This window comes from Mauremys mutica, chromosome 2 (genome assembly GCF_020497125.1).
Source record: "Mauremys mutica isolate MM-2020 ecotype Southern chromosome 2, ASM2049712v1, whole genome shotgun sequence".
Taxonomy (NCBI): domain Eukaryota; kingdom Metazoa; phylum Chordata; order Testudines; family Geoemydidae; genus Mauremys; species Mauremys mutica.
The window spans coordinates 193,638,725-193,710,507 of NC_059073.1; the positions used below are offsets into that span (position 1 = coordinate 193,638,725).

The 71,783-nt window shown below is 43.8% G+C and overlaps 2 protein-coding genes across 2 annotated transcripts; one reads left to right on the forward strand and one right to left on the reverse strand.

Moving 5' to 3' along the window:
* The first annotated feature begins 6,403 nt into the window (after nt 1–6,403).
* Nucleotides 6,404–22,198, forward strand: IGFBP3 (insulin like growth factor binding protein 3). The gene is made up of 4 exons (XM_045007711.1): nt 6,404–7,370; nt 11,245–11,471; nt 12,810–12,929; nt 21,521–22,198. Exons 1-4 carry the CDS (start codon nt 6,998–7,000, stop codon nt 21,644–21,646), a joined length of 846 nt encoding a protein of 281 aa, XP_044863646.1. The 5' UTR covers nt 6,404–6,997; the 3' UTR covers nt 21,647–22,198.
* Nucleotides 22,199–42,534: 20,336 nt separating this feature from the next.
* IGFBP1 (insulin like growth factor binding protein 1) lies at nt 42,535–49,269 on the reverse strand. The gene is made up of 4 exons (XM_045007745.1): nt 48,853–49,269; nt 47,032–47,210; nt 45,141–45,269; nt 42,535–43,538 (listed from the first exon to the last, which is right to left on the reverse strand). Exons 1-4 carry the CDS (start codon nt 49,211–49,213, stop codon nt 43,407–43,409), a joined length of 801 nt encoding a protein of 266 aa, XP_044863680.1. The 5' UTR covers nt 49,214–49,269; the 3' UTR covers nt 42,535–43,406.
* Between the last annotated feature and the right edge of the window lie 22,514 nt (nt 49,270–71,783).

Consider the following 71,783-nt stretch of genomic DNA (forward strand, 5'->3'; position numbering starts at 1 on the left):
GGGCCTGGGCCCCTGGAGCTTCTTCTGCTCCAGGTCTTTGGTGCCCCCGCCGCCGAAGACCCCAGGCCCCCTGAATCCTCTGGGTGGCCCTGCAGTTTTCTCCAAAATTATACCATCCAGACGTCTAAGATAAGTAATATGTCATCTACAGTGTTGTTCCCAGGATATAAGAGAGATAAGGTGGATGAGGTCATATTTCAACTTCTGTTGGGGAAAGGACAAGCTTTCGAGCTATGTAGAGCTTCCCAACAAAAGTTGGTCCAATAAAAGAAGATAAATAATAGCCAGTTCTGGGCCAGTAACAGTTTTCTAAAATTATAAAATGTTACAGTTTTAAATTACATTATCACATGGCCCTGCAAATATAAAAATGAAAATTTTATACTATTGGAAAGGAGAAATTCCCAGCTGCTCACTGGGATGCACTCCTACCACATACTTTTAGCGCTGGATCAATCTGTGATAATAGACCTTAAAATTGTATTTTTATAGACATATTTATAGAGGGGTTTTAAAAGAGGTTTTTATGACTCAGTTGAACTCATGGTAACTAAGCACCTGACTTTGAAGAGAGGTGAAAAAAATACCAATTTTTTTTTTAGAAAACTTCTAAAACATTTGAAACCTTTTTTTTTCCCTGTAAATATCTGTGATATATATTGAATCTATCATAGGCTGGGGAAGTGGTATAAAAGAAGAATGCTATCATTTCATACTCATGCTGATAAATACTTTGTACATCAATGTGTATATATATCCTTTATACATCTCTGGGTTTGTGTACACGCACACACACACACACACATACATGAACTTTCCATGACCCAGCAATTTGCAGAATGTTCTAAAAGTAAATGTGTCCAAGGACAGTCAGCTGCATTTCTGGAGAGTGTCAGTGCTCCTTACTTCCGTTGTATTAACTGGAATGTCTTTCTTTTTTTTGGCAATCCGGAGTCAACTGTCTTTCTACCTCCCCTCCCTTTGAGATATAAAAGTAGAATCTGATCCTTTCTCCTGATACTCATGAACAGAAGTTCATTTGTGTCAGTAAATGTAGCTCTGAGCACATCTATGCACTCTCATGGAAGCCACAGCAGCATTTCTCCTGTTGTTATTTCTTTTGACACCTGCATCTCTGAATATTACACAATAGCCAGATTGCTGGTGGTGGGATGGATATGGGAGATTTCTAGCCAAAAAGCAATCTTTGCTGCTCCTACTGAAAAGTCTTGAGAGTTAGCTGGGAGAGTTAGTGCACTTTGTTGCTTATGTAGGCTGAGCTGGCAGGTGGTGGGAGCTCTCTATCTCTGATCCTCTACCAATTGTAAAGGTAATTGCCAGTAAACCTAAATTTGCTATAGACAGACAGAGAAAAGCCATTGAGTTGAGTTTTAGGCCTCACTTCTGTCAGCCAGCTATCTACAAAGAATCATGTAAATTAAAACTTCAGATACTTTGGCCAAAATTTTCAAAAGTGCCCATTAATTTTGGGTACCCAACTTGAAATGTCTAATGCCTGATTTTCTGAGGTTCAGCGTACCTACAGCTCCCATTGACTTAATTTGGAGTAGTGGGCACTCATTATTTTTTGAAAAATCAGATCCTACAAGTGCAAGCCTTGGTCTCCATTGAAGTCAATGGTAAAACTCCCATTAACCTCAATGCAGGCCCAGATTTCACCCCAGGTCTCTAAAGTTTGGAGATCCAAAACCAGAAGCACCCTAAGAGTTAACATTTTTGAATATTTGGATCTTTGTGCTCAGCTCAAGAATGACTGAATTTTAATACTATAAATGTTACAGGAGGGTCTATTTTAATGAAGAAGAGTTGCTGTATAGATCTGGAAAAGAGTAATTGCAAAGTTTTATGTGATTTAAAAATGGTTTTATGCATGCACAATAACATTTTTTTAAATTAAATTTTATGTGGCATAATTAGTTGCAGTACACTGGAACTGCACAAAAAACTGTGGTCTAGGTTGTCATTAGCCCTATTGTGACTGTACAATAGAATGAGAAGGAGTAACAGATGCCTCCTTGTGCAGCCACATGAGAGCTACCTAGATCAAGGCTTCAGTTCCCATGCAGTCCCTGGCACCACTTCAACCAGCAAGTAAGTAGGTGGGGAAGAGGTGAAATGAGTGGGTTCACCCAGGATGCCAGTTAGCAGAGGTGGCTGGATGCAAGGGATGAAATAAGATGCATCTTTTTTAGGGCTGCAATAGAGTACTTAGCCCTCCCAGAGCACACAGGTGGGAAGTACAGGAAGAAATGAGACTCTCTCAGGCACAATTCCTGTTTGGTGCTCCTCCTGAGATGGTGCAGCTGTGCACCCCCACCTTCCTGATTAACGGCTACATCTAAAGGCTCAATGTAGGTCTGTATAGCTTGTGTTGTTTTCCGTCATTCCCTTTCTTCCCCCTTTTTCTTTCTGTCTTTGAAAATAAAAACAATCAAAGGAGATTAAATGCAAAAGTTATATTAATGCAAAAAGGTTACAAATTTAAACAAAGGAAAGGGAATGGCAATTTAATAGTTCAGGTTTTTATAAAGTTTTATAAACATGGCCCTACCAAATTCATGGTCCATTTTCATAAATGTCAGTCATAGCTAGAGCCCTACCAAATTCACAGCCTAAAAAATGCATCACGGACCGTGAATTCTGGTCTCCCCTGTGAAATCTGGTTTTTGTGTGTGTACTTCTACCCTATAGCAGAGTTTCTCAAACAGTAGTTCCAACCCAAAAGGGGGTTGCAAGGCTATTGTAAGGGGATCACGGTATTGTCATCCAGTTCTCCAGCTGCCCAGCTCTGAATGCAGTGCCGCTGCCAGCAGCAGCACAGAAGTAAAGATGGCAATACCATATCACAACACCCTTACTTCTGCATTGCTGCCGGTGGTGGCGCTGCTTTCAGAGCTGGGTGTCCAGCCAGCAGCTGCCGCTCTCCAGCCGCCCAGCTCTGAAGGTAGTGCAGAAGTAATGATGGCAATACTGCAACCCCTCTACAATAACCTTGAGACCCCTTTTTGGGTCAAGATCCCATTTAAGAAATGCTGCTATTGGATAAAAGTACACGAAAGACCAGCTTTCATGGAGGGGTCCAGATTTCACAGTCCGTGATGAGTTTTTCATGCCTGTGAATTTGGCAGGACCCTATTTATTAACCTTGCCGCATTGCATGTTTTGCCTTTGGCCTTGTCCATACACCAAACATTGCACCAATTTAATTAAGAACTGGTCTACACTTAAAAGTTTTATCAGTATGATTATGTCAACTAGGGGAGGGATTTTTTTGTTGACATAGTTATACCATTAAAAGCCCCAGTGTAGACACAGTTATACCAGTATATAGGTGCCTTATACCAGTATAGCTTATTTTGGTCCCAAGCTGGAATAAGCTATACTGGTACAAACACATTTATACCAGTGTAACTATGTCCTCCCATTGGGGTTATACTTTCTAGTGCAGAAAAGCTTTAATTTGGTTTAGAAACCAAATTAGCTAAATTGGTGCAACTTCCTTGTGCAGACTCTAAGGGTACGTCTACACTACACGCCAGATCGGCAGGTAGCGATTGATCAATTGGGGATCGATTTATCGCATGTAGTGTAGACGCAATAAATCGATCCCTGATCGCTCTCCCATCGACTGCTGAACTCCAGCTCGGCAACAGGCAGAAGCAAAGATGTGGCGCGCCGCGAGGACACGAAGTAAGTAATTTTAATTCCATCTAAGATACGTTGACTCAGCTACGCTATTCTTGTAGCTAAAGTTGCGTATCTTAGATCGATCCCCCCCAGTATAGACCAGGCCTTAGATTGATTTAAGAGGGCCTAGTTTCTAAGTCGATTTAGCTAAATCAGTGCAATTTTTGTGTGCTGGCAAGACTTCTGACTTTAATTGGTGGCCTTGATGTGTACAGGTGGTATTATTGATTGCTGGTTACAGCCAAATTCTGTGCCGATTCTGTGCCATTTATTGCAACGGAATTGCACTGGGTGTATATCAGTGTAGAATGATGCCCATAAATGGTTAGTTTAATATATGTTAGGCCAAATTCAGCCCTGGTGTAAGTGGGTACAACTACATATCCTTGGATCTATACTCACAATAGAGCTAAATCTGACCTGTGGGTGGGTTCTTTAGTAATGGAATCTTAATTTTTGCATTTCCTAATTTTTGTTCAAATGTAGAACCTTCAAGTTGCCTAGGTTTTATTATTCAATTGGCATATAAGCTAATTTCACCAAAGGTAACTTTTTAAAAAAATTCTTAAAATACTTTTATTTGGTGGCATTGCAAATATTTCCTAGTGTAAAAAGTGAAATAAATAATAACAGTGTACACAAGGATTGCAAATCATTGTAATTGAGGGGTGAGGGTGGACTGACAGTGGGGATTACATTGCTGGTTGATGGAAATGTTCATAAAGCAATATTAAGAACAAGTTACTTCCAGACACAATGGTGGGTACTTTGAGAACAATTTATATGTGTTTTTGTGGGAAGGTAATTGCTATTTTTGTATTATGTATTTATTTTGCTCAGTTTCTCCTTTACCTTTTTGCTTCAATTTTGAAATCAGTAAACTATAAAAATTGTTTGTGACTGAAAACGATGCTTTTATACATGTTTGATCTACTGTGCTACCCTGCAGTGCTATTGCTGGGATGGAAAAGAGGAAGGTCTAATCCTTCTTTTGGACCTAATCTTTGAGCAATGTTGTGAGTCCTCCTGATACTAACCCTAAACTGATCCCAAAGATTTTCAAACTTTGCCATCTATGAGAATGTGGGGGTGAGGGAAGGCAACAGAAAGCTTTCCTGAGACAGTCTCTAAACAAAATGCATTCAGTTTAGAACAAGTTCATCAATCCCCTCTTTGTAAATGGGCTCAATCAAGTTTAGTCAGTCTTTGACTCAATCCTGGGCAACCAGCGACCTCTATTGGTGAATTTATAAAATGAGCCGGAGGACAAAGAAGTCTGCAAATCATCGTGCATTATGGGGAGATTAAATGAAGCAGATCACTCTCTCCGTACACTTTAAATTCATTTTCAAATTTAAAATCTTGAATAAAGATCTCTCACGCATATTCTTTAGGATAGAAAATCAGACCTAGTTTAAAGTTGTTAAAAGGGCCACCTAGGACTGTAGCAGAAAAGTATGGGTGCCGAATAAAGAACAGGGAAGAGTAACTAAAAAGTTGACCTTAATGCTGAAAGCATTTTATTTTAAATGTGCAGTGTTCTGAATGCACAATCTATGTAGGGTGGCAATCTATTGGGTAATAAAGTAAACCCTTTACTCTTTCGTCTGGATTTAGACAAACAGATCGACAAGAATCACTGAGAGGGGAATCTCAGTGCCAAGAAATGGTTTGGAAACAGATTCGTATTCTTTCGTTTCGTTTCCATGACAGGAAACAGTTTTGCTAGACAGTATTTTGGAAGCGCTATTAATTTTCACTCGCGAGGAAAAATGTTTACGAGTGAAAGGCCATACATATGTACATAAACAAATTAGGGTCTAAGTATCTGTAGTATGTAACATATTTAGATACAATATACAGAAACATCGCCTATGCTACTTTAAAAGTTTTCTTGATTAAGGTTATAACCAAACACAGTGGGGCATTTAAAAAAAAAACAAGAACTGAAGTTGCAATTGCACTGATAAAAGACAGTTTAAATTCACTGTGCAAAATCCAGTTTTGCATTTCAGAATTGGAAAAGGAAGTAGTTATGTAAACTGTTTTGTCTTGGCAAGGAGGTAAAGTCTTAAGAGTTCAGAGAGCACTTTTAAAAAGATACTTAGGAGGAATATTCATACATCAGCTTCACCGAAAGTACCGTGTTCCGGTGCCAGAGAGAGAGAGAGAGAAATAAATATATATTCCAATTTTCCCAAGAAGTTGCAACTGTCAATGTGAGATGGAAGCTAGTCCAAGGTATGTCCTAAACCTGACTGTGTGTGTTAACAGGCACGCCTCCCAGGTTGTCTTGGGCTATCAATCAGCTCCAATGTGGACAGGATTGTAGACAGGAATCCAAAAAGGGCACTCTCGTTTAGCTTTGCTCGTGTCTCCTCTCACAGTGCCAAGGGGAGTGGAGGAAGGAGAACACTTTTCTTTGAAACACAACGCATACGATGTAGCCTCTCTCTCTGCCCAAAGTCAGTCCCAACGCATCTCCTCAGAAGGGCACTTAAACTCAGCTCACAACCATGGGGTTCCCCCCCCACCCCCGCGCCTTACAGTACTTTCTGAACCGAAATCTGGATTTCGATAGTCACTCCCCTTCTCCTGCAGTGCCAGAGTTGTTCATTATTCATAGTCCGGGGCGTGTCCTAGGCAGGAGTTGTATATAGGCAAGAAGTTCAGCTGAATGAGGGAACAGATGGGAGCCCAGAGTTACAGAGAGTAGAAGCCAATAGCAGGCAACAAAGAGAATAAAAGGAAGGGAACTTTGCTCTCTTAATTTATTTTTTCTCCTTCATTTCTCCTCTGCTCTCTTCTCTTTCCGTGATCATTTTGGGACCACGCTTCCTCCCAGCCAGACCATTTTGCTCGGTTTGGGTATTTTTTTGTTGTTGATTTTTTTTTAATTTATTTTATTTTCAAATTTGTGTCTGCGGCAAGAAATCAGTGTGAAAGCCAAGTGATCTGGGATCTATTCGAGGGGAAGGAAGCACCAAGCCGTCTTGGGCGCTAGCTGCTCTTCCTACTGCGGGGGGGGGCTGTGAGGGGGTGGCGGGTCCCGGCTGCAGACAGGGGGTGACTGTAGCTTTAGCCTCCTGAGCTCTGTTAGCGGGGCGAGCGGCTGGGGCTTGAGCCTCCGTGGCAGGGCTCTGTGCTGGGCTCCCCTCGCCTGTGAGTCCCCCCTCGTGTGGCGGGGGCGGCTCTGCCCCGGGCGAGGTGCGCGTGTGGCTGCGGCTCTGTCCCTCTCCTGCTCCTCGTCCCCTCTGCAGCCTCCCCCCACCCCCCTGCGCTTGTTGCTATGGTGGCGCGGCTCTGCGCGCTGTGGGCAGTGGCCGCGCTGGCGCTGCTGAGCCGGCGGGCGGTGGCGGTGGGGCCGGTGGTGCGGTGCGAGCCCTGCGACGCGCGGGCGCTGGAGCAGTGCAAGCCGCTGGCGCCCGAGTGCTCCGAGCTGGTGCGGGAGCCGGGCTGCGGCTGCTGCTTGACCTGCGCCCTGCAGGAGGGGCGCCCGTGCGGGGTGTACAGCGAGCGCTGCGGGGCCGGCCTCAGCTGCCAGCCGCGCCGAGGGGAGCTCAGACCCCTGCAGGCGCTGCTGGAGGGCAGGGGGCTTTGCACCAACGTGACCACGGGCAGCAAGCTGCGGACCTTCCTGCTGCAAGGACCACATGTTCCAGGTAAGGAGAGCAGGCTCCAGCCGTTCACTCTGTGTGTGTGTGTGTGTGTGTGTGTGTGTTGTTTAATGCCACACAAAAAAAAGCCCCTCCAAAAAAGTTTGATGCAAATCAATCAATCAATCAATTGCCTTTATGCAAAAAAAAAAAAGTTTAGTTTGCACACACCAAAACAAAACAAAGAAAAAAGAAAGAAAACCACTTTCTTACTGCAAAAATGTTTCTGTTAAGCGCCACCCAAGTATTGCAGCCAACTCCTAGCGGATGGATTCTTAAACAAAACTCCAGTCTTAGTGCACTGTTAAGACTGACGTGGTAATTCCTGCTCTTCAAAATAAATGGTCGTGTTTTCTGATCTCGTGGTCAGATCTAGGGCTGTGTGTCAAGTTTAGGATCATTTGGATGAGGGATAGGACAAGAAAGGTTCTTTAATCTCCGCTGTTGCAAAATCCTTCCTGAGGAGGCAGGTCTGCCAGGCTGAGATATTAAAAATGGGTGAATTACTTGTAAAATTCATAGAAGAAAGGAGTACATAGAAAATGGGACAAATATTTTCCCAGGCTGGAAAGTTATTGACTATTTAAAACAAAGTATCAGAGGCTGGTAGTTTTAAAAGGGGTGAATACTATGGGTACACTTTTGCAGGTAAAAACTAACCTTTCCAGTGCTCTCTTGTAAGTAAAACCATTTAGAGTGTGTTTCTTTAAGAGGGAGGGAAGGTTGGAACAACTTCTGTAAGCATGCACATTTTGCAATGTTCAGAAACAGGGAAAGTTGGGATTCAGGAAAGGAAAGCACAATTAATATTTGCACAAATTTCATTAGAGAGTTTACTAACCAATATCGAGGATGTAACATCTACTTTATAAGAAAGCATGTTAAAAGGTTTGGCACTGTTGTTTTTAAAGCAGCGTGGAGTTTTTCTTCTGGGTTGCAGGCACTCTTTGGCTGGCCTCTCCTTAGCTGTGTGAGAGGAAGTGGCCGCCAGTGCTGCAGGAGCACAAAATGCCTTATTTTTGTGCTGCTCACGAGCAGTAACAATTTGAAAGAGGGAGAGTTCAGAACATGCTGAGTGAAGTTTTAAACCTCATTGAAAGACATGGCAACATCCTTCATATAAGAGCTTGATGCTGTTAACTCTACCTTAAAAGGAATCCTGGATGAGTGGGGTATCCATCCAAAAGGTGGAAATTGGCAACGCTAATTATCAGTTATCATTATTATTTTGTAACTTTATATATAATGAGGAAGGGAAGGGGTAGATGGCTCTGGGCTCTCACTTCTGTTCCGGATCTCTTACTAACTTCAGCCCTAAATAGTTAAAATACTAAAGCCCTATTCTTGCACTCCTTATTCAGACATAAATCCTGTTAAAGTCAATGGGAACTTTGCCCCTGTGTATAAAGTGAAAGGTAGGCCCTTTCCTGGGAATACAAGTTGAGTGCTTAGTTTTCAAGAGGGAAGAAATCTGCTGAACCGATGCCATGCATAGTGCCTGCCTAAGGGACTACTAGAGTTTCAATCCTAAATCCAAGTTTCCAGTACAGATTCTAGCATACAACAAACTCTCAGAATAGGATCAAATCTGTTCCCACATATACAGATAGGTAGAATACCATGTAAAATTGTTTTTTGTCCTTGTTAAGTTACAGCAAATGCTAAAAAAAAGTTTTATATAGATTTATATTTTAAAATGTTATTTTAATGCCAGATTTAGAAGGCCACTAACTTCTAGTGCATGTTAGATCTTTCTGTCATTAATACAGCTCACATTTTAAGGGACTATTATAATATTATTAGTAAAAGAAAAAAGCAACTCTCCCTGTGCTTTTTTCATGATGGTTTTGAATGTGATAGGAATGGGTATGTAATTAACATGACAACAGCTCTATAGAATAAACTGATGCAATAGGGTATGTCTTGACATTATTAAAAATTGTAGTCATAGCTCTTAAATCTGATTTGAGAACTGCTTAAGAACAGATTGCCATGATTAATTATATAAACTATGAAGTGGCCATTGTAATCTGTTGGTTATATAATGCTTGTTAAAATACTTTCTAAATCGATATGTACATGGTTAATAAATTGGAATGGCTGCAAAATGCTATTGGGCAAATAATTTAGATTTAGGAGATCTAGATTATTATGTTCTATTGTATTAACGCTTCCAAACATCATTGAGAATGAGAAAAAAAATACTACTTAAAAAAAAAAAGAAATTAAACCACAAAAAATATGTTCAAATACCGCTGAGAGTCTGAGTTAAACCCACAAAAGCCAGGAAATTCAGAGTTAAGACTTAAACTTCCTTAATCCATTTGCGCTGGGAGTTGGATTTTCCTGGTCAATTATGTCTACTGCCAGCAGTGGCTGCACCAAAACCACTGGCACAAGATGTTAACTCTGATCCCTCCTCCTCCTCCCTGTGCCTATGTATTGCAGGGGCCTTAGTGCCTTATGTGCTAAAATTGTTGGACTCAGTGGGATATGTTAGGAAGGCTTTCAGTCTTAATGCTGAATTTCTTGGCTTTGGTGCTTTTTAGTGAGCCTTTTAGCACTATTTTAATATAGATTTTATGCTTTAACTTTAGTATAGCATTGAAGCAATGGTATTAAAAGTAATCTGTGCCCTGAACATAAGTTATCATTTTACATTTCCAATGTGATTTCCTTTCCTTTTTTAAAAAAAGTTCAGATGGCCTGCAGCCAAAGGGCTGAAATGCAGCAAGCAGTCTGACTTAACTGGTAAAGAGATATAAACTTTAAAAATATCTTAGAGGAAATGCAGCCATCTGCATTTACACTGGAAGAGTCCTGTATAGTATAGTATAGTATAGTATAGTATAGTATAGTATAGTCACATAATCTTAAGTATATGGAAACATTGTGCCTGCACAATATTCTGGGGTACTTTATTTTCTTTTACTTCTATGGAAAGTAGATAGAGAAGAGAATATTTTTAAACTCTTCTGAATCAGAGTGAAAGGCAAATAAGCAGGATGTTTGTTTTTTGATACTATGAAAGAGTGGATGGCAGTGTTGTGTTCATAATCTAAAATGTGTTTCATATAAAAATAGAATCAAATTGGAAAATTCTCTATCAACTAAGTAAAATTTAACTTACCAAATTTTTGCAGTATGTGGGAGAAAATTAAGAACTAACTGTATTAAGGCCCATTAAAAATAAACATGGTAGTATTACTTCTATTTAGTAATATCTCTTTGTTAATTCCCTTCCTGGAGAAGATATAAAGGAGAGACACTACCTTACAGAATACTAACCATCATAAGACATTACAGGAATTCATTATTGTTACTAAGTGATAATAAAATTAGTTCTAGGGCAGAAATAAATTATTTGAATTTTTTTGCATGTCTTTTATTGGTAAAGTTGATAACAGATTTCTGATTCAGATCCAAACTCTGGAAATGATCAAGTCCCAGTGCAAATCTGCCCCCTTCTGGTGAGAAAAACCACTTCAAAAATTAAGGGAAGCAATTGGCTGTATATTCAGCTTAAATAGCCGTGGTTTAAAAAATCAAATTGATGTAAAGTATAAATGAAATTTTTCATACAATTAAGTAGAAAAGCAAGATTTATAATTAGTAGCAACCAACCGTGACAGTGGAATGGCAGAGTTTAAAAGAATTGCTAGGAGTTTACGAGATATTTCAATCCTGAGAACATTAGAATTCTTTCTGTTCAGGAAATACAGACATTGCTGCTCAGAGAACACTATGCCATTTAAGGCTTTCTGTATTTCTTAATAAAAAAGAAAAGAAAAAATAGATTTTTAAAAAAATAAGCGATTGTGCTCCTAGGCTTAACTGAATAATTAACTTTGTTTCTTTGTTGAATTTATTTTATTTGAAGGAAATTCCAGTGATTCAGAAGAAGACCAGAATGCCAGTAGCATAGAGAATCAGGCCATCCCTAACTCTCACAGGGTGTCAGATTCCAAATCACATCCACATCACACCAAAATAGATATCATCAGGAAAGAACAAGCCAAAAATACACAGCGGTACAAAGTGGAATATGATTCACAAAGTACAGATACACTGAATTTCTCTTCTGAATCCAAACAAGAGACTGAATATGTAAGTATTTTTATAAGTAGAAAAAATGAATACATTCTCATGCTTTTTTTTTTTTTTTTGGCATGCTGTATTTGACAAGATAAATAGAAAACCAGATGGTGGTAATTGTTGTAGCCATTTAAGGAGTTTTGATTGTGTGACCAGTAAAACTATTAGAGATGCAAATACAGAGGGTCAGCAGGCCAGACAGATTACATTTGGAAAACACAGAGGCCTAGTGTTTGTTTTTAATCTGATTATCAATAATAAACCTTGGACAGTAAAAAGCTTAATCTCACCTGTCGTTATCACACGTGGGTGTGAACAGATTCAGACTAGGACTAATAACAGCTTGATTAGATTTGATTACCCATTGGCAAGAAAGAAAGGGTAATGCAAAAAAGAAAAAGGCCTTACATTCAATCCAAAGGTCTGAGTCTGTGCTCCAGGAAGCAAAGTATGGAAAGTGCTCTAGCATGGGACTGAGTACCAGTTTTTGACTGATTATCAAATGCGCCTAGTGCACACAAATCTGTATCTAGATTTGTAGCGATTGTTCTGTCACACTGTAAACGTCAGCAGGTAATGACCATAGGGATAAAAGCTGCCACTGTTTCTTATTCCTTATTTACAGTATATGGGAAGATTTGCAGGGCAGCCTAGGTATAGGGAATGTGAGCAGGTAAAACTGTGATTCATGTACTGCTCTTGGCAGACAATCTGGTTATCTTCATACCAGTGCCAACAGGCATACAAAATGTTGCTTGGGTATACTTTGGCACTTCATCAATATGTTCATGGGTGATCCAGACGTATCTTTCTTCTGCAAAAAGAAGGCTTCAAAACCTATACAAAGTAGTGAGTTCCATGTAGAGAGTATATGGCAGCTAAGATAAATTAGCAAGGTTGATTTTCCTGCATGTTCAATGTATTACTGAAGTCAGAGAAGTCAGACATTCCAGTTAAAGCACATCAGTGTCTGAGGGGTTCAGAATGTCCTTCTTTCAAAAAAATAAATCTGTGTATAGCGGAATTATCTTTTTAGGTAGCTGTGAGGGCTGATGATAGATTATGGGCCACTGGTCCAGAACTAGGGCTTCTAGGGTATGGCTACACAGCAGCTGGGAGCAAGCTTGTCAGTATTAAGACTTGTGCTTGCAGGATTCAAGCTAGCATGCTAAAAAATGAAGTGTGGCTCTTTCTGTTCATCTCTGGTCAGATCCATCACCCTATTTTTGCAGAGTTTTTTGCTGCTTAGTGCTTTTTAATGTCTACAGATTTACTATTTTTAAGAATATAGGAGACAGGGCTTGAGTGAGAGGATTTCATTTGTGCTTTCTAAAACACGATCATTGACAGGGTCCCTGCCGTAGAGAAATGGAAGATACATTAAATCACCTAAAGATCCAGAATGTCTTGAGTCCAAGAGGATTCCATATTCCAAATTGTGACAAGAAGGGATTTTACAAGAAAAAGCAAGTGAGTAATATTTCTTGATCATTTCAGTAAGTGTATTTCAGCTTTTCCACATCGTTATCTGTTAATACGAAGTCAAATTTAACATTACTAGTAATGTTCATGTGCATTACATAGCACTTCGCTGAAACATTACTTTATCCCAGTTTTAGGACCTGGTGGCATAGCACCAAGCCATGTCAGGTGTGGACAGTGTTTTTATTTGCTGTCGTTCCTGACAACAGATTAATCTGAGAAACTTCATACCCAATCACACATGGGTTGGCCAGAGCCCTGGATATCAGTGCCCATCAGTTTAAAAAAAGCATTACCTCTGTAATAACCCACTGTGTTAGCTGTTGGAGTCACCATATGACTTTAATAGATCAATGCTTTGAATTGTAAATAGCTGCTTAAGAGTTCCTAGAAGAACTGGATTAGGTCACATTACAAAAAGCAACTTGAGAAAGCTATATATCTGTCCTTTATACACTGCAGAGATCACTTCCAAAATCTATGTCGTGTTATAGTGAAAGTGATACACTCAGTATTTACTCTTCAGTAATGATGGTCTCTCAACCACTTTGGTTTTCCATTTGCATTTGGTTACGAGATCGTGACCTTTCTTGACAAATGCAGACACCACCACAGCTATTCATGTCTTGTTATCTCCATATTGAATTATTGCAACATGCTCTACTTAAGGCTGCCCATGAAGGGCTCTCAAGAAACTTTGGCTAGTGGAGAATAAATATCAGGGCCCTTGCTTAGTGTTTTTTCATGTCAGAACCCATAATTCCAATGTTTAGTAGATTGCAATGGCTCTGAATTAGTTTCTTGGTGCAATTTAAGGTGTAGTTTTAAATTTACAGAGCTTTATATCAGAGGTTCTCAAGCTTTTTCTTAGGCTGGATCACGTCTTTAAAGAGAATTTGTATTGTAGTGCACCTTCCTTCCCCCTCCCTTTCGTAATTACTCATACCCATTTCTTCCTTCATATCCCTGTGGTAACCACAGCAGTGCTTATGCTAGAAAATAATATTATGAAAGCATTCCATGTATTTTTAGCTGTCTTCTACTGTTTTTTATCAGTTGGAAATGAAAGTGAAGTGAGCAGCCGTCCCGACTTTGCTACCACTCATCCATGGACTTCATTTTAAGTCCTGCTGCTCTCTGTTGCTTGGATCATGGATTTCCTCAAGTATGTCTATTCTGCAAAAAAAAAAAAAGTGTGTTCTTAACTTGGTTAGCTAATCTGCATTAGCTAACTTGAGTTCAAATAGCAGTGAAGGCACAGCAACTCGGCTTTTAATTTGGGTTAGCAGCTCAAGTTCAACCCCAGGCTGCCTCATAGGCTTTAACTCAAGCTTCTAACCTGAGTTAAAAGCCAAGTTGCCGAGGCATCACTGTTGTTTTAACCCGGGTTAGCTAACATGAGTTAAGAACACACCTTTTTCCAGCACAGGTGTACCCTTAGAGACAGCCCTTCCTCTTAGTAGCATCTCAACAACTGAGATCAGCAACCTCTGCAGATTTGATGATGGGCACTCACAGTGGGGGCTCCTGGCTCTAGAATACACTTCTTCCACTGGTCTGACAGTGCCTATGTTTGTTGACCTTTAGGGCATGCTGCATAGCTCATCTATTCACTCTAGCTTTTCCTGAGCAGCTGGTGATGTTCTCAAGCAGGACAAGTTTCTTTTTTTGGGTTGGAGGTCTCATTTAAGCTGGTGTGAATTCTTGTTCCGTGATATTTTAATTTGATGTAAATTAATGTAGGGCCATATGCAGGTGGCAGCCCTCAATCTGTATTCATTCCAAAATGCCATTGATTTCAGTGAAAGTTATTCAGTGGACTAAGGACAACACTGACCCTCGGAGTGGGAACCAAGATTGTGTGCTTGTTCCTATGACATAGAAGTGTTTAGTTTATTTAAAGCAGTAGATATTTTAACAGAGTTCCAAGAGATATGCTTTTTGTTACATATTATAGTCCTTGTGCTACTTTAGCTATTAAAGAAGACCAAAGAATATGCTCTACTTTGTCCACTTGCAGAACTTGTCTGCAGTACTTTTGTCAACTTGCAGCTCAAATTGTGAGCTCTTTATGGAATGGACTTTCTTTCTTTGTGTTACTCTGTGCTAGGTGCTTTCCTGGGTACTACCATAAATAAATAATAAATAACAAGATCCACAGGCACCAAAATGTTGAGGTGCATTTTTGAGCAATGGCAATGGGCACTTCCCCACTCCAAAAAATTATATTAAAATAAGTGTACCTAGATGTCAATTCTAGTCATCATTCAAAGCTATTCATTTAATAGAGTAAGATGAAGATGCCATGAAAGGGGAGCTGCTTCTGCACTCTGAATTGTGTAGTGCATGTTCCACCAGAAGCTTTAAAACTGCATCTGCTGAATTTCAGAGAGAGTTCCTGCACTACATTTAGTGGCCTATCACAGTGGCATCTGTGGCAAAGGATTGAGGGGTAGTTACAGATGTGCCCAGTCCTGCCAGATGCCATGCCACATGCCTGTATGTCCCACTGGCTTCAATAGGAATTGAGGGAAGCTCAGCATCTTGCAGAATCAAGCCCTCAATGAGCACAGGCGGAATCAACACGAGCTTGGGCTGAGCTAGTGCCAACACTTAGTACTGCTTTCAAATTGTAATGCAGGCCTTAACCTTAGGGTATGTGTCAAGGGTACTGTCTGCAGCTCGCAAAAATGCAAAGTAATATGTTTACAATATCTTTCGAAAATTAAATACCACAATAGGTATGAGAAATAAATACATATATAATAGATTGCACTCGCTGCCCTATGGAAAATGTAGTGATTGCCCTGCTTTTTGCAGCATCGTAAATTTAGGTCTGATACTTTAGGAACTGAGAGAACGTATCTAATCTGAATAACATAAAACTAGGTTATCGTATGAATTTCCTGCATTGCTACTATTAACATCATTTAGCATTTGTAACTCATTAGTATCCACATTATGACAGAAGAATTCAGTGTGTTATACTAGGAAATAGTAAATCATCCCTAAATAATAATATTTTCACTGTCCTATAAGGCAGGCATTTTTAATGATGGAAATATTGGCTTTCTTCTGGTACCTCTAAAGTAGCTGGATATGCAGCTCAGTGCACTATGGTGGCACACCACCTCCAAAGAATGCTGCCCCGAGAAGGTTAGCAAGTTGTTTGCATATTTTGTGAAAGTAGTTCATTCTTTACCAAAGCAGTTTAGCTGTCATATCGGAAGCTTTGTGGTGTAATGGTTAGAACAGTGAGTTGGAATCAAAACTCCTCCAGTGTTTCTCTTTGGCTCTGCCACTGATACGGACCTTGATCCTGCAAGCTGCTCCACACAGGCAAACACACTCATGCCTAAATGGATCCCCATTGAATTCATGGACATAAGCATTTGCTCATACAGAGCAAATTGCATGATTAGGGCCTTTTGGCGTCAGCTTAATGTCATATTAGTACCCCCCTCATAAGGTGCCGTGAGAATCAAATAAAATGTTAATAAATGCTCTGAGATCTTAAGACAATAAAGGCACTTTGTGAGTGCAAATTGTATGTTTGTAGATAGATATAGATACAGTCCAGTAGTACAATGTATTTCAGCATAGTGCCAGGCTATGCAGTGCAGTGCAGAACTGACACAAAGAAACAATATGGTTATAAATAGGGCCCTACCAATCCCCCATGAAATCCGGTCTTTTGTGTTCTTTTGCCCTATACTATACTCTTTTATACCATAGGGTATAAGTACACAGCATTTCTCCAACGCAAAAGGGGGTCTCAAGCCTATTGTAAAGGAGTTGCAGTATTGCCACCCTTACTTCTGCGCTGTTGCTGGTGGCGGCACTGCCTTCAGAGCTGAGTGGCCAGAGAGCCACGGCTGCTGGCCAGGAATCCAGCTCTGAAGGCTGCACTGCTCCTAGTGGCGGTGCTGCCTTCAGAGCTTGGCACCTGTCCAGCAGCCGCTGTGCTCCAGCTATCCAGTTCTGAAGGCAGAGCAGAAGTAAAGGTGGCAATACTGTGAACCCCCCCTCCCAACAGCTTTGCCACCCCCTTTTGGGTCAGGAACCCCAGTTTGAGAAACGCTGACTTAAGGGATTTACATATTTATATTTTGCCATTTTTCAATAAATATTCATGCTCTGTTACAACTCTGTGAAATTTAAGATTTAAATATCTGAAACAGTGAAATTCAAGATTTTTAAAATGCTATGACCATGACATTTATTAAAATGGACCATGAATTTGGGCCCTAGTTATGAAGGACCAGCATTTGTCTGCAGATAAGTGATAGGTTTGGGATAAATCTAGTGAAGTATCATGATCATCTAGAAGAGCCATATAAAGTCTTACATAAGAAAGCTTTCCTCTTCATGTTCACGTGAACCACCTCTTTTCCTCACTGACTGGCTCTTCGGGAACATGTTGAATGCAGTTGTTCTTCATGATTTGATTTGTGGTTATCTAGTAATTGATTTTCCAGACACCCTCGGGGGTAGTTTTAATGAGTGAGAGGTTTGCTGTAAAGGAATTTTATCTATCCAGATACATCATGTAAAGCAATTGAAAGTATTTTTTTATATTTAATTATTTTTAAATCAGGAGCACGGGGAAATTATCAAATAAATGTGGTGGCCAATATGAGCTTATCATCTTGCCAAGCCATGTGATGTACAACATGAAATCAAATAGGAGAGTCAGTGGTACTGGAAGCTACATGAACAGTTCTGAAAGGAATTCTGCCCTCCACTCTCTGTCCATTTAAATGAATATTTGTTATTTACTTTACTTTTCTTGCCCGATGCTTCTTGGTAAACATCGGTTTAAAGGTAAAACTGGAAGACTGGCTTCGTGGTTGTTCTAGAGTAGAGGGATCAGAGTTTGAGTCCCTAATTTAATTTTTGCTCCTAGATCCTCAGAACCTGGAAACATGATACAGAGTCACTGTCATCATGCCCCCTGGAAGTGAGGAGTGACACTGATGGGCTCTAAAGAAATCTGTGTTCAATCCTTAAGTAAATCGTGTAAAAGAGAGGAAGTGATAAAGAGGAATTTGGAGGGACTTCTCCAGAGCATAATAGGACCCCTTTGTTTATTATATACCACACCAGATCTATTAGACATTGATCCCTACTTACTCATGCCTAAGTCATTTATGTAAGGTTGTACGATAGTACTGTGGTATATGGGTATAGTTTCATGATGCGAGGGTATATCTGTCTCAAGCAAGCAAACAATTTTTGATAGAATTAAGATTCTCTAAGAATTATCCCAAATCCACATAAATGGCTAGCTTTTCAGGAGATGTGAATTGGCATAGCTCCATTTAAGACAAAGCTCCCCCAATCCTGGGCCAGCCAGAGGCCAAAATAACCTTTGCTGTAAATTAGAGCTTTCTAAAGGTTACTCCAAGTTATGCCAATTGCAGTCCCATAGGGACGACTGTACTGACCAGGAATTAAGTGGTGGCCCTTATGCTTTGCCATGTCCCTTCTGCACTCCTCTGTGGAGGGGACGGAGCAGGGGGCAATAGGGCTGGCATCTGGCCCCTCTGTCAGAGGAAATCCTCAGCTGCCCCATACAAAATATGGGATTTTAGAATAAAAACATCCCTTTGGGGCCAGATAAAACTATTATGAGAGATATGTTTGTCCCTTGCCCCAGTGCTGTGCAGTCAGTGCAAATCCTTGTTTTGAACTTGAGAGATCTGAAAAACATTTTTGTGTTGCTTTGGAGACAAAGCATTATTTTTCTGCTTATTTCTAAGGCACACAGCAGATCTGAGAGTTTTGCCCAAAACAAGCTAATTAGAAGAAATGAAAGGTGGCTTCTAGCTGTATTTAATTCTGAAATTCAGTGATGAGATTGTAGAAAATAAAATGGCATTAAAAATGAGACCAACTTTTTAAACTGATAATTTGGTTTACATATGTATGTCTTTGACAGTAATCAAAGTCAGTTCCTTTGAACCATTGAGATTTGTGCAACACACTTCATACAGTACCTCTAAAAGCAAGGAGGATATGTTACAGTTATTAGCAGAGGTACAGTCTAGTGGCTGGGAGTTAGGAAATCCTTACTCAGACACTCATTGTGTGTCCTTTGGAAAATCACTTAAGAATTTCTGCCTTAGTTTCCTGATCTATGAACTTGTTATAATAAAAGAGATGTGGACTGTGGATTAAATTATTTTGATGCCAAAGAGTTTTAAAGATAAAACATTACCACTTCAGTTAGGTCCTGATCTAGTGCCCATTAAAGTTAATGGAAAAATTCCCATTAATGGGCTTGTTAAATAATGTAAAAGGATAAAATCCATGTTGGATTTATGTTTAAGGACAACTGACTGAATGGCTGACTTGTAATTCAAATAAAGATAATCAGAAATTTAGGCAAATTACTAATGCAGCTCTTTTTTCAATTGGCCAGTGATGCTTTTCTCTCTCAGTAAACATGCATTTGTTTAGTTTGGACCTGATCTTGCAGACATTGCCATTTAAGTGACTAGGATTGTTGCACGCGGACGGCTGCAAAAGAAAGGTTCTGAAGAAGAGAAAGCTTTGTGTTATTTCAGTACGTGACATGATATTTGGTCTTCCTGCCCAAAGATAGAACAAGAATATAGACTTAGATAATCATCTTCTGGCCTTTGGAATCAGTGAATCTAAACGACTGCTTATTTTCAGTTAGAGTGAGTGCTCTTAGTTCATGTACCATAATAAACATGGTAAAAGCAAACATTCCTCAGGGAGAGGAGACTGTTCAGCACAATATCTAGCTTTCTGAACCATGCAAGCCCTGAAAAGCTGTGGGTGACCTTCGCTTCATGGCAGGATGATGGAATCTAAAGAAAATTTTCCAATGATGGAAACCCCAAAGAGATCTCTTCCCCCAAAAGTCCATGGTGGGGAGTTGTGGGGCTGGCTAGGGGAAGGGATAAAGGAGCAAATGAGTTCACCACTTTCCACAGTCTTCAACTAGCAGGGACTGTATGTGCTGCACTGTGCGGCCTTGGATGGGAAAATTAGTGGCTCCTGGCTCATGGACCAATCAGCTATGTTATAAGGGTGAAATGGATTCCTATGCAGAGGCCTATGCACCATTTAAATCCTACTTAAACCTTCTTTTGAGGACTTAATTGGTGCCTGCATAGGTCTTCTATAGACTCTTTCAATATGGATAAATTTCATCCTCAATTAATAAAATACGGAGCTGGAAATGTACACAGGCCACCTGCCTGCTATGGAGAATGAGTTCTCTTGTTCCCTCCAAAGAAGGTGGAGGTAGGCTTCTTTTTTTTGTGTATTTTTATTTTTGGTGGCAGAGGGCGGGCAAGGTCTTCAGGCTACGTGGCTTCTCTGTTCTTGTCCCTAGGTAACATATCTGTTGTAGTTGTCATCTAGCAAGAGCCTGGTAAATTTGTGCCACAGACTCTTTAAAAGTCTTCACCAACTAAATGGTGGTCATTGTAGTTCTGATGAACTTGTCTCTGCAATAGGTCATTCAGTGAGTCTACAACCATAAAATCCCACAAGTCCAGTTGACATAGATTGTGACTCCATCCTGGGAAGGAGTTGACTGTAGACTGCTTAATATGACATTGCACGACTATTAGAGAGAGGTGCTTCCCCTTGTAATAGAAGAAAACCTTCACAGTTACAGAGGTACCTTTCAGCTGGACTGGGTCTAGCTGAGGAACGTAATATGCAATATGTGATCAGGAACTATGTATGCTGCCTTAGATTCTCTTTGTAACTCTTGGGGTCTTTAGAAGAATCTCTTTAGTGTGCTTGGTTTTCCATCTTTCCTGTACTAAATTATTATATATAGGGAACGTTTCATCTTTTATATAGATATATAAATAATTTATAGCGAAAGCATACACACACACACACTATGTATTACAATTTCAGGTTGGCTTGTATAGATAACTAGTTCTGCTAGGCAAGTGCTTTCTCTAGAAATTATTTAGGTTATAGATTAATATGCAGGCAACCTTATTTATAGGAAATTATATATGTAAAGCTCTAATATACCTAGCAGTTGTTGAAGTGATAACTCTGTTGCAGGGTATTATATATCTGCTAATAAACGTCAACTACAGTACTGAAATGCCTTTGTCAAACAGATGCAAGCTGATGTGTTATTGCTGCAAGTGGAGTCTCTGCCAAACATGTGCTCCCTTAGTATGATAAGTAATCTGTTGAGTTTTTTCCCAAATAAAGGACCTGATCCTACAACCTTTACAGTTGCAAGTAGTGTCACTGAAGTTGGTTTTGCTCAATAATGGACAACTGTGCTGTGTAATATCATGTGGAGTGGTTTATAAAGCTGCCTTTTTGTGCTTCTAAGAATAGTTTTATTGTAGGATTATTAGATCCCTAATAGTTGGCTAGCAGTAGAAATAAAATATCATTATAATAGTTTGTGCTGGTAATCAGAATTCCATTTACTCACAGCATGAGCAGTGTTGATTTGGCCATGTTATATTACTGAAGCTATTAAAGATATTAGAATTAACTGGAACCTCTGCTGGACCCAAAAAAAATGGTGCTAACTGAACCTTACATTCATTTTGTTTCAGTGCCGCCCATCCAAAGGCCGAAAGAGAGGCTATTGCTGGTGTGTGGATAAATATGGACAGCCACTTCCTGGATATGATGGGAAAGGAAAAGGAGATGTCCACTGCTACAACTTGGAAAGCAAATGAGGGGCTGGTGCCATCTCCTGTGGAATCTGTGTGTGGCAGTTCAACCCATCAGAGACCTTGGAGGGGCTGGGGAAAAAGCATGGACTGCATTGGACTTGGAGTTACGAGTTCTGCCTCCTACTGATATTGGGGGATTCATTGACTCTATGGACTCTGCAGCTGCACCCTGTCACTGACACACTTCCTGCTTTCTATAGAACATAGGGAGCTCTGAATTCCCAAGTAAATCTGCACTATTTATCCCCAGAAAGAAAAAAAGGCACTTCAGAATGGATTCAGGGAGTCTCCACTGACTTTTTAAAATAACGGCCTGTGACCAATTTGATCCCGAAAGATACTGTGTTTTATTTTAAAGAATTTATAGATTGTAAGCTTGTAAAAATATAAAAAAAAAACCCCAAGGATTTAAAGTTTAAGCTTTTTCTATACAGGTCTGACGGGACACTTATCTTCACGGGTAAAATGTTTTATAAAAATCTCAAAGAACTTTTTAAAGAAACGTGTTTCTAAAATAAAGACATGGCTATTTTTTTCTGTAAAGTATATTATGAATATTCTGTTAGTCTGTATTTAATATAATTGTTTTTTAATAAACGTTATTTAAATGTAACATGTGAATACCAAATGTTACACATTCATTTTGGTGTATGCTACTGAATCCATGCAAGTCAAAAAACAAAGGGGATTGTAAGTAGAATGGCATATATACCGTTACTTAATGTGGATGAGCCAAAATAGATTTACTGGCTGAAGAAAAAGTTTCCTAAAGAGGCTGAGTTTCCCTATTTGAAGTAGCTAAAACCATCAAAATAACTTTTTAATGAACCTTTCTGTTGGTTTTTCTAGTGTATACCTCACTGTAGTACTTAGATGTTAGATAAGCAATTAATAGTTGCATTGAAATTGACCATAAACGACTCTTCTCTCCTACTTGTTTCAGCTATTCAAACACAATTTTTCCCTTCTTCCCCTTTTTTAAAACTGTTAACACTAGATTAATTTTCTGCTTGCCTTTAAGAGCAGAAGAGTAACCATCCGGTTCTGAAAAATATGTGTCTCTGTCATGAATTCACTTAAATTTTCAATCAGAAGAGAGGTTTTATGTTCTTAATTTGTGGTTCTTTCAAACATCTGGCATATGGCATCAATTGAAGTCAGATTCCCATTAAAATTAATGGGAAGGTCTACATGAAAATCAGTAGTGGGATATGGCCTATGGAATTTATCATCTTTTCCTTTTGGGATAAGATTTGAAAAGTAATAATATTTTATTACAAACTGTATATAAGTAAGTGGTGTAACAAAAAAAAATCAACATTAATTGAATGTCCTATTGAATATTTAGCGAGTCAGGAATTTTTGTGACTGCGGCCACCAACCTTGTATTTGGCTTAGGCTATCTCAACAGCCTTACTTGCATCCCACACAGTTTCTAAGTTTATAATCTTAACAAAATGATCTTGCATCATCAGTAAAACTGAAATCCTAATCCAAACTCAGGTTTGTGAAATAATTGTTACTCCAAAATGTGTACAGTCCTGAATATTTGGGTTTCAGTCAGGTTTGTGAACAGATGAAAATACTGCAATTGTAAAAGTTTTACCAGGAAACCATTGAAATAACACTTTTTTAAAGCTATAATCAATCTACCCTCATACTCTCACATGAGGAAGAAATTGTATACAGCAGCATTAGGTAATGTAACTGTGGACATAAAACTAAGGGCTAGATTCATGAAATGGAGTCTATATTTAACAATATTCAGTAATAATAATAATGACAATTCTTCTTCGAGTGCTTGTTCATGTCAGTTCCAATGAGGTGTGTGTGCACGCACATGCATGGCAGCTGGAAGATTTTTTCCCCTAGCAGCATCTGTTGGCATCCTGGACACCCCCTGGAGTCGCACCTATATGGCCATCAATATAGCGGCCTGCCGACCCACCACCCCCTCAGTTCCTTCTTACGGCCAGTGACAGTTAGCTGGAACTTCCCTGTGCTCTTGTCTCAACAAGCGCATTTAGCAGTTTCTTACATTGTTCTCCATTAGTTTTCCATTGTTCGTTAGTATTAGATAAGTTTCCTTTGGGGTGGGGGGAAATCCCCTCCTACACCCTCCCTACGCCGAGGCATGCCGGAGTCGGGCTTCAAGACCTGCGAAGCCTGCAGCAAGTGTATGCCCAGAAGCGATCCTCACACCTCGTGTCTAAAGTGTTTAGGAGAGGGCCACTGGAAGGATCATTGTGCCATTTGTAAGACCTTTCGGCCCAGGATTTTAAAAGAGAGAGAGCAGCGCCTGCAGGTCCTGTTGATGGAGGCAGCACTCTGCCCCCAGTCCGACCCTGGGTCGGCAGATCCTGCGCTGAGTACTTCCTCCTTGGTGCAGAGTGCTCCGGCACCATCAGCATGAGTACCAATGCCAGGTAAGGATAAGAACTCACGGCACCATCCCAGCTCCACTTGCGGCTCGCCGCACACAGGTATTGTTCACAATCACCGGTGCCACAAAGAAGATGAGGCCAGAGAGGGGTCGCTCTCCCCCTGCAAGGCCTAAGGAGTCTGCTGTTGTTAGACCCGAGTCAGGCCACAGTAGTGCTGCTCCACCAGTGATGGTCACGCCAACTTCTGCCCATGTAGAAGGGCGGTTAAGTCTGGACCCTCTTCGCTTACTGAGACTGAGCCGTGAGCTGCACCTCCCTTCAACACTGGAGACATTTGAAGTGGCCTAAGAACTGCTTCATCTCACATCACCGTTCTCTCCTCCCAGATGGGACAGGTCGATGGCAATGGTGGTTCCCCAGGCTCCTTCAAGGAGAAAGCCCGTTATGATGGCCCGCTGATCTCCGACCTCGGAACGCCACTCCCCGGCACCGGAGCACACCCAGCAGCCACCCTGAGCCCTCAGTGTGAAAACTCGGTGCCTAAAAGTACCACTCCCCCATGGTTATTGTTTTCAGACACTGCAGAGTCAGTGTCTGTCCTGGAGGAGTGGGAGCAGACGGTCCACATCAACTCGGGATCAGCACCCTTACCCGACACCTTGGTCTTCCCAATGGCAGTCCCTGGTGCAGTGGCCCTTTTGGACTCCCTAGGCTTTTCATCAAAGCCAAGGTCGCAGCCAAGGGTCTCATTCCAGGGCATCAGAGGTAGCCTCAGCCTTGTTTGTATCCCCGCCAGCATCGCTGGCAGCAGCAGGGTTGGGGGGTAGGCCCATTACTGCCCTGTGCTACCATCTCGATGCCTCTGGCGCAGCCGGCACTGGATCTGGGGGTCCTGGCAGCACCAGCACCGGCGGGGGCATCAGTGGCAATGTCGACTCTGACTTCAGAACCAATAGCGATTCCTGCACTGATGGTGATTCCGACATCAAGGATGACATCAGCACCGATGGCACTTTCAGCACCGGCAGTGCCTGCATTGGTGTATGCAGCCCCTACACTCAGGGGCGCGACACCATCTGGGTCGGCACCGGCCCAAGAAACCCAGGTGCCGTGGGACCCCTGGGATGAGGAAGGAAGGGAGCAGCCACCCCTCACGGGGGTCTCTTCCTCATCCTCACCAAATGAGACATTGGCAGGCACAGCGACAGCCCCAGCCTTGGAGGACAACAGGGTTCTGCAGCAATTGTTGCAGAGAGTTGCCCAAGGCCTGGGCATTCACGCAGAGGAGGTAGTGGAGGATGCAGATCCAATGGTGGAAATCCTCGCCCCCTCCAGACCTGCACATATTGCCCTGCCCCTCATAAAGACCATCTCTGACACCACAAAAACTCTGTGGCAGACCCCAGTTTGTTGCCCCCTATGGCTAAGCACAAGGAAAGATGCTACTTTGTGCCGTCCAAGGGTTATGAGCATTTATACACGCATCCCACACCTGACTCTCTCGTGGTCAATGCTGCCAACCAACACGAGCATCAGGGCTTCCAGGGACCCTCCCCAAAGAATTGGGAGGTGAAAAGGCTTGACCTTTATGGAAGAAAGGTCTACTCCACTGGAGACTTACAGCTCTGCATATCCAACCAGCAGGCCATCATCAGCAGGTACTCCTACTACACCAGCTTGGCTATGGCTAAATTCACGGAGTTGCTCCCCTCAGACTCCCGTGCCGAATTTTCAGCATTGGTTGAGGAAGGGAGACTGATCTCAAAGGCATCCCTTCAGGCAGCACTTGACAGGGCAGATGTGGCCACCAGGGTTATGGCCACAGGAGTGTCAATGAGAAGGGGCTCATGGCTCCAGGTTTCTGGCCTCCTCTACGAGGTACAGCAAACCATTCAGGACCTGCCTTTTGAAGGTGATACTCTCTTCTCAGAGAAAACTCACAAAAGGCTAAACTGCCTTAAAGACTCCAGAGCCACCCTCAGGTCCCTGGGTCTCTATACACCTTTAACGCAGCAGAGACACTTCTGTCTGCAGCCTCCGCAACGGTTCAGTCGTCAGAACTGCCAAGATGGCTCCAGAAGGAGAAATCGGAGTGACAGGAGAAGGCTGCGTCAACCCTCTGGCCAGAGCTCGGGACAATCCAAGCGCTCTTCAGGGGCCAAACCGACCTTTTGAAGGATAGCGCACCAGAGCGAGATCTGGATCCACCTCACCTTACCTTTTCATCCCAAACATCCCCTTTCTACTATGCAAGGTCCTGTATTACTTTGAACTACTGGGTGCTCCACAAAGTAGAGAGGGGATACTCCATCCAATTCTGTGTTCTCCCACCCTTCCCCCACCCCTTCTCTGTCCCTCTTCAGGGACCCCTCTCAGGAGCAACTCCTTATCTAGGAGGTGCAATCGCTCCTATCGCTAGGGGCATTGGAAGAGGTTCCTCAGGAGCAGAAGGGCAAGGGCTTCTATTCCTGGTATTTCCTAATATCGAAAGCCAAAGGCAGCCTCGGGCCCATCTTGGACCTGTGATAACTCAACAAGTTCATGAAGAAACTCAAGCTCCACATGGTCTCTTTGGCCTCCGTCATCTACTCACTGGATCCAACAGACTGATATGCCACCCTCGACTTGAAGGACGCGTATTTTCATATCGCAATCACTCAGTCCCACAGAAAGTATCTCATGTTTGTGGTGAACAATACCCACTACCAATTCACAGTCCCTGCGTTTGGCCTGTCAGCAGCACCTCGAGTCTTCACCAAGTGCATGGCAGTCGTTGCCGCGTTCCTGCACAGGCACCAAGTACAAGTGTTTCCGTACCTCAATGACTGGCTGATCAAGGGCCGCTCCAGGACCCAAGTGGAAGCTCAGGTCAGATACAGCAGAGCCACTTTGACAACCTGAGTCTCCTTCTAAACGAAGCAAAATCGACTCTGTCCCTCGACCAGAGAATAGAGGTTATAGGGGCAGTACTGGACTCGACCCAAGCCAGGGCTCCTTTATGCCTTTATGTCCATACCGCTCATTCACAAGATACTCCTCAAGATCCGGAGGGAACGAGCTCAGGTTGTATTGATAGCACCAGCCTGGGCCTGTCAGCACCAGTACACATCTCTCCTAGACATGTCTGTGGAAGCCTCGGTCACCCTTTCACTCTTCCCAGACCTTCTGATGCAAGATCACGGTCATCTTCAACATCCAAATCTTGAGTCACTTCACCTCACAGCATGGAAGCTCCATGGTTGAACCTGATGGAACTTTACTGTTCAGCCCAGGTTAAGCAAATCCTCCTTGGCAGCAGGAGGCCTCTACGAAAGCCACCTACCTTGCCAAGTGGAAGAGATTTTCAATCTGGTCGGCACAGCGCCATTCGTTCCCAACACTAGCCTCAGTGCCGCTCATTCTGGACTACCTCCTCCATCTGAAGCAGCAGGGGCTTTCGTTGTCTTCAATAAGGGTGCACTTAGCCACCATATCGGCCTTTCATCCGGGCGCAGGGGGCCACTCGGTGTTTGCTAACCCTATGGTCAGCTGATTTTTAAAAGGACTCGACAGACTGTACCCTCATGTCTGTCAGCCTATCCCCACCTGGGACCTCAACCTGGTCCTCTCTAGGCTCATGGGACCACCATTTGAACCACTGGCAACAAGCTCCCTGCTCTACTTCTCTTACAAGGTGGTGTTCCTGGTAGCGATAACCTCAGCCAAGAGGGTGTCTGAGCTCAGGGCCCTAATGTCAGAGCTTCCCTACACAATGTTCTATAAGGACAAGGTTTAGCTCAGGCCTCACCCTGCTTTCCTCCCGAAGGTTGTGTCGCAGTTTCACATTAACCAGGACATTTTTCTCCCGGTATTCTACCCTAAGCCTCATTCCAGCGTTAGGGAACAGAGACTCCACTCTCTCAATGTCCACAGGGTGCTATCCTTTTACATCGAGTGAACGAAACCATTCAGAAAATCGTGTCAGTTATTCATGGCAGTGGTGGACAGAATGAAAGGTCTGCCCATATCATCACAACGCATCTCGTCATGGATAGTGTCCTGTATTTGTGAGTGCTACAACCTGGTAGGGGTTCCTGCACCTCCAATCACTGGGCACTCCACCAGGAAGCAGGCTTCATCAACAGCGTTCCTGGCTAAGGTTTCCATTCAGGAAATCTGCAGGGCGGTGACATTGTCCTCCATCCATACTTTCGCCATGCACAATGCGATTACCCAGCAAGCCAGAGACAATGTTGCCTTCGGGCGAGCAGTGCTCCACTCAGTGGAAGACCTGACCCCACCACCTAAACTTAGGCTTGTGAGTCACCTGACTGGAATCGAAGAAGAAAAAACGGTTACCTTCTCATAACCGTTGTTCTTCAAGATGTGTTGTTCATGTCCATTCCAATACCCACCCTCCTAACCCTCTGTCAGAGTAGCTGGCAAGAAGGAATTGAGGGGGTAGCGGGTCGACAGAGCTCTATATTGAGAGCCATGAAGGTGCAACTCCAGAGGGCGCCCAGGCCAACCCGATGGATGCTGCTAGGAAAAAATCTTCCGGCTACCATGCATGTGTGCACACACACACCTGATTGGAATGGACATGAACAACAGATCTCAAAGAACAAGAGTTACGAGAGGGTGAGTAACTGTTTTTTCACACATTCCTGAGCTGCTGGGAATATAAGCTAGTATCTTAACAGAAAAGGAGGATGGCTGCCTTCCAAGCAACATTCTTCCTGCATGCAAAGAAAGTTTTAAAAAACTTCACCGCCTGTAGTAACATTTCTGGTTAGCTTTTAAGTCCTTGAAAGTTTAGTTTTTGTCCCTTGACAGCAATGAAAAATATCTAAATATAGGCAAAATGGGATGGTTGATTAAGGTTCTTTAATGACACAAAGCCCTTTAATGGGCCATTGATAAGGCTGTGATTTGGTCACAGAAGTCAAAGACCTCCGTGACTTCAGCCAGCGGCAGCTGGGAGCTGCAGGGTCCCCTGCTACCTGTGGAGGTAGAGGGGAGCCCCACAGCTCCTCGCAGCTTCTCCCAGCCACCAATGTGATAGGGTGAATCTGCTGCTTCCTGCCCCCACGGGCATCAGGGAGATATATGGGGGAATCCCCACCACTCCCAGATGCTGTGGGCAGCGGGGGATCTGCCACTCCCATCCAGCCGGGGGACCATCACCGGTCACCGCCATCCTGGGCAGGAGGGGGGACCCCACCCACTCACTGCTGTCCCCGGCAGCAGGGGAGACCTGGCAGCAGGGGGGACCCCACCCACTCACTGCTGTCCCAGGTAGCAGGGGAGACCTGGCAGCAGGGGGATCCCCGCTGTACTCACCCACTGCAGGCAGCGGGGAGACCCCTGCTGCTCCTTGCTGCCTTGGGCGGCAGGGGAGACCCCCGGAGCTCCTGGCTGCTGTGAGTGGCAGGGGGGACCCCGGCAGCTCCTAGCAGTGGCGGTCAGCAGGGAGGATCCCCAGAGCTCCCTGCCGCTGCGGGAGGCAGAGGGGACCCCCGCAGCTTGGAGCCACCAGTGGAGGGGGGCCCTGGAGCTCCCCACCCCTCACCCCCAGCTGCCCAGGCGACTCATTTTGTCATGGATGTTTTTAGTGAAAGTCAAAGACAGGTCACAGGCTTCCATGAATTTTTCAGTATTGCCCATGACCTGTCCATGACTTTTATTAAAAATATCTATGACAAAAACTTAGCTTTAGCCATTGATAGTTTACAAAAATGCAAAATCTTTAACAGCTCAAACAAGTTCCTTCATTTATTAAGGCAACCTGGGAGACACATACATTATTTTAAAAATATGATTCGTTGATTAACTTGCATGTCTGTGCAATGTTAATGACTCTAGTCTTTTAGTGACATACAAAACACATAACCTTAGCAGTAAAAAGGATTTTATGGCTATGCACCAACCAGTCAACTTTTCAACTTTATTAAAAAAAAGGTGAATGTATCTAAAAATAGTAAATAAAATGTTTCTCTTGTGTGTGTGTGTATGTGTGCGTGTACCATTTCCTTGATGAGTAGCTGACTGCTATATATTCCACATGACTATGGTATACTTACTCTAATACCAGACACTGCAGTTTGTATATACAAGTATCCCAGCAGACAACATTCTTGGTGTGAAACACAAAGTAACCTTATTGCTATCACAAAAACACTCATTAAAATGAAGATGAACTGTGCTTTTTTCATGTTACTATTTCGGTTGAGACAGGGGTTCAATTCAACAAACAAGGTACATGGGCATGTAATGATTTTCCCACGGAATGTTGCATGGGAGTTGGACTGTATAATGAGTGCCCGATTTAAACACAAAATATTTGTGGGTTATGTTTGAGCAGTAGAATGTGGGCAGAATCAGGCGAACATGCAAATATATATATAGGTCAATCAATATCAGTTTAGGGAAAGATCTCCTTTCACCCCACCCATATGGTAAAAAACTAGTCCTGTTAATAGCTGTAATTAGTGGAGGACTTTATTCAGTAAAAATGTGTTGCAGTTGCTATGTTATTGATGGCAGAAATAGAATCAATGTATTAGATAAATTACTGCTGTTTTTCATGCCTTCCCTATCTTCTGCTCAATATTTTATTAAGCAAACTTGTATTAGCTAATATTTTTGAAACGCTATTCTGAGAATTACGGACTCTGCAGATGAAAACATTGTAAAATTCTCAAGAAAAACATGATTATTTCTGACATTTTTTTCCCATTAGGTAGTGCAGAGAAGTAGAAAAGTTAATCTTAGTGTCCATACAGTGAATGATGGCTTTTCTGAAAGATAATTCATCTCTATGTATTACATAAGTACCATATGCAGAACATATCGAGGCAGTAAGTGTTTATTTTAACCAGAGTAATAAATAGCTGCGTAATAAGTCCCCATAAATGATCAGAATGCAAGTTAAATCTGCCTGCAGGCAGCTCTATTATCTTTCAAGCCATTTGAGAAAGTTTCCTTTTTAAATAAACATACTTTGCTATAATCTTTTGAGCTCAGAATATCCTTGTCCACCATTTTGGCATGCACATCCTTCAGGGCATAATGTTAGCTATTTGTGACAGGGGAAAGGAGGCTTCAATGAATACCAAAACCACAGAATTAATTAGTTTTTAGTACAGTCTGAACTTTTTTTTTATGACTAAATTCCATAGAAACAGTAACACAGCATAATTCTTTATTGAACTGAGCCCTAAAATTAAGTAACGGTTTTACAAATCTTTTGGGAAATTATTTTTTGGTATCTTGATTCACTCTTTAAAACTGGGTGCCCATGGATGGCTCCACAGATATTTTATGTTAGCCATACAAATTATAGTTAAAGTATGAAAAGTGCCAAGCAACTTTGCTGGAACTTCACATTTAAAATGACATGTTTATAGGGTTGCTATTTTGTAACCAATGTAACCATTTTGTAATGGGCAAGTTGTGCATTTTAAAATTATTGATGTCTGAATTATTAATTTCTATGAGGACATTTGCTTCTTATAAAATGACCTTGCTCCCCTTTGTTTATGTATTTATTGATAAATAATTCTAAAGACTGAGGATGTGTGACTATTCCAAGGTGGTTGGGTTTTTTTGGGGGGGAGGAGGTGCGGGGGGTTGGTTTTTTGCTTTTAGTCATCACTGCATGTAATAAGACTATGTTTGCCAGTGTGGGAAGTTCATCCTAGGTAATACTTACTATTAGGAGGAAAATGTTTTTGCATATCCATTGGGGATAAATATCTTCTTTCATCTTGAACCCATTTAGTCTATCGACATGTGGTGTCTGGGTGACCACTGCTCCACTGCATTAGATCAGCTGAGAGAATATGATGTATCTTTCTACTAAAAGAAAACAGTCCTAGATGCACTGCTAAGAAACATAAATGTGTTTTCCATTAGGAGAAGAACTTTTTAAACTCACTGCCTGTTTTTTGTGCTGCATAACTGCTGCTGTCCTGGTGATAATTTCACAGGAAGTTAAAAAAATCCTAGTCAAACTGTGGTTTTGCCCTATTCTTCCTCCTAACAGGTGAGAGGGCCGTGAGGTATGGTCTGAAAGCCTGCAGAACACAACCACAAAGGCAAAGGATAATGCTCCAGATCCCAGCTCATCCTTGCAAAAAGCCTGCCCCTTGTATTACTTTTCTGGCTCTCCATTTACGCTAGCTAACATGGCATCCTTTAGCAGCGTTGCCAAATGCAAGCAGCCCTGTCATGCATTTCCGCAGCCCAGCTGAAATGCCAGGTATCCAGCTAGGCTGCAGGAATGGCTTGCAACTAATGGCTGCTGTGGTCCCTACTGAGCTGCAGTCCTCTCTACCTCTCTTCTCCCATTGTAGATCTAAGTGGAGAAGGAGCAGCAAACGGAAGTGTCAAGAATACAAGGCAATGCACCCAACACGGGTCCCATGCTCACCTAGACACCTCCAAACAGCTAATTCCCCCCCCCCCCGCCGCACACACACAGCAGCCAAAACACCCATTCATGTACCCTAGCACCTCCCAGCCACTCTCCAGCACAGTGGCTGCATCGGGGTGTGTTGATCAGAAGCTGAAGGTGATGGTTATAACCAAACTATTGCAATATGCAAATTGGCTGATTAACTTATTTCCATACAAAGGTGCATGGAGCACAACAGAACTTGTCAGCGATGGTTTACATTGAGTCTTTGGAGTACTTTTCCCATGATAAGAACATGATCAACCTTTCCTTAAACCTGTTTACTACTGAACTAACTTGGGGTAGAAGGTTACATTTTGTCAAGAAAATAGCCCTCAATGAGGAGAAGAGTCTTTGAGGGTTTATATACAATTTATTAGTTTACTGAGCCTGAGGGGGTAACCTTTGCAAATTCTGTGCTGGTGACACACTGTTCATTCTGTGCAGGGTTTTTTGCAAAGGCAGTAGTGTGCGTAATTAAGAAAGGCTGCATGGGGGAGGCATAAGTGCCTAAAAGTTGTAGAGTGAAAACCCTAATGTAGATGTATGTAGTGTTGTTGTAGCCATGTTGGTCTCGGGATATTAGAGATACAAAATGGGTGAGGTAATGTTTTTCATTGGACCAACTTCTGTGGGTGAGAGACAAGCTTTTGAGCTTACGCAGAGCATCACAGTAAAATACCAGGTGGAACAGATTGTTTAGCATAAGCAGTTAAAACGTATTTCAATGGACCATTAAAGGTGACGTGGCTCCTTACGGGGTGACAGAACTCGGGGGCGGGGTGGGGTGGAACCTAAGGAGGAGCTATATCCCCTCCAGTTTTAAAAGGGCTATACCGTCCACTTTTTAACAAAAGAAACCTGCCTTAAGGGAGGGCAAGAGCAGGGCACTCCACATCATCAACCGCATCAGCCCCTGCTCTGCTGAGGCAGCCTCTGACCTGCAGTCTGCAGCCTCGTGGGCAGGCTTCTGTGTGTGGCTGCATCTCCCAGCCCAGGCTCCACAGCTGGAAGGTGTCCCATTCTGAGCAGAGGGAGCCTGGCTCAGGGCAGGGAGTGTAGTGCCAGGACTAGAGATGGGGAAGGGATGGTTGTAGTTTGGGGGGGCACTGCCCCCCAAAAAGAGGTGAGGCATGGGGGTGTGTGCATATGGAGGTCACGTACCAATGCCATCCCCATTTCTGCATGCTCTAAGCTGCTCTGTTTGCCCCATGCTGGGGTGGAGGGAGAGGGGCAGTGGGAGAGGCAGTGGGGAAGGGAGATGGGATGGGGAAGAGACGGGGATAGGGGAATAGGTAGTGGGAGTGAAGCGGCATAGGGTATCCCCTTAGCAGCAGAAGCATCCACAGCAGGAAGGCAGTGCAGAGGCACCAAAGCAGCAGCATTGTTGCAGCACTCAGATCGCCACAAGTGCCCCTGAGGCTCCCCCATTAGGCTGGCCCATCTCCCACCGCTCCCCTCCACCTGAGCACCAGCAGCCCAGGTACCATTCCAAATGGGGGGAGAGAGCAAGTGAACCAGGGGAACTGGATCAGCACACACGTGCGTCCGCACATGCATGCTGCCCCACCCAAATATAGTAGTCAAACTTTTGCTCTGGGGGCCAATATTGGCTCTTGCCACCCATTAAGCAATGTTTAAATCATATAAGCCACCCCTCTCCCATCATAAGAATAGCCTACTGGGTCAGACCAATGGGCCATCTAGCCCAGGATCCTGTCTTCCAACACTGGCTAATGCCAGGTGCTTCAGAGGGACTGAACAGAACAGGAAATCATCACATGATCCAACCTGGGTCACCCATTCCCAGCTTCTGGCAAACAGAGAGGGACACTCAGAGCATGGTGTTGCACCCTACCCAGCCTCGCTAATAGCCATTGATGGACCTATCCTCCATGAACTTATCTGGTTCTTTTCTGAACCCTGTTATAGTTTTGACCTCCACAACATCCCCAGCAATGAGTTCCACAGGTTGACTGTGTGTTGTGTGAAGAAATACTTCCTTACGTTTGTTTTAGACCTGCTGCCTATTAATTTTATTGTGTTATCCCCTAGGAGTAAATAACAGTTCCTTATTCACTTTTTCCACGAGTCAAGATTTTATAGACTTCTAGCTTATCCCCCTTAGTTGTCTCTTTTCCAAGCTGAAAAGTCCCAGTCTTTTTAATCTCTCCTCATATGGAAGCCATTCCATATCCGCTAATCATTTTTGTTGCCCTTTTCTTTACCTTTTCCAATTCCAATATACAGTATCTTTTTTTTTGAACTGGGGTGACCAGATCTGTACAAAGTATTTAAGATGTGGGTGTGAAGTTCCCCTCTGGTGTTATCTAGACCGGTGATCTGCTCGGTCACTCCAATCCTTGACTCTGGGAGCCAGCCTTACCCTGCTCTGCTGTGAGAACCCTCTTCCCCCGCCAGGCCGTTCATGCACAGCCTCTGGCATGCAAGCTGCTCCTTGGATTGTGCAACCAAATGACACTAGCCAATATCTCCGGTCCCAGACACAACCCTAGGAACCTCCGTCTTGCAGTATCCAGTTATGCCCGCTGGATACTGCAAGCTTGTATGAGTTTGTCAATTTAATAAAGAAATTGATATGTACCAGGCTTGTTATCCCAAGGGGAGACGCTGACATGCTTCAAACCAAACACACTGCTTCAGGTAGGATAAACAAATAGATTTATTAACTACAAAAATAAATTTTAAGTGATTATAAGTCAAAGCATAACAAGTCAGATTTGGTCAAATGAAATAAAAGCAAAATTATTCTAAGCTGATCTTAACACTTTCAGTGCCCTTACAGACTTAGATGCTTCTCACCACAGGCTGGCTGGTTGCTCTTCAGCCAGGTTTTTCCCTTTGATCAGCACTTCAGTCGCTTGGTGTGTGGTGTCTGTAGATGTAGGTGGAAGAGAGAGAGAGCATGGGAAATCTCTCTCCCTTTTATCATGTTCTTTCTTCCCTCTTATCTTTGCCTCCCACTTCAGAGTCAGGTGAGCATTACCTCATCGCAGTTCCAACCTGACCAAAGGAAGGGGGCGGGGGGGTGACTCCCTCAAGAGTCCAACAGATTCTTTTGTTGCTGCCTAGGCCAGTGTCCTTTGTTCCTGTGAGGCTGGGCTGGGTTTGTCCCATACATGCTCTGATGAGGTCTGAACTGCCTCTCTGCTCTTGGAGAGTTTTTGCCTGGGCTTATTTTAAGCCATGAGGACACATTTTCAGCCTCATAACTATATACATGAAATTATAACCTGTTACCTTACTGTAACAATTACTATAACATCACTATAACAACCATGCTTGGTGCATCATGAGCCTTCTGAGGACAGCCAACATGACAAACTTTACATTGGATACCACACTATCATTTTACAATTCTTTTTTGGCCTGCCTAATTGTATTTTTACACTTGACTTGCCAGAGTTTATGTTCCTTTCTATTTTCCAGTTTCTAAAGGATGCCTTTTTGCCTCTAACCACTTCTTTTACTTGGTTGTTTAGCCAGGGTGGCAGTTTTTGCAGGGCTAGCTCAGTGGTTTGAGCATTGGCTGGACTCGATGACTTTTCAGGGTCCCTTCCAGTTCTATGAGATAGGTATATCTCTTATTATAATTTTTAATTTGGAGGTATACATTTAATTTGACCCTCTATTATGGTGGTTTTTTTAAGTTTCCGTGCAGCTTGCAGGCATTTCACTTTGGGGACTGTACCTTTTTATTTCTGTTTAACAAACCTCCTCATTTTTGTGTAATTCCCCTTTCTGAAATTAAATGCTACTGCAGTAGGCTGCTTTGGTGTTATCTCCCCCACAGGGATGTTAAATTGACTAAATCAAGCATTGCCTCTCTTGTGGGTTCCAGGAGTAGGTGTTCCAAGAAACAATCATTAAAGGTGTCAAGAAATTTTCTCTCTGTATCCTCTCCTGAGGAGACATGTACCCAGTCAATATAGGGATACCTGAAATCCCCCATTATTATTGAGGTTTTATTATTTTTATAGCTTTTCTAATCTCCCTGAGCATTTCACAGTCACCATCAACATCCTGGTCAGGTAATCGGTAGTAAATCCCTACTGCTATAGTCTTATAATTCAAGCACGGAATTTCTATCCATAGAGATTCTATGGCACAATTTTTTTCACTTAAGTTTTTTTTACTACATTTGACTCTATGCTTTCTTTCACATATAGTACCACTCCCCGACCAGCATGACCTATTCTGTCATTCTTATATATCTTGTACCCTGGTATTCCCGTGTCCCATTGATTATCATAATTCCACCAAGATTCTTGATACCTATTATGTCAACATCCTCATTTAATACCAGGCACTCAGATTCACCCATCTTAGTATTTAGACTTCTAGCATTTGTATATAAGGGTTGTCAGACATCACCAGTGTGGTGCTCTGCTCTGTTCAATTATGATAACAGTCGGCTGTGTGTGTGTGTATTCCCTCTGTGTGCTGCCCTGTCTCTGCAGATAGCTGACACAGCAGACCCTGAGAGAACCCCCAATGACCACAGACTCCGATAAAGTATGAAGGGACCCAGCCAGGTTTATTGCCAAATGAAACACAGTCTCTAGCTCCCTGGATCAGATGTCTACAGTTCTGCTGGTACATATGTGCTCCCTGACAATGGACCACCTCAGTCAGTGGCGGGATTCTCCACTGCCCCGAAGGCCAGAACAAGACAACTCCTCAAGGGTGCATTCTTATACACAGATACAAACAAGTTACACATCACTCCTGACATATTGAGGTACAACCCCTCTACGTGTTAGTGTGCTGCCTCTCACCTTGTACATGTTGGTTCGAACAAAACAACTCTATCCATCATATTACCCTTTTGCCCCTGTCTTTAGGATGTGTCAGCCTGTTCCTTGTTATCTGTGTGGAATGTGCAAGTATCAGAGTGTTCTGGTACCATCCTAGCGTATGTCTATATCTCTAGTGTCCAGTACTTTTTAGAGCTGTGTATTTTTGCAACATCAGCCTTTTCCTTGCCAGCTTCTGTGAGCAAGGCCTGCCTCTGGCTCACAGTTTAACTTTGCTTTATGTTAACAAAGTCTTGACCGTTACTTTACTTCAGGCCTTAGGCCTCATACCAGGCCTCTGATATAAGAGTTTATGTTTCAGGGCCTCATCTTACATGAAGTACTTATAATATTTGTCACTCTTTAGTGGTCAGCCTTCATGTGATGCAATTGAATGGAAATCCTTTTCATTTGTTGTTTCTCATCATACACTACCTGTAATTTATCATCTGCCATCCTTTCCTCCTTACTAGTTCCTCCTTACTAGGACATAGAGAATTCCCATTTATAGATCCTCCCCCAAGGGATATCTCTGTTTGTACCATGTGCTCCTCCACACCTGTCGGCTTTCCCCCAGTCCTCAGTTTAAAAAATCCTCTATGACCTTTTTAATTTACATGCCAGCCATCTGGTTCTGTTTTAGTTTAGGTGGAGACCAACCTTCCTGTGTAGACACCTCCTCTTCCAAAAGGTTCCGATCAGACTCTGCCCCCCCCACGCCCTCCGTCAGTGTCCAGGCCACTCAGCAGCTTTGGCCTTGGCACCTCCCCCCGCCCTCCGCATTTGTACAAATGTTCCAGCACCCGAGGCTCATTACCACCCCTCCAGTCATGGCGTGGGGGAGAAGGAATGAAGGGGGAATAAAGGCAGCTTAGAGGGGGCAGGGATTGTTAGTGGGTTATAGATTGTTGTAATAAGCCTTAAATCCATACCAAGAAAGCTATTATCTCCAGCCAGGCACTCAGATACCACAGAATACACTCCAAGGAGAAAGTCTGGGATATATCTCTTAACACACTCAAAACCATCTTCACCAAACAAGGACACTCCACCACAGAAGTAGAGTGCGTCATGCAACAGGCCACCCAAATACCCCAAGAAAACCTGCTTCAATATGGAAATCAAACCCTCTCCATCTGCACATCCCTAGTTGTCACCTACCACCCCACACTGGAACCCATACAGGGTATCATTGAACAATTACAACCCATACTCGATGGGAACCACATCCTGAAAGAAATATTTCCTGAACTCCTTTGTCAGGCCTTCAAACACAGATACCCTGCCTTGTCAAGCTCATCATCAGAAACAACTTCCCCATAGACCACTACACAGCAATTCAAAGTAGCACCAGACCCTGCAGAGCAACAGATGAAAAATCTGGACATATCTCCTCTACTACAATGAGCAACACCCCCAAGACACACCTTTCAAGATCCATGGGTCCCCACGTACCTATCACAACGTGTGGTGTATCTCCTCCAGTGCGCTAAATGCTCCAACAACAACTATGTGGGTGAAACTGAACAATCACAACGCTCTTGAATGAACTCACACAGGAAAGTGATAAAAGACAAAAATACCATATCACCCTATGGATGAACACTTTTTACAAAGTGATCACTCTATAGCTGACCTCTCAGTTCTCATTCTCAAAGCAAATTTGCATACCTTCAAAAGATGAGCCCCGGAGCTTAATCACTTTGTTAGATACTAAAAATCATGGGCTGAATAGAGACACTGGATTTCTAGCTTATTACAACAATCTGTAACCCACTAACCCCCTGCCCCCAACATCACCACCACCCCCATGCTGCTGTTTTTCCCTCTCCCTTCCTTCCCTCCTATGACTAGAGGGATGTTAATGGGCCACTTCCATAGGTGCCAACTCCATAGGTGCTCTGGGGCTCAAGCACCCACAGAAAAAAAATTGTGGGTACTTAGCCCCTAGCAGCCACAGCTGTTCGGAGGCACCGCCAATGAGCTGTTTGGTGGCTGCGGGAGGCGCTTCGGGGAGGCCAGAGAGCAATGAGATGCTGGTGGGGGCCATGGCGGAAAGGGCAGGGGGGGGGAAGAGGTGGAGCAAGGGTGGGGGCCTCGGGAGGGGACAGAGCAAGGGTGGGAAGAGGCTTAGCAAGGACAGGGCCTTGGGGGAAGAGGCAGAGTCGGGGGCAGAGCCTTGGGGAGGAGCAGGGGTGGAGCACACTCAGGGAAAAATAGAAGTCAGCCTCTATGGCCACTTCACCGTGAATGGTCCCTTGAAATGTGTATTAACTACTTATGCTAAACAAGCTATTTCACCTTAGCTATGACTGTGAGTACGTTTCCTAGACTGGCAAAAGAACCATGTAAGCTCAAAATCTCTCTCTCTCACTCGGTCTTCCACACGACAGATACTGATGCAATAAAAAGCTACCTCACCCACCTCGTCTCAGTCAGGCCAGGTATACACTACACACTTTGGTATAACTATGTCCCTCAGGGATGTAAAAAATGCACTCCCGAGCAATGTAGTTCTATCGCCCTTAGCCTCCTGTGTAGACAGCACTATGTCGGTAGGAGAACTTCTCCTGGAGCACCAGCCCCGGAGTGGCGGACAGGTGGACGGTGCAGTTTCTAGTCCTGGAGTGCCAGGTGGGTGGACAGTGCGAGCTTTGGCTCCAGCCACCCGGAGTCCCTGGCTGCAGGCTGGCCCCCCACTAGACCCAGATCCAGCCTGGGGCCCCGGCCACAGAGGAAGAGCCACAGAGCACTGGGAAGCAGGAGGAGACCTGGGGGAGAAACATGGGTGGGCCCATGCGGGACTGTTTGTGGAGGCTCAGCCTCCCCTGGCCTTTGATACCCATGCCCATGGCTACCGCATCTCACGGATGTGGAGTTATTAAGCCGACGGGCGAGTTCTCGCCTCTCGGCTTAGAGTATCTTCATTAGAAGCTCCAGTGCAGCTATGCCAATGCAAGTTTGTAGTGTAGACCTGCCCTACGCCTACTCTAGGTGCATTTTGGCTGAGCAATCAACCCTTCACATGGTCTCTGAAGAGCTAATTGAAATATGAAAGTGCTAAGAGGGTGCTGCCCAGTATGCAAGGTTTGTTGGCTCATTCTCATGCACTTACTGAGGTTAGCAGCATGTGTTTTCAGAAGAGCACGTTCTTCGTATAGTCCTCTTAATGTGCATGGAATAGGGTGATCCAGTTGTGGTTATGGAATTTACCGGCACTGTTGTGGCCAATTTTTTGCAAGCCAGGAAAGATTCAAAAGGCCTGCTGAGGGAAAGAAACTTCCTTTTTAATGATCTTTTTTCCACCCCAACATTTTTAATTAAAAAATTATAAAATTCTTTACAAAAAAATTCATCCAAGATAACCTTATGGATGCACATTTGAGTATTAAAGCATCAGGGATTAACACAAGATTGCATGTGTAACAGTAACTCTCTCTGTGTATGCATTATGGTACTCATTAAATCAGTGGTCCTCAAATTTTTCATGATCACGCTCCCCCCCGAGTGGTGCTGGGCCATGATACACCTCTGCTCCCAGTCACAACTCATTAATTTGGAGGAGAGTGAAATCACCAATTCCTAGAATATGGATGATTATGAGATTTGGAGCAGTGGGGGCGGCAGTACCAGGAGCACAGCTGAACTCCAAATTTATCATTCAGGTCAGAAATGGGGCTCTTTTCTTAAAGTGCAGAGGCTTCGTCATCTGTGGACACCTCTCCAGATGACCTTTCAGGAGGGAGCAGCCCTCATCTATTTTTCTATGAGCTTCTGTTTAGGTTCTTATACCACGCCCATTACCACAGTATGTGTGTGCCTTCAAGAGTACCTTAAGCAACGTGACTAGCCTCTGTTACCTGTGGCTCCTTCCCCAGTCCATTCCCCAGGGGAAAAGTCGTGTGTGGGTTTTATGTTTGTTTGATGTGTTTGGAGCTTTTATTAGTGAAAACAGGGCCCAAGGAGTGCGCTTTGCTCTTGGAAAGGAAAGTGGTGAGGTTTGAGGTCATCCTTAGGCCTTGCTGGCGTCTTGGACCAGCCCCAGAGAGAGCTCTGCTCCCTGCACAAACAAACTTTGCAGCGGACACTTCCATTGTGGAAGCGAAGCAGAGCTGACGCTGTTGATCTTTCAATCCCTACACTTTGCTGCCCCTCCAAAGTCTGCTACGAGACACAGCTGCCGATACCCCTCTAGGTAAGTGACGCACAGGCAACATTGCTTAATGCTTAGCGGAGCCCAGTACTAGGAGGAGACACAAGAGTGGGGGAAAATTCTCCGCTGTACTAAAGCCAAGCCACTTTGGGGTGGGGCATGGCTGAGCGGTGGTCTGGTTGGAACAGACTTGGGTGCCTGCAATTCCCTGCTGGTGCAAACCCAACAAAGCTATGGCAGCAGAAGGCACAAGTTAGGGCAGCCCCAGGGCTGGCTTAGAGTCTTTCTTGGCTGGGAGCAGCAGTAAAACAAGGGAGATGCAAGCATCATATGCTCCATCTCTGCCTTGACTCTACTCCTGGGGCAGCAATCAATGTGGCCCAAGTTAAGCAGTGGTGCCCCGCAGAATTCTCTCCGGGGAGCACCTCCAGCCAAAAAGTTGTACAGTGTCTGAATCATAGTCTACGGGAGGGAGCCCTGTCTACAAACACTCAGGCCTGCTGGTTGTGTTTACCATTTAAAGGGACAAGACATCTAAAAGCTAGTCACTTTTTAAGAGTTGTGATCCACTTTTTCCTAGCAAGCTGACTGAGGTTAAAGAAAGGATTCCTCTGCGCAGAAAACCATATCTTGATAAGATGCCACATAAGAAATATTACAGCTCATTGTCCATGAGGTTGTGTCTTGGTTTAAGTGTATTTCTTTAAGCCCTGATAAAATAGCTGTAACATGTACTGAAGTCCAACAAATATACCCAACAACAAGGATAGGGAGGAAAGAGAGCAATTACCACCCTCCCTATTGAGAACCTTTTTGCTTCCTTGTGTGTGTGTGTGTGTATGTAATCCCTAAGGAGTGATTTTTTTTCTGTATCTTACTCCCTCTTGAGTCTTGCTGCTCTCATCACACGCCAGCAAACAGCACAAGGAGCTTGTGACCTCTTTGCAAGCTGATACCTGCCTCCAACTATACTGCCCACCATGCTTGTCTGCTGAGAGCAGACTGCAGTTTCACTCCTGCTCCACTGAAAGGATTCCATTCTGACTCTACAGCTTAGAGTTACAGTACAGTATATCTCCGAAAGCAACACGCCAGCAGTGTCCAAAGGAAATTATTTAATACCTCATCTTAAATAACATGACAATGTCAGCATGTGAACCATTTACACCTGTTAAAGGTTGTACAATATTTCCTGTTATTTTTACAATATAACCAGTGCATATGTTTGGAAAATATAAACTGATATTCTCCTGTCAGTGTTTCACTATATATTCCAGAGTCACTATTCCTTAAACAGCAAAAAACAAAACAGATTGACATTGAAACAGAGGTGCAAAGCAACATGATATACAAACAAGATGGGTTTTTAATAAGTTCCTAACAGCTTTTTTTTTTAATTCAGCTTTACAGCTGCAATGTATAAATACATAATACAAAATGCAAGTTTTACATGCTACTTCCCCGTGATATTTACTGTTATTCCAACTGAAGTTTAACTAGCAGTGCTCTTCCAGAATAGAAAAACGCATATCTTTAAGAGCAATAATATTATGTATTTACATATAAAGTTATGAAGTGTTTGAGGATATAAATTAATAACAACACAGACACAAAAATAAATTTACTATGAAATAAATAATTCAATGGGTTTACATACCATGGAATCTGTAGAGTACAAAAGCAGTTCATTATAATATATATATATAATATTATAATATAATATATAATATACAGGTTATGGGGCCCAATTCTGCAATCACTTAGACATGTGTGTCACTTTAAGCATATGACTAGTCCTGCTGCATTCAGTGGTACTCCTTGTGGGAGTGAGCCCTACCAATAGCGGGTCTGCTCACATGCTTAAAGTTGGCACATATTTAGTACCTTGGTGAATTGGGCCTAAATGATGGCAGGATCAGGCCCTGCAACAGACTTTGTATGAGCAAATGGAAATGCTGTCATGTGTTTGGTCTTATTCTTGTGAGCTGAGATACTGTTGGCATTCAGGGTCGCCTTTCAGCTCAGGAGATCCAGGAATTCTTTTCCCACTCCTTGGATAGACACACCAACATCCAGCAGGCTCTCCAGCCAGCGAAGTTTCACACTAGGATGATTGGGGGGAAAAAATGATACTATGAAACTAAATGCATAAGTGTTTGGAAATAGCAAGAACTAGAAATCAGGAAGCTGCACTACACAGACTTTTTGTATTATCACACCCTATTCTTACAGAACTTCTCATCCTCCTCACTCATGGCTTAGATTTTAGAAGCCATATAGCAACTGGGCCTGTGACCCCAGTTGAACTACGCTGGATGCAATATTGCAGCCTACTGATATTTAAAGCAGTTTGCAAAATTCTGCTTGCTGACTTCCTGATGGGCAATCATAAATTTCTCCTGGGGGAGGGGGAGGGAAGGCAGAGTGTAGAAGCTGGGGGTAAGAACATTGACACAGGGGCCTGATTCTCACTCCACTGAAGTAAGTGGGAGTTTGGACACTGATTTCAGATGGTTCACCTAAGACAACGACATGTCACTCTGTGTTAGAATAGAGAAAGAGGGGGGGATTGGGTTGTCGGGATGTGAGGGAAGGATGAAATCAGGAATGCAAACAGTGGAGACTGTGGATGTGGTGTAAATTTAAGGGACCTCAAATGGACTGGTAACTTTTCTTGACAGTTTTCAAGGTTATATTAAATCATGACAAATCATCCAGAATTTGGAGAGTCACGCTAGTCTCAGCCATGAAAAGGCAGATATGGACTAAGCAGGTATGGGTGGAGTTTAGCCTAAAGTCTGAATTCCTTCCATGTTAGATTTAATCTGGACTCTTATTATTTGAATACAGTGTTGTGATTCTTCTAAAAAGGGGAGGAACTTAACCCATGTACATGGTCATGCGTACAAGACTTCTGCGAACCTGATATAATAGCCAAAGTTTGTAGATTGTTCTTAATATCCATTCGTAATACATCTCATAATGGCTTCTTCAGATTAAAAATACTGTTTATGAATCTTATCAGTAATATCTTCCATATGCAATGTATTCAGCTGTATTTTGTGTTCTGTTCTTAGAAGGATAATCTCATCTCAAAACATAGAGGGCAAAATCCTGACCTGATGTCCATGGGGCCCTAGGGTGACCAGATGTCCCAATTTTATAGGAACAGACCCGATATTTGGGGTTTTTTCTTATATAGGCTCCTATTACCCCCCACTCTCTGTCCCAATTTTTCACACTTGCTGTCTGGTCACCCTAGGCCTAATGTCACCCACCGTGCATAGATTTCCTTCCCTCTACATAGGCCTTATTACACAATCACCATGCTGACTACAAAGCATATTGTGAATGTAGATCGGCTACGAATGCCATAATGGCTTAGGAGCATAGAGATGGAATTTGTTTAATGATAGGCAGGAGGTTAAAGTACTTTGGAGGGGCTCTGTACTGCATCTGTTCTATGTATAACATGAGGACTTTGGCCTCCTTTTCTGCCAATCTGAGCATTAAGATCACATAAAAAGAGAAAAAAGAAAAGAAACCCAATTTGCTCCAAATCTGAAAACTCAATATTCTTATTTTCACGATCAATTCATATAACCACTGAAAACTCTGAGTCTGGGGATCGGTGATTATAATGGAAAGTTGGTGGTAACTGACCACTAGGCACAATAGTGTGAGAGGGCAATAAAAAGAAAAGTACCTGTTTGCTGTGGTAAAATCCATTCTTGTTGCAGTTTGGTAAATAGAATTTGTATATGTTTTCTCCAGTTCTCTGTTGAGCTTTAGCTAATTTATCCAGTGCTCTGTAGAGATCTTTCTGGCAAGGTCCCTGAAAGAATATTTATATATGTAATGTAAATGCTAACTTAAAAAGAAAAATCTGTAGAAATCGGCATAAAGTCAGCTAAGAGATGAAGCTTCAATTTGGGCCTAAAATCTTCATTTTGACATATTGCCTGCAGTTTCCATTCATGTCACTAACTAGGAACCAAAATGGAATATTCAAGGGTGGGATTTAGCCCTGTGTCTTTTAGTCATTAGGGTTATTTTCTGATCCCCAAAACATGAGGATTTGTGTTCCTAAATTCCCATGCATTCCCCTTACTAAATAATCACGTTAATGGTTAGACGCTATTGGCCATATCATTAGCTGGTATAAATCAGGATAGCCCTGTTGACTTCAAAGAAGCTATCCCACTTTATACCACCTAAGGATCTGGCTTTACATTTTCAGGCATGTACGTTTCCTGTGTTATTTTTAATGTTTATCGACTAGGCTTTTTGCAAAAATGAATACCATAATGTTTGTTGCCCTCTGTATGTACCATACTGATATTGCAGGAGTAGATGGCAAATTCAGTCAAATGAATTATTATTCCTGATACATGCACAAAACATAATAAAATGTTTCATTTTCAAAGATTCTTACTTAAAGATTATTTTCTGGTATTTATTTTTGCAAATAATTATAATACAGTTAAACAATTGGACATGGTTGTCAACCAATCCTTAAAATGCACTGGACAATAATGTTATAGCAAAGGATCATATCAAGTCAGTAATAAAAAACAACAAAATCCAGAAAATGTAAAATTGAGGGTAACATACGCTCTGTAATTCTCACTGTTGTTTAAAAAAAAAGCATAACTGCACAACCAAAGAACTGAACAGTAGCCGACATGTTTAATGTTGAATAATGGTAAACAGGAGTGCTAAGATCAAACTCATATTTTTATTTTAGCAAAACAAAAATAACCCGAGTGTGTGATCCTGCAAAACTTTACATAGTGGAACCCTCATGTAAGCACTTGTAGCCCCAATTCAGGAAAGCACTTAAGAAAACATAAAGCTCAACTTTAAGCTCTGACGTCAATGGGACTTAAACAGAACGCTTAAAGCTAAGCATCTGCTTAAATGCTTTGCTGAATACCAACAGACTAAGCACATGCTTCTCTGCTCCTTTGAACTGGGGCCCACACAAGTAAGGACTACTACTGTAAGGGTTGCAGGATTGGGTCCATACCACATCTCTATCCAGTTTAGATCCATCCACATTATACAAATGCCTTCTAATGTCTATTCTTTGGTGCCCTCAAGTGGTGCTTTAAATTACTGATATATACACCACACTGGATTTTAGTAGTCTGGCAGTGTCAAATGTAGAAATTAATCATTATTATTGGCCTTCCTAAATGTTTTATGTGCACCTGTTTAATACTATTGTTGTGATCGTAAATAGCCAAATATATGTGGTTTTAGCTAGTATCTCATTATCAGTGTCTGGAATTTCGGGGTACTGGAGAGCTATGACATAATCAGGTATTTATCATAGGATAAAATTTACCTCTGTGCAAGGGCTTACAAGGGGCTTAAGTGATACAGAGACCTTTTGCATTTATTTCTAATTTGCCTATCATTTAAGCACCCAATCGAGATATTCCAAAGGAAAAGGGCTATTGGCCGGTTGCACAAAATAATGTGAAGTCAATGGAGCTACTAGGCTCATATGAAAATTTCATTCTGAATTTTCAGAATTCTAAATCAAAAGTTTATTAATAAAAGGCTACTTGAAAGCTTGTAGGAGAACCCACCTGCTCCTTCCATTTCTTTAGTTCGGTGATTCTCTTTGCTTTCATGTTTTCATAAGCACTGATGGCGTTCCAAGGCACAGACTTGTCCTGGCCAGTGGGAAATGTCAGTTGATAGTTAAACAGCTGATCCTGTGCTATTTCAGTACTTTCTGGAGGTGCATCCTCAGGTTCCAGAGAGGCTATATGAGAACAATGGTACCATTAGGGTAATAATCTATGATACAGTAATCTTCTGCATTTATTTGAGTAAACCAATAAAATGAGTCTAAGAAAATTCTGTTAGTTCTCGTAGCTCACACAGGAATTAAACTTTACTTGTGTATCACAGCTAAATAAACCTGTCATAAATTTGTGTCAGCACAAATATAGCAGAGGGTCTTTCATGAGCCAATTATTTTGTCACCATTTAGAATGCAAACTACTAGAAATGAATGATCTCACCCAACCATGGTATTCAGTGCATGTGGTGGGCTAAACTAGAGGAGACTCAAATCAAAATTGTAACCAATTTGGAGCCTTCAGTAGCGTAAGGAGGTGCCGTTTTCAATCTTGGAAGGGACTGCCCCACACATGTACTCATGACGTGTTTCAGTTAGTTCCAGGGCCTAGCTAACACATGCCAACAAAATAATTCATACAAATAGGCAACAGATCTGGCCAACATGCAGTAGATCAAATAAACAGGGACAAGCCCAAACAATGAAGCACTCGGGCCCTGATTCAGCAAGGTACCTGTACCTAACTTTAAGAATGTGAACAGTTCCACTGAAAACAACAGAGGCTGTTAACACTCATTGAGACTACTCATATGGTTAAAGTTAGGCACATACTTACGTTTCTTATTGGATCAGGGTCTTAAACGGTAAAAAACAAGTGAAAAAAATAGCAATTAGTACTTTTCCTGTGATCGTATTTTGGACAAACCTACTGGCCCTTTTTACCTGGATTTCAATCACAAAAATTGCTGAAATTCTGCAATAATATCCAAATGAATCTCTCCTTGTAACACTTGAGCAACTGTGACTGGTTTTGCCCTCAGTGCAAAAATCTTCTATCCACTACCATCTAACCATGTGTTACAGTTCAAATTAAGTTTTTCATGAGATTCTGACCACTTAACACTAAACAAACAAAAAAACAATAGATCCCTTTCCAATGAGGTGTAGCTGATTCTGACTCTTCCACAACCTATGTTTTGGTTTCTCCCTTGTCCTGCCTTCTCACCTTGATACTGCTATAAGCTTGTCTGAACCTTGGAAGGGGATGTGTCATCAAATATCAGGGTTGGGAGGGACCTCAGGAGATCATCTAGTCCAACCCCCTGCTCAAAGCAGGACCAATCCCCAGACAGATTTTTGCCTCAGATCCCAAAATGGTCCCCTCAAGGATTGAATTCACAACCCTGGGTTTAGCAGGCCAATGCTCAAATCACTCTGAGGGAGAGTGGCTCAAATGATGGGAAATTTTGTCTAGGAAAAATTGCTGATTCTTCCCTGTTTTGCATCGAAATTTTAAACTTTTCTAAATTGTCCAACAAGCTCAACCACAGCTGATCATTGTCAATGCCTCTCTCCTTCAGTGGTGCTGGAACTAGGGGTGCTACTGCACCCCCTGGCTCGAAGCAGCAATAACAAACCCCACACTGGTGGTTTCCATCAGCAGCACCCCCGCTATAAAAATGGTGCCAGCACCCCTGCTCTCCTTCGATCACTGCTTATTCCATGCACCCTGTACAATCAACAGTAGCTAGGCTTTAAGTTCTGTGTAGCACCTGCCCTAAGAAGCCTGGAGTATATGTAGGGAGACACAGTATCGATATACCTGCAGCCTCTGCCATCCGCATCCCTTCTGCATCTGCTGTTGGCAGGCATGCCCCTTGCCCCCGGGTGAGGGCATACAGGGGTCTGAGCTCCCCTGGCCGCACCTGGCAGCTGAGCCCCCGGCCACAGCCCGCTGTGTACACCCCGCAGGCCTCCCCCAGCTGGAGGGCACAGGTCTGGCAGCAGCCACAGCCCGGCGGATGGGCCCTCTCTGGGCAAGCGGCGGGCACCGGCGGGCACAGCGCCAGCTTCTCCTCCGTGCACGGGGCACAGTGCAGCGGCTGGAGGGCGGCCCCGGAGGCGAGGCGGGGGCCGAGGAGCAGCAGCCAGCAGCCGCAGATCAGAGCCCTTCTGCCGGTCATGGTGGCGTGGAGCTGGGTCCGCTACACCCAGGGGCTGCGGGCTGCAGGCAGAGTCTTCACCGGCGAGCCCAGCCGCGGCCCTTTATACCCGGCTTTGCTGCCTATTAATCTTTAACCCCAGGTTAGCTATTATCTGCGCGGGAGGGTTGGCGAAGCATCCTGTCATTGGCAGTTCGGGTCTCCTACCTCTCTCGCCCCCCTTCAGGTCTCTTCCCCCCCCCTCCCTTTATTAATTTTTCTCTTTAAAGTTGCAATCATACTTTTATTTGAAAAAACAGGCGTGGGAGTGAGCCCAGGGGAAGCGGATGGTGCTGGGCTCTTGTTTTTCCCTCTTTCTCCTTTTGTTTGTCACCAGACTCCCCCTTTTCTGGACGCTCAATAAAGATTTAAATATAAAAAGGAAGGAGGGGGGACGCGGCGGGGGAAAACCCCTTGACACAGAAGCAGCTGACCTAATAGCGCCACAGCAATGAAAGAGGGGGAAAAAAACACAACTCCCCTTGTTTAATTTTCGTCATGTGGCTGTAGGTTATGAGGACACAGACATACCAACCGAGAGGCCCCGAGGGCAATAAAACTATCAGGATCCGGTAACTACTGAACTCATGCACGTAGGAGCTCATGTCATTAACCTGTTGGGAAGGATTGTTTTGCCAAGATTGGGCCGGTTTCCTGTGGATGTGCTCAGTTTCTGCCGCTCTTTGATGAAAGTTACAGGGGGCGGGGGAGGGATCTCAGCCATGAGCACTTGGTGTTGTGGGAGAACAATGCTTGTCAAACAGATAGAGAAGAAATGTAACTTTCCTGCATCTCTCAGCCACTTTGCCTCCCCATCTCGTCTCAGATCTCATCTGACAACATTTGCTTTCTCTTTTGCATACAGTAGCTGTCACTAAAATAAAGGAAAAAGAAATAACCTTTACTGTTGTACCACAGTAAAATAAATGTATCATGGCATTTGCACTATGTCCTAGACTTGAAATAGCAAATTCCCCAGTATCTATTGGGTTTCCGGGACAAATTCCCCAGTAAAGCCAGCTTCTGCAGTGTGTGAAATGGTTTCCTTTTTGTTCTTTAAACTGAATTCCTCTCCCCCTCCGCTCCTGAAAACATTTTGGGATACATTTTGCATGAAAGAAAGTGAAATAAAGATGCATTGTACTGTGAATTGTTTTACATTGTGTCCTTTGGTCCTGTCTTCAAGCTGAAGACATCCCTCATTTACAGCTGGAGGGCTACATTTTCAAAAGCGACTAGTAATCTTAGGTACTCAGTCTGACATATTTTGATGAGGTCTGGTTTTCAGAAACTGCTAAGCACTAACCCTCTGAAAATCTGGTTCCTTTAGGTGTTTTCAGTTGCGTACCCAAAAATCAAAGCACTTCAAATCATTAGTCACTTGCAAAAGTTGTAAGCCAGAGTATCTCCAGTGACTTTAAAAGAGTTACTCTGGGTTTACATTGGTGGAAATAGGAGCAGAATTTGGCCCAACGCCCTGGCACAGGAGTTCCATGGTAAAAGCACAGCACTTGTGTCTTTTCCAAGTCTGATACTTATTTTCTCATGAGCTTATACATTCTTCTCCACCTGCAAATCTTGCACCGAAAGAAGCTAAGGAGTCCCAGGCAGTCTGCTGGGTAAGGAAAATTACAATTTTGTGAAATTCTCTTAAACTAGTTACTGGAAATGATAAAGACCAAAGATCATATATGTTTTTGCTTTGAAGTGGACTATTTTGAACAGAATTGAGTATAACTACTGACTGTTCAACATCAAGAATCTCCTGCACATCAAATGACTGTGTATCACGTATTTTAGCAATCCTAATTGCTATCTCAAGTTCCTTGGAGCAAAAGGGGGACATGGAAAGAGGTGAAGCACTGTCACTACAACAAAGTGCAACCCTTTCTAAAAGGGTTTGTTTGTTTTTTACTACATTATTAAGGTTTAAATAAAAGAAGAAAATGCTAATGCATATGTTACCACTCCTAGTTGAGCATTACCAACAATAGGTCTGATCTGCCAAATTCTGATTCAAATCTTATTCTTCCCAGAGCCCCTGGTGTTCAGGTCCTTGGAGTTTTATTTTTGGTTCATTATGTTGATAAGAGACAGCTGCAAATACCTGAGCGAGATCAGAACTTTTTCTATTAGTTGGGGGTATGTGGCTCTGGGATTTGTTCAGACTCACCTCTAATTATGAGCAAACAAAATCATGAATTATTCAGTAGCCTGGGGATTTTTTTCTTTCTACAGTTGCTGGTGCACATCAAGTTACAGGCCTGCTTTTTCACTGCTTTCCATCTTCTGTGGTTATTTACACCTCTGCACAGAGAGGGTAAAAATCTGCTAAACCAGATGTTGCATGGGCTTAAATGACTGCCCCAAGGTCAAGGTGGTGGGGAATCAGGCTCTAGCTATCTTTTACTATGTAAGTAGTTTACTTACTTTAGAACAGAACAGAACTACCTAAGACAGCCATAATCAATGAAGTGATGCTTGTGCAGCTGTTTATGTTTGCTCTGTTTGATGTAATACTACAACTTCCCAACCCAACCCACATCCCTGCCCTTGACATAGCTTTAAAGAACACAAACAGTGCAGATAAGAGTCACAGGATTAAAAAAAAGTGTTCACCATGTAAAATTGTGTTTACTGAAAACTGTTGACAGTAATTTTTAGGTGTTCTTACTAGTGTCATCTTATCTGAGCTATTCATCATGGAACAGCACATGGATCATAGTCTCTGTGTACTTGTATGCACTCACCAGGCTCTCTGTCATTTCATTCAGTGACCTCATTTTGTATGTTAAAATAAGTTGCTTTTTTAAAAAGAAAGATACGATTAAGGTGCTCCTTGAGGGATCATGTCACATAAATGTTATGTGAACCTTGTCTCAGTGTACAGAAACGTGGAGGTGATCATTGCTCATCCTTTTCCCCTATTCAGCAGAAATTCAGTAGTCTTGTAAAATAATGTCCTGCCATTTCTGCTGGCCATTCCCCAGGCAGTAGAATCATTGTTATAATTTCCCTCTATGTGCGATATTGAGCCTGAGTTCTAAGTTTAATATCCTAAATATCTTATATCCTAAATATCCTAATATCTTGCACACTAGAGAGCAGCAAATAATGTATTCAACCAACTTAGCCCTTTATTCTGTTTGAGAAACTTGTTTGAGATTATGATTTTTCTCAAATGTATTCATTATTCAAATTTATTTATCAAATAATTTCTAGGAATAATTGTTGGTCTGTAGATTGCTCACAAGCAGTTTCTTATAAGTGTCTGAAATCACATCTATTGTTGGTTAATTGTGATTGGATACACAGGTCACATGTTGTTTCTGTATTCAGAATGGATACATGTAACTCTTAGGGTATGTTTACACTAAACACTTAAGTCAACCTATATTAAGTCAGTTTACATCCACCACAGTAATTACTGCGATGATTCATGTACACACAGCCCACCTTGGGTCGGTGGTGTGTGTCCTCACCAGGTGCGTGTCCCCACTGACCTAAGAGGGGCAGTGTGGGGAGCTGAGAGTCTGGTCTCTCAGCTATGCTAGCAGTTCCCTCCCAGGAACTCTGTCACATTGGCTCAGCTGCCTTACAGGCTCCTGGGTTCCTGGCAGCCTGCCCTTCCCCTCCCTCAGCTCCCTGTTCCCCGCTGGGAGTGCACTTCTTGCCTCCCTGTTCCCTGCCTGGAGTGGGGTCCATTCTTGCCCTAGCTCCCAGCGGGGAGTGGGGTCCAGCCACCCAGCTCTCCAGGGGAGCAGGGGTGCCAGCTTTCTTGTCAATGTCACAGATCCACTAGAGCCATGAAATTTACAACAGCGATAACAGCCAGTGTGGGTAACACAGTATCTACACAAGCACAGGGTCTCCCTAACTCAGGGGTTCTCAAACTGGGGGGGGTCGGGACCCCTCAGAGGGTCGTAAGGTCATTACATGAGGGGTTGCGAGCTGTCAACCTCCACCCTAAACCCCGCTTGCCTCCAGCATTTATAATATGTTAAATATATTAAAAGGTGTGTTTAATTTATTAGGGGGGGTGTCACACTCAGAGGCTTGCTATGTGAAAGGGGTTGCCTGTAAAAAAGTTTGAACCCACTCCCCTAACTACACTGACATAAGCCCTACGCCTCTTGTGGGGATGGAGTTACGTCAGTGTAGCAGGGCACTTATATTGGCAGGACAAGACTGTAGTATAGACACTGACATAATTCAGTATAAGCTGCCTTAGGGCTTGGCTACACTTACAAATTTGCAGCGCTGCAGCAGGGTGTGAAAACACACCCTCTCCAGCGTTGCAAATTGCGGCGCTGCAAAGCGCCAGTGTGGTCAAAGCCCCAGCGCTGGGAGCGCGGCTCCCAGCGCTGTCCGTTATTCCCCACAGGGAGGTGGAGTACGGACAGCGCTGGGAGAGCTCTCTCCCAGCGCTGGCGCTTTGACTACACTTAGCGCTTCAAAGCGCTGCTGCGGCAGCGCTTTGAAGTGTAAGTGTAGCCAAAGCCCCAGGTTGACCTGTGGTGTTTAAACCAGGTATATGAATCAGAGCAAATACTCAAGTTTACTTGTTCAAAATTTGCTTTTCACAAATATTTTCTAGTACTTGCTTAAAATTTGCTCTTTCCATTTACTTTCCTGCTAGAATATTTGTGGGTAGCTGTGGGATTTTCAAAAGCACCTCAGTAAGTTAGGAGCACAAGCCCTATGGAAAGTCAGTAAGACTTGTACTCCCAAGTAGGGTTGCCAGGCATCTGTTTTCAACCAGAATGTCCAGTTGAAAAGGGACCCTGGCGGCTCCAGTCAGCGCCACTAACCTGGCAGTTAAAAGTCTGGTGGGCGGCTCAGTGGCGCTAAAGCAGGCTCCCTGCCTGCCCTGGCTCCGTGTGGCTCCCGGAAGCAGCTGGCAAGTCTGGATCCTAGGCACGGGGGCAGCTAGGGGGGCTCTGCATGCTGCCCCCGCCCTGAGCACCATCCCTGCAGCTCCCATTGGCCAGTAAATGTGGGGGTGGCACCTGGGGGCAGCATGCATAGCCCACTGCCCCCCCTTTGCCTAGGAGCCAGATGGACATGCTGGCCACTTCCTGGCAGCTGCCTGAGGTAAGCGCCACCTGGAGCCTGCATCCCTCACCTTCTCCTGCACCCCAACCTCCTGCCCCAGCCCTGAGCCCCCTCCCACACTCCAAACCCCTCAGCACCAGGCTGGAGCCCCCTCCTGCACCCCAAGCCCCTCATCTCTGTCCTCACCCCAGTGCCTGCACCCCCAGCCATATCCCTCACCCCCTCCCATCCCCAACCCCCTGTCCCACCCCAGAAGTCCCTCCCACACTCCAAACCCCTCAGCCCCAGCCCCCAACCCAGAACCCCCTCCTGCACCCCAAACCCTTCATTCCTGGGCCAATGCCAGAGCCCACACCCCCAGCCACAACACTGACCCCTTCCTGCACCCCAACCCTCTGCTCCAGCCCTGAGCCTCCTCCTGCAACTCAAACCCCTAACTTTGGGCCCCACCCCCAGCTGGAGCCCATACCCCCTTCCACACTGTGAACCCCTCAGCCCTAGCCCAGAGCCCCCTCCTGCACCCCAAACCCCTTATCCCCCCCTTATTCCCAGCTTCACCCCAGAGCCCGCACCCCCAGACGGAGCCCTCACCCCCCTCCCACATCCCAACCCCCTGACCCAGCCTGGAGCCCCCTCCCACACTTTGAACCCCTCATTTCTGGCTCCACCCTGGAACCCACACACCCCTTCACCCCCTATGGCACCCCAAGCCCCTACCCCAGCCTGGTGACAGTGAGTGAGGATGGGGGAGAGCGAGCGATGGACGGGGGGGGGGAATGGCGTGAGCAGAGGAGGGGCCTCAGGGAAGGGGCAGGGCCTCTGGGCAGGGCTGGGGCAGGGCAAGAGTGTTCAGTTTTGTGCAATTAGGAAGTTGGTAACCCTACACCTAAGTCACTTTGGCCCAGATGCTCAATGGAAGTTAGGTGCCTAAATACCATTAAAAATCTGGCTCTTAGGCTCTTTTGAAATGCCACTTACTGACCACAAAATGAGGCAAACACAACTCCTAGGCCACACAACAATGGTCCTGCCTGTCCCTTTCCCATCTAATTCAGAAAGTGGCAGATGTGTGTAAGAAACAGAGTACGTGCACATTTAAAGAGGAGACATGCAGTATGGGGTTTTTTTTTTGTTTTTTTTTACAAGCACTTGCTTTTCACTTTCCGCAGGAATCCACATAAAAGCTGAATGTTAATTTCCAGTGTGCCCTTTACTCAAAATTGAATTAACCACAATAATTCACTATTAATTTACTATGTACTGTACATCAATAAATGAATCCATTGACCAATGATGACATCCCATGTGCCAAGTGATGGCTGCACAGTGCAGCTAGGGGCATGCCAAAGAAAGGGAGGGCAAGATGGAAGCCTTCCACTCTGTTTTTATCTCCCAAGCCCACCCTGTACCTCTCAGAAATGCAGGAAGGCGTCTTTTCAATCCTTTGTGACTTGGAACATTCCAGGGTGGGGGCTTAAGGTTCAAAGACTAATTATTATTATTATTTATTTGTGCTCTGGTAGCATCTAGTGTCCCTACTCCTGGCTCAGGACCCCACTGTGCAAGGGGGTGTAAAACCCAATATAAAGAGACAATCCCTGTCCCAAATATCTGAAAATCTAAATATATGATGACACTTATGTCCCCTGTTTGACAACTGACATATCCTTTAAGCACCCCCCAGCTTATCTGCTAACATAACGATCTCTATCTATTCTGGAACATAGAAAGGCAGCTGCCTGAGCCACTACTCCTGCTGCAGGCATTTATTTAAAATTGCAGTAAACAGAAAAATGAATGATATCTCCTTTCAGTTACAGGGGTACATACATCAGCAGGGCCCTATCATAAGAGTAATTTGTGTAGGCGGACCATTTCCAATCACAAAAGGGGAACATCATGACACCGCCTTTTCTACCCTCCTCTGGCACAAAGAAACTCTCAACAATGAGAGTAGAGCTCCTCTGTGCGGAAAAGAAAACTTTCTTAGGGGCTGGTTGAAACTGCGGCATGAACTCCCTTGGAACTAAGGACCATCACAAAGCTCTCCACCTTCTGCTCCACGTGCAAGGCATATTTCTTTGACCTTTCCTTCTCTGACATAAACCCATAGCAACAGGTATATTTAAAAAAAAAAAACCTACCAAAACAAAACACTCCACTGCACATGCCTCTTCCCTTAGGGAGAAGATAAGGGAACAAACAACACATGACAGGTGTGTAGTCACATCTCGCAATGCACTACTGGAATGCACTCCAGGAGCTCAGTTCAAATACATCCCAAGGTTGGTAGTGACTGAAAGTTTTCTGCTAGCTGACTTAGATCCCTTAGTGCAGTGATACTTCGCAAGCAGCAAGTGGCTCTTTAATGCCTCTTCTGTGGCCCTTTGCAGCACATGCTATTAAAATATTGTGTGATTTATTTATTAACCAATCAGGATGCTTTAACTATGTTATTAACCAATTAAGTTATCAACTTGCACTAAGTTATTAATTTATTTGCTATGAGAATAATATACTAAGCATTTCCCCTGCCCATACTGTTTAATTATGAATATACAGTACTATAGTAAGGGAAACAGTTAATTCACACTGCTGTGGCTCTTGTAGGTAATATTGAAGGCTAATTTGGCTCCTGAGCAATTGAGGTCTGGGTATCACTGCCATAGTATGAAATGATTTTCTAGCCTCATGTGGCATTCCCGGTGAACACGTATGCAGATCATAAACAAATCATCACAACTAGCACAATTGTTAGCAGCCTAATAGAAACTAAGGCGACGGCTACACTATGTACCTCTTAGCCACACAGCCATGCCGCTAAAAGGTGAGCAGTATAGCCGCTCTTTGTCAGCAGGAGAAAGCTCTCCTGCCAGCAAAAAAATTCCACACCCAACGAGAGGCGGTAGCTTTGTTGGCAGAAGAGCTCTCCTGCTGACAAAGTGCTGTTCAAACCGGTGCTTTTCGTTGGTAAAACTTTTGTCATTTGGGGTGTGTGTTTTTTTAACACCTCTGAACGACAAACGTTTTACCGATGAAAGTCCAGTGTAGACAAAGCCTAAGCCACCCTCCAGGCCTGCCGACAGCAATTCCGAGCCCCAGGGCAGAACAGCCAATGGCTCCCCTAGAAAGGGATAGCTGAGGTTTACGACACATCCTATTGCTAACACATAAGAAGTTGTGGCATTGCTTGATCAAGTTAATTTTTTTTTCTAGTATTAAACAAATTGTGAGCCTAAATATAGGATGTAGACTTTGTTATTTTGAATTATATATTTAAATTAAATAAATACATTATGGAATGAAATTAATTAATATATACAACATTTAAAGACACACAAAGTAAGAAAATACCTGAAGTATCAAGTAGGCTAATTAAACACCTAATCGTGATCTATGCGTAATCTAAAGACAAGAGGGAAAAAACTGATATACGAGGTGTAACTGAATATGACCAACAAAGTTAAAATACACAATACAATAATTGCGCTGCTGGTGCTCTGGGACATCAACACCCAAAGCAACGAGGAGATGGCAGCCATGATGTGCCATATCTACTGGGAGATCTCCAAGGAGGTGGCCAGGGGTGAAGGCACAGGCTGGGGTGAATGCCTCATTCCCTGGCTGAGCGATGGAGGTGGCCCCTCATCTTGAGCTCCTGATAGCGGCTCCTCAGCCAGTGCTAGTGGCTGCAAAGCAGGGGCTAGCTTAAGCTGCCTCTTAGGGCAGCTCAGTTGGGTGGGTGAACTTTCTGGCTTGTGTTTGGCGAGGAGCTGCCTGCTTGGGAATGAAATCTGGTAGCACAGAGGGAGCTTGTTCCTCTTTAAAGTCTCCCTGTCCTCAGCCCTGCAGCCCATAGGCACCGACTTCCCTTCTACCCGGGGGGTGCTTGACTCCCCACTCCGCCCAGGTCCTGCCCCCATTCCACCCCTGCCCCAAGCCCCTGCCCCACCTCTTCCTGCCCCTGCCCCTGCTCCACTCCTGCCCCGCCCCCACTCCACCGCTTCCTCCAAGCCCCACCCCGTCCCACCTCTTCCCCACCTCTTTCCGCCCCCTCCCTCAAGCGCGCCCATCCCTGCTCCTCCCCCTCGTTCCCGTAGCCAATCTGCATGCCGCAAAACAGCTGTTCGTGGCGGGCGGCAGGAGCTGGGAGGGAGAGGGAGGAGTGATCAGCGGGGCCGCTGGCTCAGGAGAGGCACTGGGGAGCGGTGGGAGCTTGGCTGCCAGCGGGTGCTGAGTACCCACTAATTTTTCTCTGTGGGTGCTCCAGGGCTGGAGCACCCAGGGAGTCGGCACCTATGCCTCAGCCAGAGAGCCAGCACGGCAGGCACAGCGGCTTCCTAGCAGCCAGAGGAGGCGACAAGCTCTGCGGTTCCCCTGGCTGATGTTGCTGGTGCTCTGCCAGACTGCCAGCCCAGCAGGCAGCGCTCTGGCAAACTGTTCCTGTCACAATGAGGGGCGGCGCACACTACAGAGCAGCAGCAGGAAACCGGATTTCTTTTTTTTTTATTCTTAATTTTTATCCATCCGCCTGGGCCCTTTTAAATTGGTGGGCCCCTGGGCAATTAACCCTCTCCATCGGCGGGCCTGCCTCTCTTCCTAGGAGCACTGTTATCTGTCAGGACAGAAGCACATGGACTAGGTAGTATAGAGTACCTTGGCTGTTGCCACCTGGGTAGTAAATACTGAGTACATAGAAAGTGGCCTTGAGCCTCATGGACTGTCATTCCAAAGCCCTTTGCAAGTGCTGCCTTTTTTTTTTTTTTAAGTTTGAAATTCTATGCAGGTCAAACAAACATATTCATCCCTGAGTTATTTTCACAATTTAAACACAGTAGTGCTTTAAAAAACATACATTAAAGCATCTCCTTCAAATTATGGCTTTGAATAGTAACAGAAGGAGAATTGTTTAACTTAAAATAAAGTCAGAGTCTGTACTGTGGGCCAGATGCTGCCAATGTTGTGGAAGGCCCCCCGGTCCTCGCTGGGGGAAAGACATATAGAAACGATATGGGAAATCTAGACATCCTGGTGCATCATGAGGCAGTACAGTGCATCTCTCCATGGTGGCATAGGGAGGATAGGCTATAGAAGGAGTAGACCACCTATGGCACGCGTGCTGAAGGCGGCATGCGAGCTGATTTTCAGTGGCACTCACGCTGCCTGAGTCCTGGCCACCGGTCCGGGGGGGCTCTGCATTTTAATTTAATTTTAAATGAAGCTTCTTAAACATTTTAAAAACCTTGTTTACTTTACATACAACAGTAGTTTAGTTATATATTATAGACTTATAGAAAGAGCCCTTCTAAAAACACGAAACCTTAAATTAGCCTGAATAAATTAAGACTCGGCACACCACTGCTGAAAGGTTGCTGATCCTTGGGCTATAGGATGACTTGGGCATCTCCTTTGCTGCATTGATTTACTGTCCCATGTACAGTAGGGTGATTAGGAGCACAGGAACTGCCCTACCAAATCAGACCAGTGCTCTGCGTGATCTGATGTCCTGGCTCAGACTCTGGACAGCACTTAATGCTGTAAAAGAAGGTGCAAGAATCACTTTAATGGACAGCTTCCTGCCCATAGGAAAAGTTTCTTCCAAGCCCCATCAGTTCATAGTTAATTTATGCTGCTCTTCAGTGTGTCAGAATGACTTCTTGGAGACCTGAAGAAGAGCTCTGCGTAAGCTTGAAAGCTTGTCTCTGTCACCAACAGAAGCTGGTCCAAGAAACGTTATTACCTCACCCACCCCATCTAGCTTGTATGCACTGAATGTACGTGTGGATGGTCTCATTCACCATATAAAGCTGAGATTTTCAAAGGAGCCTAAGAGGTACATGACCTCAATGGGATTTGAGCATAGGGTGACCAGACAGAAAATGTGAAAAATCAGGATGGGGGTAGGGGGTAATAGGAACCGATATAAGAAAAAGACCCCAAAATTGGGACTGTCCCTATGAAATTGGGATATCTGGTCACCCTATTTGAGCACCTAACTCCCTCAGGCCCTTTTCTGAATGCCGCTAAAAGCTTTGTCTCAGTGATACCTTTTGGCAGTGAGTCCTACAGGCGGATTATGTGTTTGTTTCCTTACAGTTTTAAATGTGTCATCTTTCAATACCATTGACCATCATGTTCTTGTATTATGAGAAATGTTAACTAGGAGCGCAGGATTTATCTTCTCTACACGGTTTATTATATTGTGCTTTTCTGGTATATCCCCTCAGATCCATCTTCTTGTTAAACTAACCAGACCCCAATTTTCTCAGCCTCTTCTCTGACAGAAATCTACCTGTGCCTTTGATCACTTTTGTCACCTGTCTCTGGACACCTTCTAGTGCAGCCAAATCACTTTGTGAGATTGCAGAGATAGCAGCTACTATTACAACTCCAGGGCATAGGCAAGAGAGAAGTCCATTTCCTCTAGGTCCCATGGAGATCCTTTGAACAAAGCCCATTTATTCAGGCTGTGCATGGGGGACTAGAATTTTTGCATTATGTATTTTCAGATTCACAGTCTTCTAGCTCATTAGCTCAGTTTTATTAAAATCAGAATCTGGACCCTGAGCTTTGTCTAGTAGGTCAAAATTCATTATTCCTGTTTACCGTCTTAAGCTCTAACACCATGACACATTTGCATGGGGTAGGGAAGCACTCAGAATTGCAGGGGTTAACCCAATCTGTTCATATATCGAAATCACACTGGAGCCCAGTCTAAATGTCACACGAATATTTGCCTGCCCTCCCGTATAAATATTCTGAGCCATCAGGCACAGAGATCACATAGAGTTACTGGATAAAAAAAGAATCAATACTATTAATGTATAATGAAATGAAACAGAAGGCCAAGATTAGATTGTTGAGCTACTTCGCTAAAGATGAAAGCAGAATGCCCTCTTTTACAAACAGCTGTTTGACTCCTTTTTAGGGCCATCTTTTCAATGGTACTTAAGCACTTAATGATGAAGACAGGCATCTAGTAGGATTTTCAAAAGCAGATTCACAAAGGAGAGCCTTGCATGAATTACTTGAGTATTCATGGAGGTGGGGCTGAAATATGGGTCTCCCAGGTGAGTGCCCCTAACCACTAGACACTAGTGTCATTCTCACATTCTCTCTGGACCAATGACTATTGTAAGCATTGCATACAAATAGCAGTTAGACAGCTAAGTCCCTTTGTGTTTCTGCTGCTAGGTGCTAAATCTGGCCCCTAGTAACCAGCTAGTGGTGGTTTTATGCCCTGAAGTGTGAGTTTATAAAAACAAATGTTTTAAACCTATTTAACTGTAGATATTCTCATTCCATAATATAAATGTCTAACCCTTTTCTGAATCTTACAAATCCCTTAGCCTCAATGATATCTAGTGACACTGAGGTCCACACGTTAATTATGCACTGTACCAACAGTATTATATCAGTTTTAAAACTGACTTCTTTAAAAACGTCTTTCAATTTCATTGATTGTCTCCTTGTCCTTGTATTGTAAGACACAAGAGTGTCTGATTTATCTTTTTTCTAATCGTTCATTATTTTCTATACCTCTCTCATGTCCTCTTGAAACTAAGCAATCTCATTCTTTTCATTTTCACCTCACATTTTTTCTTTCTTCTGGGTTTTTTGTTTTTTTTTTGCCACCTCTCCCTGAATCACCTCTCATTCAGTGACATCTTTTTTAGCTATAGGGTGGCCAGAATTGGCCACGGTATTCCAGGTCAGGCCATACTCCTGATTTATCTAATGGCATCATAACATTTGTGGCATCATTTTTTTATTCCATCCTTTATGCAGCCTAACTTTTTCTTTGTTTTTTTGGATCATCCATGCGCATTCAGCTGAGGATTTCATTGAGCTTCATTAAGTGTCACTCAAGCCCCCCTCCCTCCCTTTTTTTTTTTGGACAGTCACAGTTAACATAGCTCCCAATCAGGTTTAGGAGTTCAACTTATTCCTCCTACTGTGCTTTACCTCCCATTTGGCACCAATGAAATCAACCGTCACCATATTGCCTATTTTTCTAGTTTTGTGAGACTCCTTTTTAAAGACAGTCAAACATTTGCTATGCACTAGTCTCCCTGCATAGGTATTTGTGAGGGACATTCTGTTTGACTTACTTGCCAATTTGATCATGCAGTCAATTGATCAATGATCTATTAGCTGGTAATTACACATCTAAGCCTACTTTATCTCTGTTTTGTACTTTTTCCTGGCAAAAGATGCATCAGTTTGAATGTTTAAATAAGTCTCAACCTTCATGTAAAGTGATCCTGAACTATTTTGTTTTCCTAGGGAATTTTGATAGCAATATTGCTCAATCCTTAGTTTATTTGTTCCCAACTTACTGTATCTGAACTCATGTGACTCCCCTTCCCCTTCCCTTCTCCAGGGAGTTGGGTCATCCTTTTTCAGGGGGATACACATTCAAGGTCATGTGCAAGTTCTTTTCTGCTTTTGCAGCTGCCATGTTTTTCTTGCATCAGTTAGATGTCCCAAGGCAGCAACCAGTGGATAAGTGGCACATAAGCAATTTAAAGAGACAGAACTGCAAGAAAGTGACCAGACATAAGCAAAGACCTTGTAGAAGAGGAGCTGGAAGAAGGAGAGAGCCAGGACAGGGTAGGAGGCGAGGACGGGGAATAGGGAGAGACGAAAAGATAGTGGCAGTTAAAGAAAGTATGAAGAGAGAGAAGAGACGGGGTGCTTCTGAGAGTAATCAAAAACGTTTTTTCTGTTGAGACTGATTTTAGGTCACTCAGCTACTTTATTGGACTGAACAGAGGAAGAACCCAATTTGCTGCTTGCATAAATAGGCACAACTCTATTGACTTCAGTGGATTTGCAGCTGTGTAGGGGGTGAATTTGGGTTACTCTCTTGTCTTTCTTTCAGTCAGTTAGCCTTGTAGCTCTGTGACGGTCAGTGGGTGGGATTTTGAAAAACAGCTCCTCAAAGGTATTTAGGTTCCTATCTGGTGCTGTAGGCACCTAAGTCCTCCATTTAGGTGTCACTGACATTTTCAAAACGATTGCTCAGCTGCTGCCAAACACCATAGGTGCCAAAGTCCCAAAGGCAGCTAATTTCCACTGGTCGGCATTCACAAAGCCACAAAACACTGATGCTGCCCAACAGCTAATGAGCATCTCTGAGCTGTCACTCAAGCCAACGCCTTAGAGGCCCTGAAGTGGAATTCTCCAAGGAGGTAGAGGAATGCCTGTGTGCCAGCAGGACCCAATCCCCTCAGAGGCAAATTCAGAGTATGCCTAAGACCTGATAGCTGTCAAACGCCACATTAGGAGGGCTGGATGCAGGCCACCAATAGGCTGTAGGGGGCAGCACAGGTCTTGTACAAACGATGCACACGGGCACAGGGAAACATAAGGTGAGTATGAGAGCGGTATGGAGCAGGAGACAGAGACACGGTTTTGGCTGCTCGGACAAGGGCTGTCTAAGCAGCTGACCTGGCTTAGGTGCCTAACTCCATAAGAGGGTTTATGGCTGAGAATCCTAAGTGGAAGAAGGCCCCAGTCTCTGGCCCATCAGCCAAGCATATCAGGTCTAAGCCCTTCTCCCTATCCTTCTTCTCAGCATTTAATACTGATTAGCTTAGGTCACACCCGTTCAGCTTGCTGGCTTCTGTGAATCCTTTTTTAGGCATCTAACTCTCCCCATGTGTTGTATGAGGTGCCTGGGCCATTCACTCAGGGCTGTGCATTCCATTATGCTGCAGAGTGTCTAAAAGTTAGGATTTGAATGGCTGAGCCTCAGTCCCCTTTGTTGAGCTGGTCCCTAGTCACTTTTGAAAATGTTACCCTATAGCTTCAGTTTTATCAGCTTCTTCTCTTATATGGGAGACTACAAGAGCTGGCCAACATTTTTCATGTTTCAAGATTTTGATCACATTTTGCAATATCATAATAAATAAAAATAAAAACACAGGGAATAATGTTGAGGCGCTTTTTCCCCCCCTCCAATTTTTCCCTCCCTTTTTCAACCAGCTTTTCAGCGTACAGATATTCCTGAGGTGAGAGAGAGTCTCCAAGCATTGTGAGAAACTGAATACCAGGAAAAAGAACAGGAGTACTTGTGGCACCTTAGGGCTGGTCCACACTAAGAAGCGGGGTCAAACTAGGGTACGCAAATTCAGCTACGTGAATAGCGTAGCTGAATTCGAAGTACCCTAGTTCGAACTACTCACCCATCCAGACGCCGCGGAATCGAAGTCCGCGGCTCCAAGGTCGACTCCGCCACCGCCTTTTGCAGTGGTGGAGTACCGGAGTTCGAACTATCGCTTCCGGAGTTCGAACTATCGCGTCCAGATTAGACGCGATAGTTCGAACTCTGAGAAGTCGAACTCACCGCGTCGACCCGGCTCGTAAGTGTAGACTAGTCCTTAGAGACTAACAAATTTATTTCAGCATGAGCTTTCGTGAGCTACAGCTCACTTCTTCGGATGCATAGAATGGACAGAATATCTCCTGTCTGTGTGTTCCATTCTATGCATCCGAAGAAGTGAGCTGTAGCTCACGAAAGCTCATGCTGAAATAAATTTGTTAGTCTCTAAGGTGCCACAAGTACTCCTGTTCTTTTTGCAGATACAGACTAACACAGCTGCTACTCTGAAATCTGAATACCAAGAGGGAGTTTAGACTGAGGTGTTGTCTTCACTAGGAAAAAAGGTGGAATTTTATCACGTTATCTCACATGGTAAAATCCAGCATGGACACGGCTGCTGCAGTTTTTAACGTGTGCTAACAGGTTGAGATAAACACTCGTAAGCCACCCCAAACATGGCAGCTCCCAGGGGATCTGTGGGCAGTCAGTGCCATCCAAGTGGAAGCCCTGTATGCTCAGAGCAGTCTTTCTGCTCATGTCGCAGCACTGGTGCTGACACAGCTTGCATGCAGCCATGCTACCAGGGTCCCCCTCTGGCCAGGATTTGCAAGATGCAAGGCAACATCTTCATTAAATTTAATACAGCCTGGGCCTGTGTGAATACCTTTGGAGGAGGTGGAGGTAGCATTGTGCATCTCTCTGTTACCACCCTCAGTCTGTCCCTTTCTTCCCTGGCACTCCCTGACTCCACCCCATTTCTTCGACATGGACCCTTTAGAGGATTTATGGAGGAAGGCAGAGACGGGGGTGCCATGAGGCACATGAACCCCACTTATGCATGGAATGGCTCGTCCATGTATGGATTTCAGGGGGCATGATCTGGTTCTATGGTCTTGTGTAACTGTACATACCGGAACACAGTTTAGTAATACTGTAACAGTACCACACTGTGCTGCTGGTAATTTGCTACAGAGTATTTTTTCATTTTGTTTTTATTGGCTATGAAATTGTACTGTGACTTCAGAGGAAATAATCAATTACCATTAAGTTTTTTTTCAAATAGCCATTAATGCATTAAGTGAATCATTAAAGAGAGAAGCTAGACAATATGAAAAATTATGAAATTAGAAAATATGGCAAATTATTTCTTTACTATGAAGCTATTTCAAAAAATATATTTTAACCTGTCTCTTTAAAATTATCTCTATATAATAGTGTGCTAGATTTGCACCCAACAGGAGTACTACTAGTTCTTGCACCTCTGATGTGAGTGGCAATTTTGCCATTGCCTTCAGTGGAAGCAATATCAGTGTCCTATGCTTAAACTGAAGTCAATCTATGGCATTTGTTTTCAAGTAACCCACTTCTATAGAGTCTTTGTGGTATTTTGCACTTCTCCATCCAACATCCTGCTTAGTCACCATCAGCAGGTAGATTGTGCAACAAATGAACTGAAAAACAACGTTTGGGTCAAGGTCACCATTTAACTTCTAAAGGAAAAAATATTGTAATGAGGGGGAACCCTCCAAGGGAAGGTTGTTCTGAACTTCAGAAAAACACATCCCTTGTCACGTTTGAAAGGCAGCCGGATAGCATGATGCAAGAACTTGTTCAAACTCTTGTTTTCACTTGAATCCTACAAAAGGAACTTTTCAGACTCCCGTGCAAAGAGATGAGGACCAAGGTCTAACGTTCAAAGGTGTTTACGGGAGATAGCCCCTTCCTCCCACTTATTGACTTTAGGCCCCTTTGGAAATGCCATCCCAAATTTTCAAACCTGGTTGTCTAAAGTTAGGCCCCTAAATCTACATTTAGGCACCCAACTAAAGAAGCCTTGTACTGAAAGGTGCTGGGCACCAACAGCTTCCATTGACTTCAGTTGGATTTGTGGGTGCTTAGCTGTGCTGACAAGCAGGCTTTTTGTTATGCAGTAGGCACTGCCACAACGCAAATAAATAATAATAATGATACACAAAAATAAACTTTTTCACAATGTGTAAAGCAAGTAGCAGAACAAATCAGCAATTCACCTTTGTCGCCACTAGAGGATGAAAATTATAACATTGAAATGATGTGTTGCTAGTTCCTATGGCTACTCTGGACCTGCATGCTACAGAGGAGAAACAAGTAAAAGAGCTGGTATTTAGCTCAAATCATAAATCTCTGTAACCAAAATAAATGTTGGGTTGTTTTTCCTTGGATATTGTACTCAAATATACAGTTGTTGAATAATAAATTAGTCAGCACATAGCCTTTTCTTTTAAAATAGTTGAACTGATGACACTGAAATGGCTCTTCTCAGCTCTTTGGGCAGTGGCTGTTAATGACTATATGGCCATACACTGCCTAGCACAATGGGGGTCTTGACCCTGTTGAGATCTCCTCCTGCTATCTCCACATAGATCATAATTAACAATAATACTGTTATCACGCGTCGTTACCTGTCAGGGTCTCAAACTTTGCTGAAATTCAATTTTCTTTGATGAGCCTTTTAAGTGAGAGACTAAAAGGGGTGATAATTGAGTGTGACTTTTTTCTAATCCACAGAGACCTGAATTACGGCAAGGAAATGCTTTAATTGTTTCCATTCATCATTTCACAGTCATAATTCAGATAATTTAGACTATCTAATTGTATTTAAAATAAGAAAAAAAAACATGGATAAATCAAATGCTTTTTCTCACATGAAGAAGAAAATGAAAGTGACACGCAACATTTTGGAAAGGACAAGTACAAAGGGTTAGTTCTTTCTGTCTACTGCAGTTTCTGGAAGAATACAGACTGTGAATGAAATTCAGCCCTCACTAACACTTGTGCAATCTGCTTCCCCCACTGAGGAAATCCCAGTGGAGTTCATTAGAATCTTACAGCTGGTCTCTATAGTTGTTTGCTGATCTCTCTTGATTTCTACTAAATGTTACTTACCACTTTCTATCATGGTACCGCCTAGAGGCCCACTCTGAAACTGAGGCTCCAGTGTACAAGGGGCTGTATATACACATAATGTGAGAGTCCTTACCCAAAAGAGCTTCCAGCATACATAGATAAATGAGAGAGATCAAAGTATTATTATCCCCATTTTACAGCTGGGAATTTACAAAGAGAGAGGTTACATGACTTGGCTAGGCTCACACAAAGTCTGCGGTAGCGCCAACAACTGAACCCAAGTCTCCACCATCACATACCAGAACTTTAGCCACAAGACAACCTTAGTCTCAGTGGTTAGATCCACAAGATAACTTAGGCTCCTAAATCTAACATTTCAGCACCACTGTGAACCTCAAACTCCACACCCAACTGCTGCCTAACCTTGGAGGCACTTGAAGGCCCTGGGTGTCTACATTTTCTGCCAGTAATGTCCCCTAGGTACATATGTCCTCATGCTACTGAGCTGCTCAGCCTCTTAGCAGGATTCTCAGACTGGGCAATCCCTGCTTATCTCACCTGTGTGGCCTCATCTGGTAGGTATGCTCTGCTCACATGTAGCAGATTGGGCCCTGCACAAAAGAAAGCCAGGGGTGAGAAGGTCAGAAATCTAGGGTGCATGTGTCCTATTATGCCCAATGGACCAGAGATTGTTGGAAAGCCCAATAGACCTTTGAATTGGTGGAAAGCCAGGTTCAAATCCCCCCCTCCTGATCTGGAGCAGGAACTTGAAGCTGATTTTCCCACCTGCAAGAGGAATGCACTAATCACTCTGCCATAGAGTCACTCTCTTATTTTTTGCTCTCTGGGCCAATGAACATGTGTTTATTTACTACAAAGTGGAACAGCTTCACCAGGAGAGATTGAGTGAGAGCCCTCACACAATAGCTTGGTGGCCAGAGCACTCTCCTGGGAGCTGGGAGACTTTGGTTCAGGTCCCTGCTCCAAATCAGGAAGAATAGGGGATTTGAAAACAGATCTTCTGCATTCTAGGAGGGTGCCTTAACTATAAGGACAGTGGCTCTACCTCTAAGGAGTGGTGAGGAAGGCTGACTGGTCTGAGGCACCTAACTCCAGGAGAGGACTCATGACTGCGATCCCTGAGTGAAGGGAGGTGCCTCCCTTTGCTTAGTGTTAGACACCTATCTAAATCCTGACCCATCCCTTTCCTCAACATTTCCCACAGGCAGCTCCCCACTCAGTTGCTGGCCTCCCTTTCTTAGGCAACTAATTCTCCCTATGCAATTCATAGGGAGCTTGGGCACCTAACTTGGGCTGCAAATTCCACTGGGCAGCCGGGTGCCTAGGAGTTAGGCACTGCGACATCTAATTCCTGTTTGTGGATCTAGCCCCAGGAGACTAGAAGATCCATTGTTGTGATCCAAACCCTAACTGCCAATGGGAATAGGACCAGACAGCCCTTCCCACTATTAAAGATTAATTAGGAAGCTCTTGCTATTGGTTCCTGGAATGAAACTCTCCAGGACAAGCATTAGATCGAGCTCAGTGGAGTGTCTTCTCTGGAGTACCCGCTCCTCGGCAGTGTGACAGAGGCTAGGTGTGGTGGCCATCAGGTCATGATCCAAGGCATATTCATTTGGTTTAGTATGTAGCTAATTTTCTGGTGCTTGTTTGGCCATGCTACTTTAGCTGTTGATCTGGCCTCCCCAGGTTTCCACTTGCAAAAAGGGAATCCCTCCCTGGCAGAAGTAGAATCAAGGCTACTCCTGGGAGAAATTAGGGGTAGCTGCATAGTCCTCAGGCCCCAGCAATCCCCTTGGAATCATAGGCAACTGGGCAGCTGCAGTCATAGGCACCGACTCCATGGGTGCTCCACGGAAGGTGGGTGCTTAGCACTCACTGGCAGCCCCCCGTCAGCATCTTCCCCTGCCTCCCAGCACCTCCCGGGGCCCTGCCAGTCAGCACCTCCCTCTCAGCGTCTCCCACCCACTGCAATCAGCTGGTCCACGGCATGCAGGAGGCGCTGGAGGGGAGCAGTGAGGGTGGGGTGCACCTGGAGGAGGGGGTGGAATGGAGCAGTAAGAGGCAGGGAGTGGGGGCCTTGGAGGAAGGGGTAGAGTGGGGGCAGGGTCTGGGACGGAGCCAGAGGGGAACCCCCCCCCCCGACCCCCAGCATATTAGAGAGTCGGCACCTAAGGCTGCAGTAATTTGTGCCAAAGACAAAATTAGGGGCAGGCAGCTAAAACGATGGTATAAACGCCCCTATTCCTGGGCTCAGTACAAATTGGTCTGATCACTGCAAGATCAATTCCAGCCTCCTTGTGCATATGTGTTAGGATACAGTCATTAATTACAAGGTCACATGTTATTCTTTTTCCATAGGACCCATCTTGTCTCTTCCTCGCTCCTAGCTCCTTGTCTCAGTCATATTTTCCTCACCTAGCCAGACCCACTCCTCAGGGCTCTCATCCCAGTCTTCCTGTCCATCACATCCTAGTCTCTTGCCTTCAGACTCCCAGTCCCACTATCCTTGCCCAGCCATTACCAGTTCCCTCTCTCAACTCCTGCTCCTTCACCTCTGCATCCTTGCCCAGGCAGTCCCAATTCCCCAATTTCATCTCCTTATCCAATCTCTCTCTTCTTCACCCTCGCCTCCTGCCCCACCCTTCCCCATGCCCATTGGCTCCCACTCCCAATCTTCCTCCTGGGGCAGGGACTCCTTGTCCAGTCTGAGCGTCTGCACACACCCCTTCCTAGCTCTCTTGTCCAAGTCTCTTCATTCACTCAGTCCCAGTTCTCCCACTTGAAGACCTTGGCTCCTCATCTGATCTATCTTAACCCCTCTCTCCCTTGTTCTCCATCCCAGTCACCTTCCCAACCAGTTCAAATCTCTCCACCCACTCCTGATCTGCTCTCAGTTTCACCCACCCCTACTGGCTTCCTTTCCAGCTCCCAGATTCTGCCCCACTCCCCCACCACCGTCACAGGATACTTGTCCGTGTGGGGCATACACTAAGACACCAGTCCAGCTCCTTTGTGCTGCCTGGGACCAACGAGGGGGTGGGGGTGGGAGGGAGAGAGTTCATTGGGAGCACAGGAGAGACAGGCTTCCTGCTCTCAGTTCCACTTCTGTGACCTGGATGTGGCACAGCCTGCAGTCACCCAGAGCTGCAACTGCAGGGAAAGCGCTGCTTAGCCCCAGGTTGGACCATGCCCAGTGCAGACAGAATTTACCCGCTAAAATGTAAGAAATTGCCACTGAGCATGTGCGAGCTGCCATTTTGCAAATACTTATAACTTGGCTGAATTTGGCTGAATTTTCACAGGAACAGTGAGATGCACATTACCCTCCCCCCTCCCGTCAAATCTCTACTCTAACACGAGGGCACTAGAACTTTTCCAAGAAAGACTTTAACATAGGGAAAATAGCAAAGTTTGCCCTAGCTTTGTTTTTGGAAATGGGTGATCCATTTTGGCTGAAACTTCCAAAAATATCCTGCCTGAGATAAACATACTACCTGTAAAATTTCAAACCAAACAGTTACAATTTGGCAAAGTTATAAGCAACTGAAAACAGGGTCTTATAATGGGACTGTCAGGCAACCTTAGTAATGTGTAGTTCTACCAGCCTCACCCCTAATAATTCCATTATAAACTGTTGGTTGGACCCAGAGGGGTATTAGGTGGTTTATAATGGCGTTATATTCTCTACATTATGTAGTGGCCTATTATTAACATAGTCAATGTCTGCAGTGAATTAAACAGACATTTCAGTGATGTCTTTCAAACCAGGTTGATTTTTTTCAGGGTACAGTAGTTCCAGTGGGCACCCATTACAGCAGGAAGTGCTTGGGGCAGGTGGCAACACAGGAAGAGTCAGTCAGTCATACGTGGTGCATTTAGCAGTGTATCAAGGGCTAGAGCAAGTTCAGTTTGAGTCAACTGTTCAAAACAAACTATAATTAATTAGTAATCTCCAGAGGCTGTCCGCCCTCCTTTGTGCCTCTCACTATTTCCTCATATCCCCAGCCAACAGCAAGAACGTTCCTGATTGCATCAGCACTGATTACTCTAGAGATGAAGAAATTTCTTCTCTGGCTAATAAGTTTATATTGCCAGCAGCCTGGTGAAGCAGTTACTCGTGTTATTTAAGCGATATCCAAAGTCCTAGAAGATTTAGGCTATGTCTACGCCACAAATCACTTTGGTCTAATTTACGTCACTCAGGGGTGTGAATAATCTACACCCCTGAGCGACATAAATTATACCGACCTAACCACTGGC

Bases quoted from the DNA above. Each gene is read 5' to 3' on its own strand.
- IGFBP3 (XM_045007711.1), top strand. From the start codon at position 6,998: ATGGTGGCGCGGCTCTGCGCGCTGTGGGCAGTGGCCGCGCTGGCGCTG. The intron at 7,371-11,244 runs GTAAGGAGAGCA...TTTTATTTGAAG, and splicing joins GCAAGGACCACATGTTCCAG to GAAATTCCAGTGATTCAGAA. The intron at 11,472-12,809 runs GTAAGTATTTTT...GATCATTGACAG, and splicing joins CCAAACAAGAGACTGAATAT to GGTCCCTGCCGTAGAGAAAT.
- IGFBP1 (XM_045007745.1), bottom strand. From the start codon at position 49,213: ATGACCGGCAGAAGGGCTCTGATCTGCGGCTGCTGGCTGCTGCTCCTC. The intron at 47,211-48,852 runs GTATATCGATAC...GTTCTCATATAG, and splicing joins GCGGATGGCAGAGGCTGCAG to CCTCTCTGGAACCTGAGGAT. The intron at 45,270-47,031 runs GTGGGTTCTCCT...ATATTCTTTCAG, and splicing joins TAAAGAAATGGAAGGAGCAG to GGACCTTGCCAGAAAGATCT.